At 37.8% G+C, this 72,089-nt stretch overlaps 1 protein-coding gene across 2 annotated transcripts; it reads right to left on the bottom strand.

Annotated features, from left to right (window-relative positions):
• Nucleotides 1-14,185: 14,185 nt before the first annotated feature.
• Nucleotides 14,186-56,562, bottom strand: LOC101535821 (cytochrome c oxidase subunit 7B2, mitochondrial). 2 transcript variants are annotated; one of them, XM_058670145.1, is made up of 4 exons: nucleotides 56,458-56,562; nucleotides 50,790-50,844; nucleotides 46,667-46,779; nucleotides 14,186-14,605 (listed from the first exon to the last, which is right to left on the bottom strand). In XM_058670145.1, exon 4 carries the CDS (start codon nucleotides 14,547-14,549, stop codon nucleotides 14,304-14,306), a length of 246 nt encoding a protein of 81 aa, XP_058526128.1. In that variant the 5' UTR covers nucleotides 14,550-14,605; nucleotides 46,667-46,779; nucleotides 50,790-50,844; nucleotides 56,458-56,562; the 3' UTR covers nucleotides 14,186-14,303. The 2 variants fall into 2 exon arrangements, with proteins under 2 accessions (XP_058526128.1, XP_058526127.1); XM_058670144.1 differs by lacking the exon at nucleotides 46,667-46,779 and having other exon boundaries at nucleotides 56,458-56,559.
• Nucleotides 56,563-72,089: the final 15,527 nt, after the last annotated feature.

Below are 72,089 nucleotides of genomic sequence, written 5' to 3'. Positions count from 1 at the left end.
CTCAATGCATTGTTTTACTTACAAATAATCTTTCCATCTGCAAATAGATTAACCTAATTAATAAATTAATAAATCTAATAAATTAAGCTAACTCCTTTCACTTTTAAGCACTATCTGCAAGGAAATGCCTCATGGGAATGGAAAGTTACATCGTGTTCGCATTTCATCTGAAATTACTGGGAAAGCATCCAAAGTCTTCCTGTCATTTAGATGCCAACTTAAAGATCACAGTCAAGAGAATAACTCAAAATGTTTATGAAATAGAGGAATTAAACGTTGTTTATAAAAAATGACAATGAAATTCCACCTAACTCTGGTGAGAACGGCTTACATATAAAATCTACAAATAACTTCTGGTGAAGTTGTGGGGAAAAGGTGCCCTAATCCACTGATGGTGGGGATGTAAGCTAGTACAACCACTGTGGAAATCAGTATGGACAGTGTTCAAATTACTGAGAATTGATCTACCATGTGACCCAGCCATCCAAATAATGGGACTACATCGAAGGAAAACTCAATTTATATGCAAAGAAAGACCAGCAACAATATGTTAATAGCGGTAAAATTAATGATAGTGAAGACAATCAGCCCACATGCCTGTTAACAGAGAAATAAAGAAACTTACATCTACTCAATGGAATACTACATAGCCATAAAAAGAATGAAATCTTGTCATTTGCAACTGAAAGATCCAGCTGCAAACTATAATGCTTAGAGAAGCCAGTCCCGAAGGAAAAATTCATCTGTTCACATGTTCTCTTTGATGTAAGACAGCCCTCAGGTAAAGTATATATACACGAATATATACACATAAACACATATATTTATATATCATATATTCATATTAATGAACTGTAAAGGTAACAATAACTGGGAAATGGAGATACTCTGCAAGGTGCATCTCTATGCCAAAACAGAAGTAGGATTCCCAATGAAGCTTACAAATATACCTCTACATTACGAGATTAGCTTTTCTGCCTTTGCCTATATTTACCATGTCATTATAAATTTAAATATCAGAAACTTAGGGCCCAGAGCCATGGATCAATGGCTAAATCCTCACCTTGCAAGTGCTGGGATCCCATGTGGGTGTCAGTCCATGTCCCAGCTGCCCCAATCCCATTCAGTTCCCTGTTTATGGCCTGAAACGGCAGCAGAGGATGGCCCAAAGTCTGGGGACCATGTACCTGCATGGGAGACTGGAAGAAGCGCCTGGTTACTGGCTTCTCGTTTTGGATGGGCTCAGTTTCAGCTGTTGTACCATTTGGCGAGTGAATCAGCTGATGGAAGATCTTTCTGTCTCTCCTCTCGGTAGAAAACAAAAACAAAAACAAAAAGCAAACAAAGAAACACCCCACTTTACTATTAAAAATACTTAATCTTTAAAAAACTTAATTATCAGAAACTTAAACCTGTAACATATACTAAGAGACTATGGAACAGAATAAAAACTCAAGAAGTAAGACTACACATGTATGGCCAACTGATCTTCAACAAGAGAACTGAAAATAATCCACCTCTCCATAATTTTTCAAAAATGCTCTTGGGAAAAATTGGATTTTTCAAATTTAGAATGAAGAAAGAAAACCCCTAGCTAACACCCCATACAAAAATCAACACACAGTCAATCAAGATCCCAACCATGAAGACTCCCAGACCTTCACCACAAACTATTAATACGAGCAACAAGGACTATACCCCAACTGCCAAGGAGGCCACAGGGAATTGGAAGCCCTCGGAGGCTGAGTACTCTGAGGTCACCCACCCCCAACCGGAGCTTCCACAGGGGATGGAAGAAGTCCAAACACTACTGTGCAGAAACCAACGTCATCGGAAAGACAACCAGAAGCCCTGAGCGGTCCGCAGACACAGAAGAACAATAAATATCCTTCAGGACCAGGGAGGAGAGCTTTCTCTGGTCCGAGCCTGGCTCCACCTCTGGACCCCCGCCCTCCCTCGCAGTGACCATAGGGATCGCTTCGAAAACCCCTCACAGCAAACAAACAATCATACAAACTAAAAAAAAACTAAAATAAATAGACAAACAACAGAAAGTAGAGCTTGAAATCTGACAGGAAAGAGCTGGCGTGGATTGGCTCATGCCTTGCTGGGTGGGACACAAAGATTAGTCACTCCTCACCATGGTGTTGAGGATTTTCCTGCACACCCCCCCCAAAAAAAATGTTCTGCACCTTAATAGTCGACAAATATCTTGTTAGAGTTACAAGCCAGTCTAGATTATCCCAAAATCTGCCAAGATTAACAAAATTATACTTCAACACAACAAATGGCTAAATACTAAAATAAAATAGACACGAGACAGCTGAATGGTACCCTATAGCCATTTTAAGGTATATAGCAGCTGGTCCGGTCCTGTATATAAACTGAAATTGAGATGTCAATGAGCTAATCATAGGTTGTGGTTAGGACTTTTTTTTTTTTAACATACTGGTTACTCAAAACCATGTCAATTCCATAATATTGCAAATTGCTGTTGATGTTATATTGGGACTCTTAATTGACTGTGATGACATTATACCAGCTCTAACTTTGGACCAGAAATGGTCTCCCCAACAAACTGTTCAACCCATCTGGACAATAAGTAGCTGGACTCCATGCTTGGTATATGTTTGCAAGGAAAGAATCTTGATTGAATTTGAACTGTAATACTGCATCAAGGTGGAGGAATCCACCGGGGGGAGGGGAGGGGGAGGGGTTGGGGGATTACCAGAGCCTATGAAACTGTCACATAATGCAAAATATTAATAAAAATAATAAAAAAAGAATATATACCCAAGAGTTGAAGCATCAATTAACTGGGGAAAAACATAGGGTAAACACTGTAAGACATTGGCACAGGCAGATTTCTTGGATAATACCCAAGAAGCACAGGAAATCAATGCAAAAAAGACAAATGGGATTGTATCCAACCAAGAAGCACAGAAAAAATATTTAACAAAGTGAAGATGAAAAGATATATGCAAACTATACATCTAATAAAGAATTAATACCCAGAATATATAAGGAGCTCAAGTAACTTAACACCAGAACAAATAATCCAGTTAAGAAATGGACTAAGCTTATGAAAAGATATTTTTTAAAGAATGAAACACAAAAAGTCAAAAAATATATATGAAGCAGTGCTTAGGATCAGTGCTCATCAAGGAAATGCAAATAGAAATCCACAGTGAGGTTTTACCTCACCCTAGTTAGAAATGCTATCTCACTGAAACTAAAAAACCAGCAAATGCTGGTGAGGATGCAGCGCTAAAGTATCCTAATACACCGCTGGCAACAATGTAAGTATCCTAATACACCGCTGGCAACAATGTAAGTATCCTAATACACCGCTGGCAACAATGCAAGTATCCTAATACACCGCTGGCAACAATGTAAGTATCCTAATACACCGCTGGCAACAATGTAAGCTGCAGCAACATCAATAGAAAGCAGTATGAAGATTCTTCATAAATCTGAAAACATATCTAGCACAGGACTCAGTCATCCCATCTCAGGGAATTTACTCAGAGATGAAATCAGCATATGAAAGAATTATCTGTAGTCCCATGTACATAGCAGGGCAACTCACAGTAGCTAAGATGTGGATTCAACCCAGATGGTCATCTACTGACACCTGGATAAAGAAACTGCAACACACGTGCATTATGGGATACAACTCAGCTATTAAAAAGAACGAAACTCACATTTGTCAGCAAAATTGATGCTACTGAAGACCTTTGCACTTAGTGAAAATAACCAGTTTCAAAAATACAAATAGCATGTTTTCCTTGATTTGCAGTAATACACAAAATACAAAAAAAAATTATAGACGAACAAAATTGACATCTTCAGATTTAATTACTGCTTATAAGCCATGTCTACACTCCCGAGGCTTCAGAGTTGGAATAGTCACTGTCAATGTCACTCGTCCTTAGGCCTTTGGACCTGGATTTGGACAATGGCTTTTCCACACATTCAGTTGTTCAACTGGACTAGATATTAGGGCTGCTTTAATCTGCCTAAGCATGTAAACTAATATACTTATTACTTTAAATGTGTACCAATGCAGCCTGTCCCATCCAGATAAAGTGAAATGACTGCTATCATTTCTTTAATTTCAAAAACAATTTTCACACTGATCAAATATAGCCCTTGCTGTCATATTAGAAAAATCACAGAAGTATAGTTCAAACTGTGGAAAATTTAAATGTTTATTTATAGGAATAGTGATTAGTTATTTACAAGCAAGCAAAGTTGACTTTTGAAATGTGTGAGGTCAAAAGACTTACATTATTCTATTGCAAATAAGCTCTCCTTTCTCTATTAAACACTATGGAATGTCATTTATAGTCACTGAAACAACAAAAATGCTTATTATCACAATTTTTAAAAACTTAATGAGATAAATAATCTTTGGCAGGCTGTTCTATGAACCTAATCACCACTCTCATAAGTTAATGCAAAAACAATGCAGTATCTCAAGTGTTCTATTACTAAGAATCAAGTTCATAAATGATTTAATAGATTGGAAAAGTAAATATATAAAGGATAAAATGAAGAAATTGGAGTGAATTTAAGGTTATTTTTGTAATGTCTGTCTTAACAGTGTTTGAATCTTTTATGGGAAAGAAAGGTGCTAAGGAAATATATAGTGTTTAAAATTATGTCATAATTGCAAGTCTTTCTTAAATTGAGGTAATCAAAAAGATAAAAAGGTACATTTATGTATAATTGAGGTAAATTAAGACTTATGAATCCTTAGTGGCCTCCTTAAAATTGAGAAACTGTATAAAGAGTGTATTTCTATGTGCCTAAAATATGTGTTATTATTGCCTTTAACCTTATTTACTTTCAAAAATCAAATTATGGATACAATTACAGAATTATGCCATGCACACATACACCAGCACATTGTCCAGCAGACTGTTTCAATAGTTTATTTTTTATGTTTATGTAATGATATTGTTCCTACCACAAGATAAGTAATACATATTTAGTTTAGTCAGAACTATACAGATTGGGACAGAAACTGAGACAGAGATGGAAACAACCAAACAAAGACATGAGGGACTGTGACATTTAACCTTGTAGCAATAGATTAAAAAATAAAACACACAGAAGGCAAGAAATTCCATCTACTGCTTTGCTTGAGAGTCTGTACTTTCCTGCTTTCCCAATTTCAACTTGTCAAAAACAAAGTGTTTAGAAACTGTCTGAATCTATGCTACAATTTTGTTACATAAAACTCTTGATAATTGTACATTATTTACTGTAGACATTCTGTATGTAGAAACATGATACTTCATTCGTATGTTCTAAGATCTAAAAAGTAATCCTAAAGAGAATTTATAGAAGCCAGACAAGTTTTAAGCTAGGAACGACCTTTCCATTATTCAAGCTTAATCATGTGAGGCCTTGTGTGTGTCCACATCTATTCTGCATTTCCCAGGACATGACTTGCTCTTAATAATCAGTGATTATACAGTGCAATCAAAATGTTCATCTTCATCCCAAGAAGTCGCATCATCCATTTAGTCATTTTTTCAAGATAACATTTACAATGGCTTTTTCAGTACTTACCTTAGTTCATTTAATTTTCACACTGATTTTAATAAATCACACATTACTTTATATATATATATTATATATATATATTATATATATATATTATATATATTATATATATAATATTCTGCTATTTTATATATATATTTTATATATATATTATATATATATTATATATATATTATATATATTATATATATATTTTATATATATATATATAAAATAGCAGAATGGGCCTGGCACAATAGCCTAGTGGTTAAAGTCATCGCCTTGAATCCGCCGGGAATCTATATGGGCACTGATTGGTGTCTGACTGTTCCACTTCCCATCCAGCTCCCTGCTATGGCCTGGGGAAGTGGCCCAGGATAGCCCAAAGCCTTGGGACCCTGTATCCATGCAGGAGATGGAAGAGATTCCTGGCTCCTGGATTGGGATCAGCTCAGCTCCCACAGTTGTGGCTACTTGTGGAGTGAACCAGCAGATGGAAGATCTTTCTGTCTCTCCTTCTTTCTGTAAATCTGCCTTTCAAATAAAAATAAATAAATCTTTAAAGAAAGAAAGAAGGGAGGGAGGAAAGAACAGGAAAAATAAGCCAAACAACTAAGGGGGAAATTAGGCTATGAATACTCAGCTTTTGGTATCCAAATCCATGCTATTTTAGGGAAACGTCTTTAACGCAAAAAATCTAGAAAAAACAGTATGTAAAAGCATAACAGACAGAACATTGTTTCAAAACTGCATCTTACTTTATTTTGATAGATGGTAACATTTATATCATTTAAATGTTATTTACAAACTAGTTTAAACCCTCTTGCATATATTATCTAATACAATATCCATATATTTCTTCATTTTTTCTTGTTGTTATATTTGTCAGACACCCATCAGTTATAGCTGTGTCTGTGATTGGAAGGTCTTTCATTTTAAGAAAATGTGAAATGTTTCCATGGAGATCAGCTTGAGATAGCCCAGTGACGAACATCTTAGCTATAATTTCACATTGGTTTCTATGGTTTCCAGATAGGGAAAGAAAATGAAGTTGCAGATTTTTTTTGTAATGTAAAAGGTTATTGGAAAATAAGAGAAACTGCTCAAATTAATATCATTCCCCTAGAAAAACATCCGCTGTCACTGCAAAACCCGAAGCACTTGATGATGAATGTCATGCACGGATTCTTTTCTGCATTTTTAATAAACGAGGCATCATCATGATACTTAATTTCCAAAATCAGCAGACGCTTAGGGGACTCATTTCATCGTTGACATTTACTTTATCAACGGATACTAATAAGTGGTTTACTTGTAATTTCCACTTCACTTTGCCCATATCACACATTTCTACAGACTACACACTACATGGTTCAACGATGTGTAAGACAATTCTATGACACAGAAAAATACATCGATCTACTGTTCATCTCTCAGACCGACATTCACGTTATTTAGACAAGTGCTCCTGCTATTACTGGTTAGATGCAATTACATTCAACGCCCATTAAACTAACTGATCAAACACACATTATCCCTTGGCCCTATTCTACAGCTTGATTCTTATCGATTCTGCTCGTAAGTGCCACACAGCTATACCATTTATCTCTAGGACTGTCTTAGTAAGTTTGAAAATCTCTAATGAGCAGGATACCAAAAACCAAGAAGTATAAATTCCACTTCTATTTTCATTTCTGAGTAATTTCTACTTCATTTAAGTAACCACTGGCTGCTCATGTACTTCACTTAGTGAGGTGAATGACCAGCTTATGTTTTTCTAATACTTACTATAAATTTCACATGAGAAAAAGAAAATACATGTATAACTTTTAACAACCATAAATAGCGCACTGCTTTGGCAAATTTTAATTATCACTCTCCACTTACTGTTCACACTTACTTACAGTGTAGTAGCAAAACAGTATCACTATCTCAGTTTTTCCAATGCAGGACATGTGTTAAGATGTTCTTTGTCTCCTGACAAGAAAACGTGTTGAAAAACTATTTAGTAATTTTTTAAGAAAAACGTGTAAGACACCCTTTTCAATAAGCATATGAGAAAATATATGCATTGAGTTTATTTAAAAGCATGGTTTTCAGATGCAAATAGAAAAAAAATAGCTTGCATATGATTCTTTCCAGCAAGAAAAATTAGAAACAGCAAAAGCTTTAACATCCAAGTCTGACTCTACGAAATGAGGAGCAGGCATTTTGTCTAGGGGTTAAGCTGCCTGAATGGAATGCCTGAATTCTTGGCCTGGCTCTGTTCCTGGTTCGGGCAGCCTGTCAATTCTCACTCTGTGAGGCAACACATGATAGATGAACTGGTTAGGTCACTGCAACTCAAATAACAGCCTTAGATTTAGTTCCACATGTTGGCTGCAGCTTGGCCCAGTTACCAGCCATATGGGCATTTGGGGAATGAAACAGCGGGGAGTTTTCCTGTATCCTTTCTCTCTTTGTATCTCAAATGAACAGAATCTGTGATCAACATTTTTAAATGCCATAATTTTAAGTATATATCTACATATACACTTTAAAAAAATAATGGTGATTGGAAAAAATAGTATGCATAAGGTTTATCAAAACTCATGGAAATGAAATCAAGTGAAAAATTAATTTTGGAATAATAAATTTTGAAATCCACACATACTTCCTCAAGACATCATTTCTTTCCTCAAGACATTTCTTTGAATGTTATGAGGTCCCATGTTTGCATGGACTTCAGAACAGTTTCATAACAAAAAAACCTTATATTTTAACTACATTTTCCCCAAACTTTCTGAAGTCAACCTCATACCCATTTATATCTGTAAGACAATCTTATCCAAATGGATAGCTACACACACGTCTAAAGAGATTAAGACTTTAAATACTAATTTCAAATCAGAAATATATTAAGATAAAGGCAAGGAAAACAGTAACTGCCATTTGAAAACACTTGCTATATGCAGTACACATTTCCTAACCCTCTTGGCTAAAACTCACTTTTGATTATTTTTACGCTTAGTACGCACAACCTCAAGTGCGTACCTTCAGCTTGAATCCTTCTCCAGAATTCCCAGTTATGACTGCTAGCCAATGTAGCATGGAAGTCAATAAACAAATTTTAACAACCAGAGATGCCCAGAACCTAGGCTCCACTGTTTAAAAATTGCACATTCAAGACATTTCTCATTAGTCCGAATTCTGACTTAAAATATGTAAACCCAATCGTGATTTTTTCTGGCAATGCCCTGATGGCTAGTGACCATGAGCATCTTTTTGTGTGCCTACTGGCCATTTGTATTTCATCCTTGGAAAAACACCTGTTCAAATCCTTAGCCTATTTATGTAAACTTGATTATTTTGTTTTTGCTCTGCTTCTTCTGGATATTAATCCTTTATATCAGATATATGGTTTACAAATATTTTATCTTATTATTGACAATGATCTCTTCACCATGTTGTGTGTACACCTTTCCTGTGTAGAAGCTTCTGGGCTTGACTTCATTTCATCTGTGTATTATGTCTTACAGCCTATGCTTCTGGGATTTTTCCCAAGAAGTCTTTGCTTGAACCAGTGTTTTCAAGTGTTTTCACTATGTTTTCCTCTAGTAACCTGAAGATTTCAGATCTTAGGTTTAGATCCTTGACTCACTGTGAGTTGATTTTACTATGGGGGGTAAAGTAGAGGTTATTTCCTATTTCTGTATATGGAGATTAATGCCTCCCAACATGACTTGTTGAAGAGTCAGGGAGTGATTTTAACTCATTTATCTGGGGTTTCTAATCAGTTCCATTGGTGGGTATGCCTATTGTTATGCCACACCATGGTGCTTTCTTTGATTATCACTTCCCTATAATGTGTCACCTTACCCAGTTAGAATAGCTATCATCCAAAAATTAAAATAAATGGTGAGACTATGGAGAAAAAGGCATCCTAATAAACTACCGGTGGGAATGTAAATTATTATAACCATTCTAGAAGACAATATAGAGATTCATGTAAAACCTGTAAGTGGATCCACCATGAGATGGCCATCCACCCGTGGGAACTCACCCAAAGAACATGAAATCAACACATGAAACAGGTACTTGTACCTCGTGTTCACAGCAACTCAACTTACTGAATCAACCCAGATGGCCATCAACTGATGACTGGATAGAGTGTATATATATATATATATATATACACACACAGACACACACACATGTCATCAGTTGATGGCTGGATATATAATGTATATATACATATATGTAATATATATTATATACATAATTTGTATATATAAAATATTATATACATAATTTGTGTGTGTATATATATGATGAAACCCTTTGAAAAACCATGGATACAATTGGAGACTATTAACATAGAGCACAAAAATACAAAGTAAACGAGTAAAACCAACATCATGAGATTCAATTATTATTTTTATAGCTTTGGTCTATAGGCCTTGGAGAGCAGCAGTTTTTCTAGCTACTACTTGTTGAATTTTTAAAAGCATTTTTATTTTTACTGGAAAGGCAGACTGACAGAGAAGGAGATGCAGAGAAAAAAACTTTCATCCACTGGTTCACTACCCAAGTGGACACAATGGTCAGAGCTGAGCTGATCCAAAGCCAGGAGCCAGGAGCTTCTTCCCAGTCTCCCACGGGGGTGTAGGGTCCCAAGGCTTTGGGTTATCCTTTACTGCTTTTCCAAGCCACAAGCAGGAAACTAGACTGAAAGTGGATTAAACACAAACCAACACACATATGGGATCCCAGCAATTCAAGGCAAGGATTTAGACACTAGGCTATTGTGCCAAACCCTGGACTCTTTCATTTAGTGGGGGATTAAACCTGTCAACATAAAGTACACTGAAAGTATGTTACAAAAGGTAAAAGAAAAATAATAGAAAAAGGATGTGGGGAGGATGAAGGGAAATACAAAACTGTATTGTGGAAAAAATGAAATTCTTTTAAAATTAAAAATATATAAAACTATATGAACACTTGTCCCCACGGATATTCCCATTACAAAATACCCAAGGGAAAAACAATTAGGTGTGGATATGAAATATATATTGGCCATACCTGAAAGCAGAGTGCTAGCAAACAGCTTAATTCCATTTTGGCACGGATGGTCAAGGAAAATTTTTGTTGTTAGCTAAACACACAACTGCTTAATTTACTTGGAGGACAGATGGCTAAAGGTATAATTGTGTACCAGACCCTGGGTACTAGCTACTGGCTGCAAGCTGGTCAAGAAACCAGAAGGCACACTGTGACAAAACTAACAAGAAATCTGAAAATAGGTGTTTTAAAAAGACTTCTCCATGTGTACATCTCATTTCCCATATAAATGGGAATAATAGTAAAAATATTCAGGTAAAGATTATATTTAGGTAGCAGTCTCTTTTTCACTCATCCTATGCTTTCAATGGACTGGTGACCACTGCAGCAGTAATGAATCTCACACATGAGCTCCACTTAGACAGGCTAATCTGACTACTGCCTCTGCTATGTTCCCAAATTATGAAACCACCATTTTTACACCCTTTCCTAGAAGAAGATAAGAGATCATCCAGCTAATGAATCATTTCCACAAAGGAAAGGGCAGCACATTGTTCTCACAGGAATAAAAATATGCTTTATCTTTTTAAGACTTTTTTTACTGGAAAGGCAGATTTACTGAGAAAAGGTACACAAAGACCTTTCTTCGTCCACTGGTTCACTCCCCACGTGGCCACAATGGCCAGAGCCAAGCCGATCCAAAGCCAGGAGCCAGAAGCCTCCTCCAGCTTGCCCAAGAGGGTTCAGGGTTCCAAAGCTTTAGGCCATCCTCCACTGGTTTCCCAGGCCACAATCAGGGAGCTTGTTGGGACGTGGCGCAGCCGGTGCACAAACCAGCACCCATGTCAGATCCCAGCGCAGATAATTTTAGCCACTGAGCCATCACACTGGGTCCAAAATTTTTGTTTTAAACTTCCCTTACTTTCCTGTAACTTTTATTATAACATACACTATCTATGGACTAGTAGAGTGCTTTACACAGCATCATGGATGCCACATATTCCAATTTAGTAAAAATTCATTGAAACAAAGGGCTCATATTTATTGGACTCATTTGGTTGCATTAAGTTCCCCATTACTGATAAAGAATGGCATCATGTTTTTGTTTAATATTAGTTGTGACAAAAGTTTACAATACCAGCTTGCAATGCTGAGGTACTCTTCCACAATGCTAGATAAGGTCTAAAAAAAGCAACATGCTCATGTTGCTATTTTCCCTGGGCTAGGATTAATGAGATTCAAGAAGTGAATCATCACCACTACCAATTTCCTAGAGCAACATTCATCTCCTGTTCTCTTGACCGCAGATTTTAACTGGTCTTCACGTTTTAGGCTTATACCAGGGTTCAAGAAAAGGGGGCCATTAAACTGGAAATTGAAAATGTCATATTGAAAAAGGTTTCAGTTTATGAGTTGCAGCATTTTCGGTACAAGGATGCCTATTATTGTCTATTTGAAATGCAGGTATGGTCACAAAAGTTTTCATGGATATAAAATTGGCACGGTGAACGTAACAGTAGTTTTCTAACTATCCATTAAGCTGAATTCAAAGTACTTTTTTCTCCCCTTCAGATACAGCTTCTCTTGAGCACAAGATGAAAATCTATGACATAAGAAAGATGGAGATGAAATGCCAATCATTTTATACCTATCTTAAAGCACCAGGAACCACAATAGCTTTTCTAATGATGCCAATCATCTGGCTTGCCCTGTCAAAAAAGAAAGGTTCCTGGGCTTACAGTTATTCAAACTCCCCGCTATTCATCAACTCCTCATTGGGCCAACTGAGTATATGGGTTTACAGTGAAGGGGTCATGCTTTCCAGCAGATCATGTGAATCATTTTAATTAAGAACAATGAGAGGCAGGCACAAGTTCCAATTTGTATTCATGATTTCAATGTGTCCTTCCCAGTTCTCATCGGTCCTAGCTCTATCTCTAGTTTTCTTCACTTGTTGCAAATCTTTAATATCAGATAGAGGCAATAGGCTTGTAAAAAAATTCCCCATGAATTTCTACAATTGTATTCACCCTAATTCCTATAATTAATTCCTTACCCTATGTTATTTTTTTTTTAGATTTTTTTTTTTTTTTTTTTTATTACAAAGTCAGATATACAGAGAGGAGGAGAGACAGAGAGGAAGATCTTCCATCCAATGATTCACTCCCCAAGTGAGCCGCAACGGGCCGGTGCTGCGCCGATCCGATGCCGGGAACCAGGAACCTCTTCCGGGTCTCCCACGCGGGTGCAGGGTCCCAAGGCTTTGGGCCGTCCTCAACTGCTTTCCCAGGCCACAAGCAGGGAGCTGGATGGGAAGTGGAGCTGCCGGGATTAGAACTGGCGCCCATATGGGATCCTGGGGTGTTCAAGGCGAGGACTTTAGCCGCTAGGCCATGCCACCGGGCCCTATCCTATGTTATTTAGATGGAATCTGCCTCTGATTAAACACTGGCCAATACAATTAGTATGCAGAATATGCAAATCGCTTCCACAAATGGGTAAGAAAAACAATTGAAAAGTGCTAGAAGAAATAGAAAACTCAGACTAGGGAACTCTAAGGAAGATCTCTTTCTGTAACTTTGAGTTTCAAACGAATAAATCAATGAATTAGGGAACAAATAAAAAATGTTTTAAGCCACTAAGTTTTTGAAATATTTGTGAAACAACAATAGTAACTAATATGATCTTCAGTCATCAGTGCAAACTGAAGTGGTGAACAAGTTCAGTTAGCTTAAGTCACTCAACAAATTCTCTAAAAGCCTAATACAGCAGGTCCTGTTACAGGAATAAAACCATGAAAAGCATCCCAAGACCTATGCTTCTGAAGAGTTTCACCCCAACAATAACACAACATATAAATAAAGCCTGTCTTATGCTGCTGCTGATGGAAACCAAACACGTAAGGAAACACAAGAAAGCAAGGCAAAGTTGTGCCTGTAGTTCTGCCAAAGATAAACAAAAGCTTTTTCCATAAAGCAGACACATGACTAAAACCTAGAGATGTGTAAGACAGCAGATCTTGCATTATCAGAAGACATGCAAACCATGCAAAGGGATGAACCAATGGAAACATGCTAATGCAGGGAGTGAACTGGCCACTACAGGATCTAGTGGATTCATGTGCCTCCCTGATAACTTCAGCTTTGAGTGGGAAGTCAAATGGGAAGAAGATGGATGTAGAAGAGATGAGTGGCCTCACAAGATTACATTTTAAAATATTCACTCTCATTGCTGTGGTAAAAAAAAAATCATCATAAATGGTGGAGGATGGAGGCGGGAGCTTTGGGTAAAAGCAAGTGCAGAAACAGGAAATCAGCCAAAAATGTTCTTATAATGCAAGTCACCACATGATATTTCAGATCATGCTGGGGAAGATGAAAAATCATCAGTATACAAACATGATTTGAAGATTCAACAGAATTTGTCAATCTGTCGGCTATATAGATGTTTTACCCACTGAATGATACCTACCTAATGCATATCATTAAACCAAAAGAATCATACTTCATTAATATTACTTTGTAATATTTGTTATTCATAATCCCCATAATCTATACTCATTATTACTGTATCGCTTGTAGGTACTATAATAATTATTTTCAAAGACTGACAGTATTTTATTTCTTCAATTAGTTTCTCTTTAATGAACAGCAGAAATGTTTACATGACAAGTTGTTTTTGAGACAATTCTGTTACAGCAACTGAGACAGTTACTCCTCATTCCACTGCATAGGGGTTACTCTGCCAACAGGGGATAGGTTCCATTCTATTCCCATCTGGGTGGTTAAGAAACCCCATGTAACAACACAAAAAGCAGCTCCACTGGCTAGCACAGCATTGCCATATTTCTCGTGAAAATCCAGGGAGCATTTCATATGGTTCTGCCTTGCCATAATTTGTTGAATGTTTCGAATCTTTAGCCCACTTAGAGCATTTTTGGCCAAAAGAAACATCATGATGTGATGGGCTTGCAGCTGCTTGCAGCTACTTGTTTTTCTTGTGGCAAAGAGACCTGGAAAAACAAACAAAAAGGGGGGTTAAGACATATGCTCCATATTCAATTTCTTGCTCTTTAAAGTTTGAGCATACTATGTGTCCAAAGAGTTAGTAATCAGGTATGTGAGCTTTATATAATGCTATCCAGGTTTCATTTTAACCCTCCTACTGTTAGCTATGTGGAACCAGGTAATCATTAACTTCTCTTTGCCTCACTGTTCTCACTGGAAAACAATGATAGTGCTTAGTCCAACTCATAGGCATGCAGTAGGCTTACAAGATAATCCAAAACAAAACAGCAAAGTAAGGAGCATGAAGTCAATGGCAACGTTTCTACTTACAAAAATTTTCCAATGGTTTGTTCTGCAGACTCCAAGCTTACAGTATGGAAAGAACGGTTGTTTACGTTCACACCCACCTTTTCCCAATAGAGAAACAACCTACCACACATCTACCATCAATGTTAACTTTGTCAACAGTAGAAGGACATTCAGCATCTTTGCTATTGTGGGAGACATAGCCAGTAAAATCTCCCCTGAAGGGGCCAGGAGCAATTGATATGGAGATGAATGAGCCTGAAACCTCCTGGTTCACAGGTTTAGGTAAAGGACCTGGTGGAGGACTGGGAGACTGTCCCTTGCTGTTGAGATGTAAATGGCTCAAGTTCCTCCTCCCTGGATGCCTACCAGACAACCTTCTTTTAAAAGTCTTATGCTCTAACTTTGGACCAGAAATGGTCTCCCCAACAAACTGTTCAACCCATCTGGACAATAAGTAGCTGGACTCTATGCTTGGTATATGTTTGCAAGGAAAGAATCTTGATGGAATTTGAACTATAATACTGCATCAAGGTGGAGGAATCCACCAGGGGGAGGGGCGTGGGGAGGGGTGGGGGGATTCCCAGAGCCTATGAAACTGTTACATAATGCATAATAATTAATAATAAAAAAAAGTCTTATGCTGATAATAAACCTTGGCTATTGACCACAAGTCAGTAGTCCACGCGTGTTATTTTTGTCTCTGTGCACCAAACTGTTCACTGCAGGACAGCAAACAGTCAACAACCACAGGGCACTCAGAAAAAGTCACACCTGCAGTTTTTCCTGCTCCCTTTTTTCCCCTTGCTTGACACCACTCCTATTCTGCCACCTTTCTATCTATAATAGCTTCCTGTTCCTATCTACAAACTGAATTCTACTTGCCTTAAAAAAAAAAAAAATCTCAGCCTAAAAGTTAGCACTTTTGTGACATAGTCTCAAAACTCCTATAGGGTGAATACAGCTGCCACACGTTTTTTAATCCTTCTTAGCAGCATTTAGTAGGAAGCATTGTCATTTTCTAAAAGCTACTTTTAAAGAAGTATGTATTCACAGCAAAACTGACCATAAAGGACAGAGATTCCTCATAACCTCTGACTCCACACATCCAACAGCTTCTCTAAATACTGCCAATATTCATTAGCATGGGATACACCAATGAGTCTACATGGGCACATTGTTATTCCATAAAGGAGACAGGTATTCCATAGATTCTGGTTCAGGCTGGATTATGCATAAGTCTACTATTACAGTATGATACAAAGTAGCTTAAATGTCTCTGCTGTAGATGTCAACAACCCAGGTGGCAGCTTAGCTCCCTGTGCCGTAATCCTGACTACTGAAACATTACTACTTTCTATGAACTTTCTGAACATCCTCCTCTATTATCAGCATTTACAGAACTGCATATAACTTAATATTTTTGAAAATTTGATTGTGAATGGAGGAGTAATACTGTATTACAACCATGGTGGCATCTAAACTCCACTCACTAAATATCAGTAACATTATTTTCCAGTTTGACACCATAAATATTCCCATCATTGCCAAATACCACCTGAGGAACAGGTCCTAGTTGAGAACCATCACCCTATACAGAGACAGGTATCTACTCTCATTTTCCACTATATATAACATCATATGGTTCAATACAGAATGAAAGTACCTTGCTAAGAAATTGTGTTATCCTACTCTCAGTAAAAGAATGTAAAAACTGTCCATTAATATTTTTGTTAATTAAAAACATTCAAAATGCATAGTAAAATAACCTAGATGAATAATTTATTCATTTGGATATCCGTACCTTCCATGTAAAATAACAAATGCTGAACTATTTTTTCTTATTCCAAACCTGCCTGTCCCAAAGAATTTCTGGATACTTTGCCACGAATACTTTCTGGTATCCATGTCAAATGTACCACAATTAGATATTCAGAGAAGCAGCCTGAGAATCTGTACCTCTGAGTTCCCAAGAGAGACTTATCATCAGATATGTATTACCCAGTGCCAATAGTCTACACCTTTCCAAAGGAAAAAAATCTACAAAAGACTACTTATTTTGTAGGCAACTGAAAAGGCACAGGGCTAATTGGATTCACTATCATCAGTGACCTGAAAGAGTTACAGGGACCCTTCAGGAGTAAGTCAAGAACAAAAACATCCAGCTGTATTGAAGGATACACTTTAAATACAGATGTATTTAAGGATACTGTATTTAAGCTAACAGTACTGGAACACTACTCAATTGCAAGACCCTCATCTCTGCCTGTTTTTATTTCTACTCTTTTCTTTACAGCTTCAAAATATCAATGTAAAAAAATAAAAAACAATAAAAAGGCTATCTTCAGAAACGAAAATGCACATAACCTGCAGTGTCTTCAATCCTTTTATGTGTCTGTCAGATGCAATGATGCTCAAGGAGGGATTAGGTATATAAAGGGCAAACTGTCTCCCATCAGGACTACTTAAGTTTTCAAGGTTTCATAAAAGGAAATATGAGAAGCTTGCACAAAGCAATGCTGCTGATGGAAATGTTGAACAATGGTTCCATTTTATACATAATGGCACTATCTCTTGAGTCACTGCATTGATGGACATTTCAGCCATTTGCTTAAGGCTCTGTTTTTTATATTACTTTATTATGCCTAAAAAGTTACATAAATCGATGCTAGCTGAACAAACAGAAATGCTGATTATAGTAGTTGAGTAGTCATGCTAGAGGGAACAGAGTGAACAAAGAACTCATGAGCTTATGTCTTTAAATATCAGAACAGAGTTATAAGGTATGCACTCTCCCTTACATTATTGCCATGGTCAAAGTACAAATGAAGAGCCCCTGTATTGCCCAATCAGAATACTCCCACTTAAAATACTGTAAGTATTCCAAGATGTCCACACTGGGAATGACAGCGTTCATTCAGGCAATTTATTTCTGGTACTTGATCAGATTAACCATGGTCACTCATTAAGTATCCATAATATTTTCTTGACTCACAGGAGTTCTTTCAACTATGCTCACATTCCTTTCTGACAGCCTTTTTTTGTAAGACACGAGTTTAAATAGCAATGGAGAGATCAAGGGTTTTTCTCCATGACACACTGCAAATTACTGGAGTGATTGTAATACCTCTTATTCTGTTACTCAACATCAAGCAGGTGCATTCCCACAAACTAGATTCCACGTTGTTTTTATATTACAGTGTATTTGAAAAAATTGAAATGGATAATTACATTATTTCAGACACTGCATTTAACTTTTATGAAGTTTAATGCTGTTTGCTCTAAAAATCCTATTAATGCCATTCCATAGCGTTTCTTCAAACTCATTTGGGAAAACAAAGGAACAGAAAACTTCTAGAACAAATTAAGTATTTTATCTATAAAATTACTTGGAGTCACTGAAAGACATTAACAGTGTGAGTGATATGCTTGAATCTCAACTGTAGTTTGGACACTACTCTTGTCTAGTTGCAGAAAAGAGTTTGCAGACGAATTCAATTGTGGACAACAGGATTAGTTGCATACCTACTGCAAAGTACCAATGAGAAGTAGCAAGGATTTGAAGATGTACAGTTCACATAAAGTTCTCAAAATGTGTTAGCTCCTTGGCGTATAACCATTACATTTCTGGGTCCACCTAGCCATCTCCCAGACAAAGCCACAATTCTGCACAGGCACTTTACAGACGCCAGGACCCTCTTCGCAGCCATGTAACCTTCAAGATTTCACATATAAACTGAATATAGGAATTTATTTCATTGCCTTTACAAGAAGGACACTCCACTGCAATGAACAGAATACATGATCTATTCATTTTTGCCAGATGAATACTATTTCAATTATAAAGCGACTTTATAACAGTATTTCCCCTAAGTAAGTTCCTTTTCATTAGTTCTATTCATTAGCTCTATTTTTAGTGGAAGTCACTTGAAAAAAGGCTCTAATGTTCTCTAAATTTTGGGAAACATGCAACTGCTTATGTATACATGGATTCTCTGAGAGAAAATGCAAATTTAGTTGAAGACACTGCACAGTTTTCCTTCTGAAACACTCTAAAGCATAAAGGTATTTTTCCAGAACACACTTAGGGTTACACCAAAGGATATCTCTGTGATCTCTCTGTTGTTACATCACTGAACTAATTTCCACTGGCTTAATGGTTCCAGAAAGCAATTCACAAACTAAATCACTTACTTGTGGGGACCTTTAATATGTGACTAAAGGAGAATAGGGCGTGTGGTAATCCCAGGGTATCTGAACACTCATAGATAGTAGCAATTAACTGTGGCCTTCATTATGTTATTCTAACTTCTGCAATCTTAATATCTGTGCAGATACTCCTTTCATCTCTACAGCCACTTTTGTGAATTGAATGTCCTATAAATAGAAAATTTCCATGACTCTGTATTGGCCATTAGTCTTGCGTAACGACCCCTCATTGTATAATTTGAAAATTTCATTTAAATACTGAATTTAAAATGTAGACAATATTCCTGCGCTTAAGTGTATCACTGACACAATTCAGGTAAAAGTAAAGGAAGCAGGGCCCAGAACGATTGCCTAGTGGCTAAAGTCCTCACCTTGCAAGCACCAGGATCCCATATGGCCGCTGATTCTAATCCTGGTGGCCCTGTTTCCCAGCCAGCTCCCTGCTTGTGGCCTGGGAAAGCAGTCAAGGATTGCCCAAAGCCTTGGGACTCTGCAGCTGTGTGGGCAACCTGGAAGATGCTTCAGCCTCCTGGCTTCAGATTGGTGCAGCTCTGGCTATTGCAGCCACTTGGGGAGTGAACCAATGGATCTTTCTTTCTGTTTCTCCTCCTCTCTGTGTATCTGACTTTCCAATAAAAATAAATAAATCCTTTAAAAAATAGCAAAGGAAGCATTACAATAGTTAATGTTTTAGATATTAAGATATTTTATTTTCAAAAATATGTGCCACTTTTTCCATTTTGCACGAAAGTATTTTCAATTGCTAACTAGAACTCAGGCTAGTATAAGTCCAGTTTGGAATATATTTTATTGAAATTCTACATTCAGAATGGAATATTACTTCAAAGTAATACTGTTCCCCTTACTGCTGAATCTCTAGATTTTTTTTTTCATTCCCAACCTACACTATCTATGTTCTACTAAATTCTGCTCAAAATACACCTGTAAATTCATTCTTTGTAAATCTTGCTATTGCCATTATCTGGAGAACCACAGAACACTTGCAGAGAAATTCCATTTGTAACAAGAGCACTTCTCAACTCTCAAGTGGGAACTGTGAGCATTTTGCAAGTCACTCACTGTCTCCAGTGTAATCTTTTCTGATTTTCACCTTCATAAAATCCGGAAAACTTTTTGAAAATTTTTAACAAGATGTTGGCCTTTCACTTTTTTTTCTTGCCATTTTGGGCTCATTATTTGGAAGTAAAAGTTTGGTTCAATAGGCTGACTTTGGTAAGCTGATTTTGCCCCCCTATATATGCCTCGGCAGAAATAATGACAGGATATTTCATCAAACCTTGAGGCACAGTGCTTGCTTTAGTGAAGTATTTCATTTCAGTTTTTTGTTTAAGTTCCTGAGGCAAGGATACAAAACAGAAAGCAAGATTGAAAAGAAGTTACCTATCTAAAAACATGTTGAGAGATAGTGAGAACACAGATTTTTGGCCTGAAATTCTAGTTTCCAATAAGGATCATAGTGTTAGAGTGCAAACTACATCTCAGGTGCCCTTTCCGTGAATAAATCCAAGAGTCTGAAATTTCATAGGCCAACTGGGAATTTATTATTTTATAATTTTTTAAATATTAATAAATGGAGGATTCCAGGATTCCCGGCCTTGGGGCTCGGGGCGGCTTGCAATTCCCCACAGTGTGGCGACTGTGGCGGGATGCCCCTGCAGGGCGGGATCCGATGCTGGGGACTCAGGCCAATGCCACTGCTGAAAGGCAGTGACTGAGTCCCTGGCTTTGGGCGGCTTGCACCAACTGGTGCCAGGCTCTGCCTGCTGGCCGCCCAGCAGCAAGCTCTGGGGTTCTTACGATATGAAATAGCTGCTAGGGACACCCATAAATAAGGCCAGCTTTAGTACAGGTGAAACATGAATTCTTGGTGATTACCAGTAACAGGGTCAAGAAACTTTAGGGCAAGAGTGGGACTGAGACCCGATGGTTTCCAGGGGAATGTCCAAAAGATCTATTTGGGCCAGACTGATTCACCAGCCAAATTAGGAATCCTGACATGGGTTGTTAGCATAGAGTATCACTGACTGCAACACACCAGTCCACACCAAAGCTGTGGATAGGGACCTGTTGGGCACGGCTAGGTACCATTACTTGACTGGATGGTAGAATAGTGGACTGGTCACATTTGGCAGGGTCAAGACACCAACCAGTACGCAAGAGAATTTAGTCCGGGGGTAAACTCTACGGGGGAAAGGTGGGCCCAATCCTATGGAAACATAATTCCTGCAGGTTAGCTCGCGAGATGGGGTGGCGATGGGCTAAGCTAGGAGTGACCATGGCACCTGCCATTACTTACGGATAAAGGAACCGATGGCAATCTGGCAGGTCAAGGCAGCACCACCCAAAGGTGCATCTTAAAATAGGATGTGGGTGGGCCGAGATGCAACCGGAAGGGGGCAGACTGGGTAGGGTCAAGCAATTTTCAACTCACAGAAAAGAACAGAAATCAGGAAATTAGAGTGGGTGAGGGTTGGTTGGGCATTGCCACATCAGATGGCAGAGGCTGGCACTGGGGGCCAATTCTGTTAAGTCAAATACCAGAACCACCTGGAAACTGCATAATCCAGAAGTTGGAGTGGCCTAGTAGAGAGACAGTGGGCACCTCCCTCATGGTTAACCACTTCCACTGGAGAGCATGAAAACCAGGACAGGGACAGGGACAGGGGTGGCTAGACAGAAAGCCACCTGACAGTATGTGTGGGGGCTGGATAGTAGGTTGGTTGGGTTGCACCAGGCTTCAATGCCCATTGACAAGTATGAGAGCTAAATGGAATGTGGGACAGAACCAACAATCCTGTGGTACATACGGGCATGCATGGGAACTAGGGAAGGGAGCAGGCCTGGTGGGGGTTATGGGGAGTTGCCCCAACTAGGCTGTAGCTCCCACTGGTTTGCATGAGGACCGAGTATGAAGTGGGAAGGATTGAGCTGGAACACAATACCCATTGGTTCAAGGATGACAGAGTTGGAAACAGAACTGATCCAGAAGAGACCGGTCACATTAGGCAGGGCCACTGACATTAACAAGCACGCTTGAGAACCATATGTGGGGGGGGGGGAGAATCTGTGGGTGAAGTGTGGGCCAAACCATATGGAACTTCTAACCCCATGAGTTAGTTCAAGAGATGGAGTGGTGATGGACTAAACTAGGTGTGACCAAGGAGCCTGCCATCAATCACAGATTAAAGAATCGACAACAGTCTGGACTGGTCAAGGCAGCAGCACCCAAATGTGCATCCTGAATAGGGTGTGGGGTGGGCCGGGCTGCAATGTTCACCAGCTCATGCAAGGCCAAAAGGAAGGCCAGACTGCCGGGCACTGGCCTAAAACCCAAGGGCATGTATGAGAACTAGGTCTGGGAGTGTATCTAGTAGAGGAACTTGGGAAACTACCCTGGTGGGCCATAGTTCCCACTGGTGAACACGTGGTCCAGGCCTGGGGGTCAGACAAGCTGGACAAAGTAGCTCCAATGGCTGGTCAATGTATGAAATGGCAATGGAATGGGCATACTGGGCAGAACTGAGCAAACCTTAGCCCATATGTAAAATTAGAAACCAGGATGGAGCACAAGACATGCCCAGCTAGGTTCTTGCACCTACTGGTATGCATGAGCCACGGACGCTAAACCACAGTGTCTAAGGCAGAGGTCAGGACAGGTGAGGGGCTGTGCCAAGCTGAGTCAGAGCAACCACTGGCATGCGTGCGATCTATGGCTGAGAACAGGCCTAGTTGGGGAGCTAAGGCGACACCCTAGCTGGGTGGAGGTGCCCACCAAGGGGCACAATGGCTGGAATGGGGGCTGCGTTCTGATCAGGAGAGAGTTGTAGTCTCCTTTGGTACAAGTGTGGACTGGATGTACCAGGCCAGGCCAGACTGCAATACCTTCTGGTATTCTGGAAGACCAGCGTAGATGTGGGACAGATTAGGCTGGGTCTCAACCCCTACTGAGCCATGTAGGAGCTGTATGGATGATCCATGGCTGGGCTGAAACATCCAACAGCAAGAACCAGATTGGGCTGAGGGCCAGTCAGGAAAAGCCACTGTTCCTACTAGGACAGGAGGTGAACTGAGTGGTGCTGGCTCATGGACCCACTGGTGTACACTAAATCTGGCATTCGGAGGGGTTCTGATGGAGGAGCCTGGGCAACTCCCCTGGTGGGACACAGACCCTGCTGGTAAGCGCAAGAAGCATGAAAGGAAACAGCCCAGAACAGGTAACGGTGGGAGTCCCACTGGCATACACTTGGCAAGGGTTGCAAGCAGACCAGGCTGAATCAGTTCATGTCATCCACTGGCTAATCCGGACGCCAGAACAGTGTGGGTCGGGCCAGGTTTGGTCACAACAAAAGCAGTACACAACACAGATGCCAAGGTGAGGTTGCCTGTGCCAGATGTGACTGCTGCACCCAACCAGCACACGTGAGAATCAGGAAGGGAGGGGCAGAGCCAGCAGGGGAATACGTGGTGGTTCCCTTGCTGGACAGCTAGCTACTCCAACTGGAGAGCATGAGCTGGGATGGGGGCAGACCAGACTAGGCAGGCTACTGAGCCTGTGCCCCTCATGTGGACCAGATCAGGGAAAAACCAGGCTGGGCTGATTATTCCTACTGGTGCAATCTACAATTAGAGTGGGTGAGGGCTGTTGGGGCTTAGCCACAGCATCAGCTGGCACTGGGGGCTAATTCTGTCAAGTTAAACCACAGAACCACCTGGAGAGTGCATAATCTGTGAGTGGGAGTGGCCTGGGAGGGAAATACAGGGCTCCTCCCTTTGGGTTATCACCCCCACGGAAGGGCACCAAAACTAGGACAGGGACTGGGGTGGCTAGACAGAGGCAGCCAACAAGATCCCTGTGGGCTGGATAGTTGAGCTGGTTAGATGGAACTAAGCTTTAAAACCCATTGACATGTACAATTGCCAAATGGGATGTGGGACAGACTAGACTGGTCTGTTGCACATACTGGCAAACTAGGGTAGGGAGTGGGCCTGGTGGGGGTTATTGTGGGTCACTCCGACTAGGCTGCAGCCCACACTGGTTTATGTGAGGGCCAAGTATGTGCTGGGCAGAACCAGGCTGGATTGCAGCACCCACTGGTTCCAGTGGAAGACAGGGCTGAAAACGGAACCAACCCAGCAGTTGCAACCACCAGCTGATCCAGGAAATGGACTGTGCCGGGCCCTGTACTTGCTAGTACATACAGGAATCTGGTCTGGGAACACCTCAGACAAAGTTTCTTTGGGGATCCCTCCAATCGAACTGCTGGACTCAGAATCCTAAACATCAAAAGACAGAGGACAGAACAAGTAAACCACCTCAGCTGTATGTTGGCAGCGAAAAACTGGGCAAATGGAGACTCTATGATGGACTATGTCAATCAGTGGATTCTTCAACGACCTCATCGTGCTTGGAGTAGCGAGATCGGCAGCAATTCATAACTGTTGAACTATCAAAACCACTTGAGAAAGATCCTCAGAGCATGCCCCACATCAGGGACCTGGGGTGGGTGGGAGACTGGGTGGGGCTTCTCCCTTAAAATCCCCTTTTACATCAGATATATGAAAGAAACAACACAGAAAATAAATACATAAATAAATATATTAATAAATGAAAATAATGCAATGTAACCATTTGAACATTTGTTAACTAGAAAATTGAGATTTCTATGCAAGTAACCCATAATCAACATGTTTAAAACACTTTTGAAAAAATCATCTAACCCAAAGCCCACATAACATTCCTGAATGTATAATAAAAGTCACTGCATACTTATACCCAAAGTATGCTATTGACACAGCATATTGTGATGAATGATTATTCACTGTCATCATCCAGTAGCTCAATAAAACCAAGACTCACTAATGCTGTCCAGGATTGCAAGAAAGTATCATGATGGTTGCTAGCCCAGGAAAAGATCAAATGCAAAATTTGAAATTTCAACAGACTACACATTACTTTTGCATCACTCTGATGTTAAAAATTCCAAGTCAAACATGTTAGAAATTGCCTGCATTGTCAAAAAAGATGTATAATGATATAACAAGTCAGAGAGATAAGCACTCATATTCTATGAATATTTTCTCCAAATAAATTAACCTAAACTTCAATTTTCATGGTCTCCCTATACATGGAAAAGAGGAGCCCAGGCCTGCCAAGGCAGGAAATGATCTCAAAGGAGTGTAGCTTCAGGAAAAGAGCAGACAATGGACAGGCCTCTTCAGAAAGATACTAACAAATTAGCATAATAAGGTTTTAAATTACTGATAGGAGAATAAAGTAAAAATGGTACAAATGGTTTTAAAATCAACAACTAATCTTGCCACAAGTATACAGATCAATCAGAGAGTTTGAAAACCCTCGATCTGAGAGTATTCCTTGCAGACATTTTTCACAGATGGAAGAGCAGATTTCTATCACAGGTGTCAGAGGAATCTCAGAATTAGATATATGAAGCAGTTCACAAAATAAAGAAGCACCAAACACACAGAGAGCCAGAAGAAATAAGAAAATTACGAGTATGTCAAATATCAGGATTATCTCAGAAAGAATACAATATATTTACCACATTCAAAAATATACTTAACATATTTAAAATATGCAGTAAGGAAACAAAAATACAAAGGATGACTACAAAAACTAGAAAACCAAATACATTTTCTAAGCACATAAGTAAAATCAGCGATAGACCAGTGCCTAAATCCTCGACCTGCAATTGCTGGGATCCCATATGGTGCCGGTCTGTGTCTCGACTGCTCCACTTCCATTCAGATCCCTGCCTGTGCCTGGGAAAGCAGTCGAGGACGGCTCAAAGCCTTGGGACCCTGCAGCCACGTGGGAGATCCAGGAGAAGCTCCTGTCTCCTGGCTTCAGTTCGGCTCAGCGTCCAGTCACTGCAGCTGCTTCGGAAATAAACCAATGCACTTTCAGCAACCATTCTGTTTGTCTCTCCTCTGCAAATCTGACTTTCCAATAATGGCATATTAGTCATAGCGAAAGAATGAATATGATACTAAATTGGAAAAAAAATGAGTCAAAGACCTTTTAGAAACAGAAAAAAGAAAAAGGTTTTTAAAGTATCCAGGTTACAAGAAGATAACTCATAACGTTAGATTTAACAAATTTTACCTTCAAATCAGGACTATTAGGGATTACTCGCTCTTCTGAACCTTAAAACAACTCTGGTCTTTAATTGCTCAGTCACTTGAGCTGTCCACAAATCAAATACAGGAAAACACCTTGGAAGGTAGATGAGATACTTACACAGCTACCTAAATGTTCTCGTCTCTGGGCCTCACTCTCCCTCCACCAGTGCACTTGCAAATGTTTATAAAATGTTTGGAAAGGATGCCATCACAGCAGAAGCCAAAGCTCCATGAAAACAGCCACTTTTCAATCTCTACCACCTGCTTGTCAGCAAAATCTGTACTGGGGGAAACATGTAGAGTACAATCTAGATTCCCCCTGTTTTCATGAAGCCAAGAAACCCATTAGGAAACTGGCACAGCATCCAGAGTCACATCAGAAATGACCTTTGCTAAGTACACGATCTCCTTAACCTTCCACATACGCAGTGTTGCTTTACTGTGTCCAGATTCCAAGATGGGGAGGGGAGGAATGGAACTATCCCTGTATATATTATAACAATATTTGTGTTGGTTTAGGGAATATATGATATTATTAAGTTTGAAAATACATATTTCAAGGGTCAATACTTCCTTTTACTATAATATGTCTTAAATGTGAATGTTTGGATACAGTATCCCTAGCTGAACTCAAATGCTCACTGCTTTGCTCCAGGGAAATAGCATCTTCATAGCACAACATAATGAATTGGTTTTTGTTCTGCCTTTCTAAGACTATTGTGAACACAAGGGATTAAAAGTCAAGAGAGCCAGAGAAAAATAAGAAATTCTAATTATAGGCTAGAAACTGTTGAAATGAATGCATTACGATAACTAAATATTCTCACTACCATTAAGAACTTCACTGTTCTCTTTAATTACAACCACCATCTATTGATGCATTTTTAAATAAATTGCTGAGATTGTAAATAGTCATAAGAATAACAGGAAGAGTGCAGGGCATAAGATATTCTAGTCTCAGTTCTGTAACTTTTTAACTATGTGATCTTGCAAGGATTCTAAACTGTTTGCATAACACTGCCTACTGCAGCAGAAGAAATGGTTCATAAAAGGATGAATGGGTGTAGGACAGGATGACAATCAAATACAGTACACAGCAGCAGCAGAAGAGAAAGAAATCTAATGTTATAATCACATATACTAAGTTCCATTAATAATTCATTTTTCCTTAAATCACTTTCCATTTAATCAAAAACTTTTTGAGAACAGGGACTTTGTTACTCACAGTTCAATTCTTTGGCCTTGATACCTTGCATATAAAAGTTATCAATAAATGTTTGCTGAGAGAATAACAGAATGAAGTAAAGAAAGAGAAGAAAGTTGTACTTCAACACTCTTCAGTTATGTCAGCTAAAAGGGAAACATGCTGCTACACTTCAGCTGATTTGTCCTTGTGAGATTCACATACTGACAGCACAATCCTCAGTGTGGCGGTGCTGAGGGGTTGAAAATTGTAAATACCCAGGCTTACTGGCTCAACGGGGTCATTGGTTCCAATGTAAGGTTGAAATTCCAGGCTGTCAGTTCTACCCAGACTGGATCAACTCTTTCAGGAGCAGATAGCTAAGAGTGCATCTCACTACTATTGGGTCTCTTGATTCCTTTCTCTGGACATTTCAGGAGAAAATAAGTAGTCGGATCAAGATTTTGAAACATGTTTACAAACTGTGGAAGCAGATGAAAAAAGACATTTCTGTGGGATGCTGAAGACAAAACACAACCAAAGTAACGATGACCAACAGGTGGACACGGCCCAGCCCAGAGACAGGTGCACCATTCAAGACCAAAGACAATAACACATTTTTACAGATGTCCAAGACATTTTGTTTTGACATGTGTGAAGGACTAAATAACAGTAACATTCGTTTATTAGCTAACTGTTTTGTGAAGTCAGCCAGGTTTTAGGGCAACAATACCCAAGAAATCTTTGTGAGAGTATTTCTTCCCCTTGACGATCAAATAAGGCATTCTGAGAAATCATTAGATATCCACTCTCAGTTTCTATCTTATTCTTTCCTATTTTCTATCTCTTAATTATAACAAACCTTAAAAAATCAATTTCCCTCAGGTAGTAATGTAAAAAAATGGATTAAATGATTGATATCACTGACCAAAGTGTCTTAAACCGGATGGAACTTACTCTGAGAAATGAGTTTACAAATGTTGTGTTTCATTACACTCGCTTAAATGTTTTTTTTTTTTTTTTTGCAGATTTTATTATTATTATTGGAAAGCCAGATATACAGAGAGGAGGAGAGACAGAGAGGAAGATCTTCCATCCAATGATTCACTCCCCAAGTGAGCCGCAACGGGCCGGTGCTGCGCCGATCCGAAGCCAGGAACCAGGAACCTCTTCCGGGTCTCCCACGCGGGTGCAGGGTCCCAAAGCATTGGGCCATCCTTGACTGCTTTCCCAGGCCACAAGCAGGGAGCTGGATGGGAAGTGGAGCTGCCGGGATTAGAACCGGTGCCCATATGGGATCCCGGGGCGTTCAAGGCAAGGACTTTAGCCGCTAGGCCACGTCGCCGGGCCCGCTTAAATGGTTTTTGATGTAGCCTCACATCTATATCTATTTTTCTATCTAATGTACATTTGACATGTGAAGCGACTTTAAAAAAATCCATCAAAATTGCAATATAAACATGCTTTTATATGCAATAATTTTAAAAATATTTATTTATTTTTAAGGGAAAGGCAGGTTTTATAGAGCATAGACAGAAAGGAAGATCTTTCATCCACTGGTTCACTCCAGCAGTGGCCATGACCATTAGAGCTAAGCCAATCCAAGCCAGGCACTGGGAACTTCTTTGGGCGTACCAGGCAGGCACAGGGTCCCAAAGCTCTGGGCCATCCTCCACTGCTTTCCTAGGTCCTAAGTAGAGAGAGACAAATGGGAAGTGCAGCAGCTGGAACACGAACAGGTATCCATAGGGGATCCCGGTGCCCACAGTGTGAGAACTGTCACTTGGCCATCACACCAAGCCCTTGTGCAATAGTTTTGAAACCTTTTTTTTTTAGTCACACACATTAGTTACTGAGGACTTTTATACGCATGGGCATCCAAAATTTTGCATCAATGTAAACTTTTAAATACATTTTTCAGAAATGTTTTGAAGTACTTTTTATGCATATATATGATTATTGCTTACACTCAATTTTTGCTTCTTTAGAGTACGCATATTCATGATCTTCGAGGGAAAGATATTCTCAGTTTATGGTACATTAATTCTTTTTTTAAAAGTTTATTTATCTGATTGGAAGGCAGAGTAACAGTGAAAAAGGAAGGGAGAGAGGCAGGGACAGATTTCCACCCACTGGTTCACATGTTAAATAGCTTTAGTGGCCGGAGTTGGGCTCCTCTGAAGCCAGTTCTTACGGGTCCCCCACATGATCGGCAAGGCTCAAGTACATGTGTCATTCTCTGTTGCTTTATCAAGCTCATTACCCAAGAGATGGGCAAGAAACGCAGCAGCTGTGACTTAAGCCACAGCCACCCACATGGGTGCTGGCATCACCAGCAGTGGCTTTACAGACTTAAGCTACAAAGCCAGCCATACGTTCTTTGTGTTGGACAATCTTTTAGCAGATAAAAACAATTTTATTTGTACTAATGGTGACTTAGTTGTTCTAATTAGTTTAAATTTCTTTTTCTGAAACCGTTTCTAAAGCACTGTATTTAAATGTCCATGCACATAATACATCCTGCCTTGGTCCTGGCCAATTCTGGCCAATTCCATCAGATTGATTCTTAAGCTTATAATTCAATTTTAGTGTTATTTCACCATACTTATATGTTTACCTACCTAATTTCCTTATTTAAACAAAAGAATTATACGATTTATAAACTATCAGCTTAATGCACTATGCCACAGCACTGGCCCCGGTTTGATGTTTAAATTACAATTGCACAGGGTTTGCTACCCACAGGCTTTAGCGTAATTGATAACGACTAAGACAGTGTATTTTTACGGGAAAGAACAAACACACTTTCTAGTATATTTTTTATTTATATTTTCTTCCCAGTTGTCTTCTTGTTTTTAATTTTTTACTTTTCATGCTACAGTTCCATAGGGTAGTATGTTTTGAAAAGCAGGAATTAAAACACATTTTGAAAACCAGGATATTAGGTTTTCTACAGCCAAGCTGTAGTATTATAATTGTATACTGCTGAAAGAATCATTATGTTTACACAGAATTCTTGTGAAATTCCAAATAACTGTTTTTTTAGGAAAATTTTAAATCTTTCATCATGGAAAGTATTAACTTAGAATTCTACAATTCTCTGTTTATACAATTCTACATTCCCCTGAAGTATATTCCAACTTTGTGAACATATTGTTCAGTGATAAGTACATTGTTTAAACACGTTTTCCTAACTGGCCCTTACTGCATGAAACAGCTCTTTATAATATGTATATCTGTGACACCTGCACGAACAATAGGATGGTGGCTGGAGTTGTGCCGAAGGTTAAGCCGCCACCTGTTGAAGCCAGCATCCATGTCACTATTCCACTTTGAGTCCTTGCTACTCCATTTGTTTTTCAACATTGGTTACTATCTCTTATTATCACATCTATATCTAATTAATATCCAAATGTGTCACTTCCAAATCATCACACTGGATTTTGCTTCAATGTATGAATTCATGGGAAACATAAATATTTACTACCAAGCAGCATGTAAGGAAGAGAATTTCAAAAATATTTTAATGTTCACTTCAAACAAATATTTACTGTAGCTACCGTATATTGGGTACAGGGATAGAGCAATGGCTATGTGGTAGAAAACCAACATAAGAAAGTCCTATCCTGTGGCAAAAACAAGTGATGATCTAGGCACTGCAAGGCATTTGCATAATCTGGAAGACACTGGAAAAAGTAATCTAACCAGAAAAACCAGTGTATGATATAGCAAAAGTTAGTTTAAAGAAAAAAAAATTTTTGGCACACTCCAAGCTATGGCTATTCCAGAAACAGCAAAAAGGTCACTCCAGCAGGATGGAAGTAAAGAGAACACAGGTACAGCCAAAATTAAGAACAATATCAGGCCGGAAGTAGATTTTAGGGATTTTGGTCTAATCCCTGTGCCATAAAATGTTTACATTTTAATACCATCTTTATTTTGCAGTGAAATGAACATTTCTCGGACAAGGATAAAAGACATTTTGCCCTTGCTTCTTGGTGTGAAGTAACGGAGAGGTGAACACAAAAAGGATGATTTGAAATTAAAATTAGGCAATAGCTTGAAAATTTCACAATTCTTCCCAGGATCTCCATGAACAAGACTTTTCCTATCATTATTTCTCCCTAAAGGAGTTAATCTAGGTAGTGTTAGAAAATTAACTCCTATCACCTTAGGTTTTTTTAACACTCAGAAAACCAGCTTATTTGCTGAATTTTCAATCTTATCCAAACTCTTTTAACAACAGAATAACACCTTGTCAGTGAGAGCAAGAAGAGCTAACAAATTCCAAGTCCTGCTAATGTCTGATACAAGTACCATCCCTAACTAAAAAAGTTACAAAAATCAGGAAATTTTTGTATTTGCAGCTAGCTGATATCACTTATGAAAACTAGAAATCTTTTCTTTGGCACAGGACATGATCTGGACAAAAATCATAAACTTATCTTCAATTTTTTAGCTCTTACTCATTTATCTTAGATTATGTCCCTATTTTAATCATAGCCAGATCTCAATTATAGCCCAGTAAACACATCACAACATCATGGATTATAGACAGGGTAAGGTACAAAAAAGATTTTGATGCTACAGAAACATTAGAGTGAGCATTATGATAAACACTATTTCATTAAAAAGTTCATGATTAACAGCCTTTGATACTAAAGATAGAAAAATTAGAAAAGAAGCATTAGAAACCAAGTAATTTACCTATTTTGGTATTACTGGAAAAAGGCTGGGGTAAAAATCTCAACCCTAATCCAACAGAAGTCCTCAGGTACCCCTTCAAAAGATGTAAAGAAAAGCCAGTGTCATAACATTTCAGGACAAATTCTATGGAAAGCATGTAGGCCTGGGGACAATCTGAGGCAGATACGGACAAGCTACAGGCCTTAGGACTTACAGAAAACACGGAAGAGACCCTGCAAAGACAGAAGGAATAGGTCATTTTTTATACATGGACCATTCAACACCCCAGAGCATTCTCTATTCCTTTTTCCCTAGACTCCTGAGGTAGTACCAACAAACCATCTCTGTTCTTTATACTGATGTAGTCTGACAACAAGGAGTGGTATACCCTTTCCCCGACCCCCAGTATGTCCCTCACACTTGCTCACCTCTGTAATGATTAAGAAAAGATTAATGATAAAAAACATATTCACATAAGGTTCAAACAGCATCATGTTATCTCACTGCATGTGCACCTGTCTTCTGTATTACTAAATTAACAGATCTCTATTTAAATACAGATTGGATAAATGGAGGACAACCTGTGGAAAACACTGTATCATCCCTGGCTGGAACCCACTGTGAATAGATTTAAATTTAAAACAACAATGATTTTTAAAAATGTCCTATTATTATTGGAAAATGAATTTGAAAGGGTTTTAGAAAATTTTACTCAACAATATAAGAAATTTGTGGTGACATTCTCCAACACTCATCTATCTGAAAATCAGATACATTCCTATCACTGCTGTGCTTACAACACTTTTGTTCACATTCCATTACCTTACTTGACATCAAGCATACAAAGCTATTGATACAAGAAAGCTAAATGTGCACCCAAATGGTGAGGACACAGAAGGAACCAGGACCTTCTTGAAATAAAGAATGTAGGGCAGCAGAGGTGACCCACATGAGTGAGTGAGGAGCAGTGCTTGTCTGCAGCCAGCAGGACCCTGCCGCCTGCCAACCTAATACTCCTTCCTGTGCTAAAAGAAGGAAAATTAAGAGAAAGAATTCAACTCCCCACACGTATTTGACAGGATTTTTTATGACTTATATATGCAAAGACTTTAACAAAGTGACTTGACGCACAGTAAACATGCAATACATGGAAGGTATTATTTCCTTCTGAAATTCAAACAACTTCTTTTTGGCTTTATTTTGATTATTAAAGGAAAACTATATGACTTAGAAATACAGAAAAAAAATGTACATGAACAAAAGCATAATCCTGAGAGCTTAAATTCCCACTGGTGAAATCATTGAAAACACCTTGCCTTTCATGCTCTTTTTAATGTATTGATATGTTTAAAATATATTATATACATGTAATCATGACAACAATCATAATTGTATGTCTATACTACATAAAACATACACAGATGCAGCCCTATTGTGAATTAATTTTTTAAATACTTGTAAGTAATTATTTAATAGGCACAAATATAACTAAATATTAATGTACTTTTTTACTTTTACTTTATGGAAAAATGACAGTATCATTTGTAGCTACAATTCCAACTAGTTTTTTCATATTTATATAAAATAGGCACTTATTTAAAATACATCTTTAATTTCTTTCACAAATATTTTTTTGATAAATGTAGATGTATTTTCAGCTCTTCTTTCACATTACTTAGATTCACTGGTTGCTGAATCCTTCCCCTCTATGTTCACAGCATGGCAGTAATTAAATCTGAAGAAGGCTACATTTTTTAAAGCTGAAAACGCTAGGGAGACGCTGTCCTATGTCCCTGGGAAGAAAGCAGCCACTATAAATGATGGTTGGAAAAACAGTTTTCTGCACACCTCCTTAGTACTGGAGACCAACTCTGGTCCCTAAGGATTCAGAGAGACCTAACAGGACTCTGAGGGAGGATAGCATATCCAAGACACTTCAATCCTAGCAAACAATCCACAGTTACTTGTAAGGCAGATGAGGCAGTTCCTGGACATCTAGGGTTTTTAGAAATCTACAAAAAAAATAATAATTTGTGCACACATAATCTACCAACATTGAGACGAGAAGACAGAGCAAACCTAAGTGGATCACTAACAAACATCCATTCAGGATAAAAACCTTATGCAAACTGGGCAAAATGGGGGGAAAAACCCAACACAATCAAGGCAAAATACGACAGAATCACAGCCAAAATCATATTGAATGAGGAAAAGTTGGAAGTATTTCCACTAAGCTCAGTAACCAGCAAGGATTCCAATGGTCAGCACTACTTGGATGCCCACTCTCACCACTTCAATAGCTAGATTCAATAGCTAGATTCATTAGGCAAGAATAATAATAAATCAAGGCCCAGTGCAGTGCACAGTTTCTAACTGTGACATAGGGTGAAACTCAGATGTCACATTTGCAAACTGTCTCATGCTTGAGTTGTTCTGTAAGAGAAGTTTGAAGAAAAGAAATTGTAGTGTTTTTGTATAACATAGTAATAATAAAAAGAAATTAAAAAAAACTAGTCCTGAACGTAACTGCTTTTTCTCGCCCACAAAGAAAGTCAAGCAATTATTACAGCTAATCCTACATACATTTTAAAAATCAGAATGTGACTGCATGGAGCCACATTCTCTTTCTAACCTTACCTTAATGTTATCACTGAAGCTTCCATTTGAAAAACAGGAACAACATACACTACATGTTAAATGAATAATACACCATAACTGCCTGTATGTAAAAAAAAACTAGGTAATATATTGAAAAGTTTACTTAACATTCTTTAATCTATGCTATAATCATGCAAGATACGTAGTAATTCTTATTCCCTTTCCCCTGTGGCTTAGATTGGTGAAAAGTAAGGTCACATGGCTAACAAACAGAAAATACAAGAGCCGAATTCTTGTTTTTACAAACGGAAAAACCTCAGGTTTTAATTATGCAATCTCCCCACTTTCCTATCTCTCTTTTTAGTTGCCCATTTATTGCATGTAACACCCACTCTCCAACCATGTTTTCAACTAGCTTATAGATTTCCAAAAACAAATATTACCTTTGTTCAATTTGGACATTCTTGAGAATCATCTCAATATTTACAACTAATAAAACACAAATTACTAGAAGATACATCCAATGCCCTCATTACTGGGTGACTTTTTGTCCACATCTTATTCCTCTTTCATTATCCTCCTAAGCATGTATGCTTAATTAACATGAAAATACACACATACTCCCAAAGGCATTGTATGCGTATCTTTACTTTGCCTCACAGGAAATTACAGATGGTATAAAACGTAGTATTTTTGCTAATGGATAATCCTGTATTATATGGCATACTGTTGATGATGACTAAAAATACTATCTGTGTGTATTTACAATTCATATGGTACTATCTGTATATATTTACATATGTCAAATATAAATACAGTAATCAAATATATATCCCATCATATATTAATGTATAATATTCACTTGCAATTGTCTAGATTAAATTCATGTGTATGGGCCCAAGCATCAATATAATAATAAATCCATTTATTATTTCATGTCATTATACTCAGTAAAAAACACTGCAACAGCATGTCTCAGATTTGTCAATGGAAGGGAAAGTAACCATATACTATCTTACTTACTTTACTATGTCAAGTTGGCATAACCAACAAAATAGAACAATAACATGATTAAGTCCTCTGAACTGATGGTGAAACGTGAAATGAAATTAAAAAGGAAAAAAATTATAAGAATACCAAAATTTCACAGAAATGGACAGTATGTAACTATGCATAGATTTCACAATTCTGCACCAAAATGACCACTGAATTCCATTTTCCATAATATTCCAATTAAATATTTATTTACTTAAATAGAATGTCTCAGAATTGTCAATGGAAGGAAAAGTAACCATAAACTATGACTGACAAAAAAAAAAAAAAGACCTCTATCAACTGATTCATTCTACAAACAGCTGAAACACCTAGGACTGGGACGTGCTAGGACCAGAAGCATAAAATTCTATAGTAGTCTTTCCCATAGCTACCAGGGAACTAAACACTTTGTCATCTTTCACTTCTTACACTGGCACAGCCACAGAACTGAACAAGAACTGGCAATATGATATGGGATGCCAGGATCACAAATAGCATCCTCACCCTCTTTGCCCAAACACTGGCCCCTCCAAGATATTTCTAAAATATCTTATTTACGGTGCATATAATAAAATATATGCTGACAATAAAATTTTAACAATAGTGGATAAAATTAACATATCCTTTATCTATAGCACATATCCAAATACTTGCTTCAATCGAAACAAGAGATAAAATATTTATTTAATTTAAATGTATTACTCCCAAAATTTTTAAGTTTCCAAATGTCAACCTTGGAGGGACAAGCCCAAGATCCAGTAACTGTACTTGGATGTGGGCAAACAGTTTTCAATGTGATTATTAGTCAACTTATTTAGCATGAATTCTATATACAGTACAAATTTTATTATCTCTGGTCTTCATCAGATCTTTCTACTTCTTCACCCTCCATATCAGCCATTCTACATTCTCTGACCTATATCTCCCCAATTTCCCTCACCTCCAGTAACCACTGTTTGGTTCTCTAACTCTGCATATCTCTCTTCTTTCTGTTCTTTTCTTTTCTTTTCTTTTCTTTTTTTTTTTTTTTGAGAGATTCTATGCAGAGAATTTTTGAGAGGGAATGCAACATGTTTCTTTAATGTCAGAGTAATTTCATTTCCTATGTTTTCCAGGCTCATCCATGTTGTGGCAAATGGCAACTGAATAATATACTATTATACTCATGAATCACAATTCCTTCTCCCATTAATCTGTGATGGACTTTTAATGTTCCCCGATCTTGACTAATGAAAAAAAGTTGTAATGAATCAGAGAGTACAGCTGACTTTACTGGGTGATACAATCATGATGACCTAGGAAATGGAAGGACACAACATCTACTACCCCGAGGGGGACACTCTGTCACAGGCTCTGCTGGCAAGCAACACAAGTAAAAGGAAAGCAGAAACAGCATCAATTCCTTCGTCAGGGGTGTCTGTCTCTGGAAACTGAGGGTCTCCCTCAGGTGGACTCGGAGCTTACAAAAGCTTACACACATAGTGGCAAGGGCTACAGATATCAATGATGGTGAGACACATCGCAGTGGTCCTTTGGTTTGTGCTCATCAAGCTGGAAGAAGTCCTTCCCGGCTCCATGTTGACCCCGACGAGGAGAGGGGGATGGCCGAGCACAGCATCCCGGCCCTTCTAAAGTGTCCATTCTGAGTTGTTGTCCTCTACAGTATTTCTGCTACTTCTTGGTTGTTCTCTAATGCTTTCTAGTCATCTTGGTCAAAATATACTTATTTACTAATTGTTCTTTTTAAATTATTATTTTATTGTGTTCTGTGATACAATTTTGAAGGTAGAGGTATCCCCCCATTTTCCCTCCCATTTCCTCCTCTCCATTTTTCCCTCCCACCACTTCCCCCCATATCATAGCAGTAACTGTTACAAGTTTAACACTCTATCTAAGCACATCATGACTTGTAGGTATAGGCAGTGGTAGAAAATCTAGCATGATATTGACAAGGTATGTTTAACTTTTCACTGGGAATCCTCCTTTTCTTCAGGAGTACAGCTGCCTGCTATAACGTATCTTTACTTCCCAGTACTAGTCTCCAGTATACAGTTCATTTATGAGAATACACGTATATACTTGTTCACTTATATAGCTACTTGTAAATTATGTGATTGTTACCTTATATTACATAGAACACATTGTATTTGTCTTTTTGGAACTGCTTTATTTCATCGAACATAACGGTCTCCATTACGTAAAAATCTAACACACAGGAAGTGGAGCAAAAGGCACCCTAATCTGCTGCTGGTAAAAACGTAAACTAGGGCATCCATCAACAAACACATAGTAAAAATTTCTCAATATCTGAATGTGAATCCACTATATAGTCCAGCCATCCTACTATGGGGAATTTATCCAAACAAGATGAGACCAGAATATGAGCACTATCTACTTATTTTTTAAAATAAATGTTCACTTTGGTTGCATGAGTTACCTATCTTCATCAACAAATAAGGATAGATTTCTACTCAATATAATAAACACATTATATAGCATAAGCTAACAGTTATTGACAAAATACTCATGAATTTAGTTCAGTAAAAAAATATTAGAAATTTATCCATTGCTCACCTACAAGTGTTAATCAACTGAATGATGGGACTAATATAACTAGCTAAGATGGATTCTCATTTGTAGGCCCTGAAAGCAGACATTTATGAAAGCAAATAAATGGGAAGTTTAATTTCAGATCTGTAATGGCATGTACCGTTTCCACTCACATCCCATTTGCTGGCACTCAATCACCTGACACTGTCGATTTGTAAGAAGGCCTGACACCTGCCTACTGCAGTGAGCAGAAGAATGAGGACAGAAAGTGCGTCAGGAATGTCCGTAACATCATTAACACTGAATTCTGAGGTCTGCGTCCTAACACTGCTTAAGTCTTACTGAGAGTTTTTAAAACATATTTGACTAAACTGTGGCTTTTCTTTGTATAGAAAACTTGGAACAGTTGCAAATTTCAGAACTAGAAATCCTTTTCTTTTTCTTATTCACAAGAGAAGCTGTTTTGTACAAGCTAATAAAAAGCTACTGCTTACCAATCTGTAGCATTAACTCATATTGACATGCAAACCAGGAAAAAAAGTAATACTGAATGTTTCTCTTTACATGTACCCTTCCTAAACATAGTCATCCTGCTACAAAGTTGTAGTTATCCTGAGGACAGGCTACAGGAGATTTTCAACATAAAACATTTCCCTAAGGAATAGTCCAATCATTTTTTAAAAAGATACTTTAGAAAAGCTTCCTTTTTAAATTCTTGTATGCAAAGTAGGTATTATAACTCATACTAACTGCAATAAACTCTTGGAAACTAATGTTTTCAACAGATTACATTAAAAGAACTATCACTTTTCCCATATACTTATGAACTGATTAGAATCTTTTATTGAAGAAATATTAGCATTAGTTATGATTACTGGGAGTTACAATATTTTAGATGCTAGGGGATGTGAATGCATTGGTAGAAACAATCCTAACAACACTGTTCTGCTTTACTCTCTTAGTCTGCCCCCCAAAAAAATTAGTTTCAGTTTAAGAAAATGTCAGTTGAGAAAAACAGATTATTTCGACAGTAATAAATGTTCTGGAGTTGATGGCTGGATTCCACTTTTAAATAATGCATTACCAATCAAGCTTATAGAATAAATATGAATAAGACTATGCGGTTAGTAAATTCACACTGAATTGTTGCTACGTAGAATGCACAATACATATTCAAAATTATTATAACACATCATGTAATAGTCAACAAGCCTACATATGCTGTGTTCATCCTACATCTACCTTCCTCATCCATCTTCTTACTGCAAACCAAAAAGAATTCCAGAGATTCACACTGGAAATTACAGGCTGACCAAAGTTCTGGAGAAGAAAAAAAAAAAAAAACTTTGACAAACCCTGCATTCACCTATACAAATGCATAAATGCATGTTAACTGTGCTCAAGTGGTGAACCAGAAACACACAATAGAAACAACACTCTCAACTGTACTTTCCTATTCAGAGAAATACATAATTCTTCTTATTAAAATATCCCTTGGATGTGTTATTTGAACAAAAGGATTCTTACATAGGGTTTCAGAAAATGTTTCACTGTCCTGAGAAGCAAGCTTTAATCATTAAACTTTCTTTAAATTTTTTTTTTTATTGGAAAGTCAGATATACAGAGAGGAGGAGAGACAGAGAGAAAGATCTTCTGTCCACTGGTTCACTCCCCAAGTGGCCACAATGGCTGGAGCTGAACCAATCTGAAGCCAGAAGCCAGGAACCTCTGCTGGGTCTCCACTGTGGGTGCAGAGCATCAAGGCCTTGGGTGGTCCTCAAATGCCTTCCCAGGCCTTAAGCAGGAAGCTGGATGGGAAGCAGGGCCACCGGGATTAGAACCTACACCTACATGGGATCCCTGCGCATGCAAGGCTAGGACTTTAGCCACTATGTTACCACACCTGGCCCTCACTAAGCTTTCTATAATACAAATTAGTTTCCTAGCTGATTTCATTTTACTAATATTAATATTTAATTTGACATTTCTATTATCATTAGGTACTGGATAAACAGTTGGATGATTTATTAAAACACACAAGGAGCATCACCCTATTCTCTTTTCCCTCCTGCTTGATCATAAAGTCTCTTAACTATTACATTAATACGGTCCAGCACAGTAGCATCCTGGGTAAAACCACCACTTCCAGCAACAACATCACATGTGGTCATCTGTTCAAATCCTGACTGCTCCACTTTCAATCCAGCTCCCGCTAATGTCCCTTGAGAAAGCAGCAAATAAATGTGTGCCTGCTTGGCCTCTGTATCCATGTGGCAGACACGATTCAGGTCTTGGCTCCTGACTTCACTTCAGCACATTCCCAGCTGTTGTCATGGGGGCTATGGACCAAGCACGAAGATCTCTCCCTTCCTCCTGCTGGCTCATTCCCTTCACTGGTCCTTCCCCTTCTCCTTCTCCTTGGCCCTCTCCCTAGCTATCTATCTACCTGGCTCTACCTCTCCCCCTCTGTAACTCTTTCAAATAAAGAAAATTTTAATAAAGAATGCTATGAATAAAAATCGTAAGTCTACCTTATTTAAAATAAATTGAACTCATCAAGAAAACTATATATGTAGGCATGTAAAATAGAACTAAATCATGGGCCCGGCGGCGTGGCCTGGAGGCTTAAGTCCTCGCCTTGAAAGCCCCGGGATCCCATATGGGCACCAGTTCTAATCCTGACGGCTCCACTTCCCATCCAGCTCCCTGCTTGTGGCCTGGGAAAGCAGTCAAGGACAGCCCAAAGCTTTGGGACCCTGCACCCTCGTGGGAGACCTGGAAGAGGTTCCTGGTTCCCGGCTTCGGATTGGCACAGTACCAGCCCATTGCGGCTCACTTGGGGAGTGAATCATTAGACAGAAGATCTTCCTCTCTGTCTCTCCTCCTCTCTGTATATCTGACTTTGTAATAAAAATAAACAAATCTTAAAAAAAAAAAAAACTAAATCATGAGAAACACCCAGGCAGTAACGAGCTGCCGCACCGTGACAGTTTACTCACTGAGCCTATGTTGAAGGCTTTGTGGCTTATTTATAAGCGTAAAACTCAAGCAATTTTTTCAAGTGGTAGATAGGTTCAAAATTTTGTTTTGATTTGCTCTTTAAACATAGTGTATGAAGCGAAAGAATGATTCAGTCTTAGTATTTTCACATAGGTCTTCACTTCAAAGTGGCACACTTTTAAGAGGGACAATAAGAGAAAAGAGATGCAACTCAGGGAAAACAAGTAAATTTTAAACAATAATTATTCAGATTAATTGGTTAACTAATGACATGATACCCTTCTTTGCAAGATTGTCAAGTTTAACCTGTGTGTGGATAGACAACACAATTGCTAATGAGAGAACACGTACTAAATATTTACCAAGAGGTAGGCACTCTGATGGCTGATTTGCAGGAATCATTTTATACCATTATAACAATTTGTGATCCAGACAGAGTCATCATCACCTTGCCTGTCCACTGATGAGGCAACTGAGTGTGGGGGAAGTGAAGCAATCCTACAGTCAAGGAAGGACAACAGATGAAGACCTGTCTACTCAGCACTTAGCACTCCAAATCTATGAGCTCTCCAAGGTAACATGCTGAATAAACTCAAGCAAGAGCTGAATACTGACATTTTTTTCAAGATCCCCCTTTTCTACTACTGCTATTCTTTAATTAGGCAACTTTAATTTTTAACACAGTATAAGCTCCAAACACCTTGAATAGTTGCATAATCAAGGTTCAGTTATGTCACAGAGTAAATAAATTTTTCTCAAATACTTTCTGCTCTTGAGAAAATACAAATGAAAGCAAACATATCCCAAACAGGTCTATAGTTCGGTTGCAGAACTGGGTTCAGTAATAGTTAAAGAAAGGCAGGAGATATAGATGAAACTTCAAATGGCAGCAGCTTCAAGCAGGCCAGATTTCAGCAAAACACAGAAAACATCAAGAATTTAGATTTGACAAACATCCAACATCGAAAAGCAGAGCTGCTTCTTTTTTTTTCTCTAAATACTATGCAAAGGCTTCCAGTGTGTCTTACTATGCATATTACAAAAGGTAATTACACCAGCATCCACACAGCAAGGACCATTTGAGAAACAGAAATAAGCAAGTGTGAAGACAAAACTGCGGGTCAATTCTCAATTATTCAGTGTCCCTGTGTGCGGTCAGTGGCCTTTACTGAATCTTCTGTCTTATTAATTGTGTGCATATCCCGCAGAAGGTGGCAGGATCAGTTTGTCAATGTCTTCTTTGGGGGTTCATTGTTCAGAGTTCTATAGTGAACTTTGTAATTACATGAGTGTGGAAGACAGACTTTTAGACCTTAAATACATTTCACTGTATTCAAACACATACATAGAAACGTTCTTATTAGTATGACAGGTACCCTCTGGGATGTGCATGTGTGTATTTGCATGAAGCATGTCACAGATGTTATATCAGTCTCATTTATTACCCAAACCTCTTTGCTAACCACTTCAAACATACCAGTGTTTTAGACAACACATACTTAGCTTTAATTATCCATTTGGCTTTCTTCAAGCAATATAAGCTACAATAATGAAGGAATCATGCAGGGCATACTGTGTTAGAAACGATCATGTGTGCATTATAAAATAAACGAAAAATGTTCTAGTGTCATGTTTCATATCAACAACTGCCTTTAATTTTGCCTTTAAATAAAAGGCATGTTCATTCATGTGAATGTGTGACAGAGAGGGGGATGGATAGGAAGTTAGGAGACAGAGGAACAGAAAATGAGAAAAGAGGAAAGAAAGAGAAAGTGAGAGAAAAGGAGAGGAGAGAGAGATCTTCCCTCCCACAGATCCCTGGGAAGAGCCTCAATCCTGACCCATGAATAGTAAAAGCAAACTATAAAACAGAAGCAGACCATTTTCTTTAACCTGGGGGAGACTTGTGGTTTCAATGCAAACCCCTAAACAAAATGTGGAGAAAAAGAGATGCCTGCAGATTGAAGCAAGACCAGGATTCCCTTCCCTGGACATAAACTACAATTTGCCATCTAAGCTAATAAGATGATTCAACTAGAAATAGTTAACAAGTTTCTGAAGGATCATTGTTGGCTCAGGCTACAGTTTGAAGGCCCTGGGGCCTACAGACTTTCTGTGCTTTTTATGTGCTTTATGCTGCAGGATATTCACTAGAGGTTAACTAGGAATATCAAAGAAAATCTTGAAAGTGCTTTACTCAAAGACAATGGTTAGGTGTCAGAACAGAAGCAACTTCTAAAAGTCAACCCAAACACATCACGATTATTCCTCTAAAGAACAGAGGCAATGATCAGCAGGGTCAATGCTAACAACAAAACAAAAACAAAATATAATCCTGGAAATGTCGGATACACCTGTCATTTTCCAGAGCAAGGGACTTTAAATAACCCTGTTGCCCTCTCTCAGCACTACTGCTTTCCACAACTGCTTGAGGATTTAATTTTAAAGTCCTTCCAAGTCTATATTCATTCCGCTGCTCCTTAAGGAATATTTGCTCTGAATGAAGCTTAATGCTGACTGCTGTTCCTTCGCTCTAGCTTTAGCAGGTTTCCAGCAGTTCACTAAGGCTTCTTTGTCTCTACAAGCAGAGGAAAGGAACTGCAATGCAAAACAAGACAGCAAAAGGAAATGGAAAGATGAATAAAGTACACATGAAATTTCTGAATTGGAACTTTATTAAGACCATCCGAACAAAACATATGAATGGCCCATCAGATAGAAATCTGGAATATTAATCAGCTCTATGTGAAGAGAAATGAAGAAAAAATGAAATCAAAGAGACTTGCTATAAATGTTATGGTAAATATTCGATTAAGGGGGAAACAAAAGCTTAAAACAGCATAGATAGTATGGACATATAATAAAGAAATAATGTATTACAAGAAGGATTTTTTAGTAAGTAGAAAGTAATTATATAGATGGAAATTAAAAAGTTAAAATGACCAGTATTTGCAGCCTGGGAAACTGGCAGTTTAGGATGTTCATGAACACAAAGGAGAAAAAAGGTAGTATCAAGTTTAATAAAAGAAAATATATTCTAACTTTAATGAGTTTGAAGTGTTTACGATCTCTAAAGCAAAGCACCCAAACAGCAGTAGTCTTGATTAAGGTAATGCTGGCTGTGGTTAAAGGGGAACCTTGAAATGGAACTGTTTCAACATAACAAATATTTGTTTCTTGATCATATAACTCCAGTAAGGCATGAAGGCAGAAAGGAATGTGATATACAGTAATCTGGTCATCTTAGTTGGAGGTCTATCGCTTTTAACATATGGTTTCCAATATGGTATTATTGGATTTTAATGGGCACAGTCAACAGACAGGAAGACAGAATCCAGAGAAGGCAAGCCCAATTCTCAATAAAGTCAAAATAAGTGTCAAACATCACTTGCATTGCAAAAACCATGAGCAAGGACCAGTTACAGAAGCACATATATGTTCAAGATGAAGGTAAAACTTAGATAACTGGGAAGTTAGCTATCTCCTGGTGTCAACACTGCAGTCTAGAGAGTGAACTGTGAGAAACCTCAACCCACAGAAGTATTAATTTTTATAACAATAAAAAAGTGAGTGCATAAAAAATGTTAAAGATATAGGGAACCACGAATGCTTTTTGGGTTTGCATAAACAAACAAATGGGAATGTATCAAACAAGTTTCTGCACAACAAAGCAAATAGGCAACAAGTGAAGTGGCAACAAACAGAACAAAAGAAAATATTTGCAAAGTATACATCAGGTAAAGGATTAGTTTCCACAATACATAAGGAGTTCCAGAACAAGTTAAGAAACGAGAAAGGAATATGAACATTTTATAAAGCATAAACTACAAATGTCCAACTGACACAGGAAAAAAATGCACAGTACCACATCTATCAGAAAAATACACACAGACACTAGTGAGGCTATCACCTCAGTCTGAAATGCCATTATCCAAAAGTAAAATAATCACAAACACTGGTAAGGAAATGAAGAATATGGTACCCTAATACACTGCCGGTGGAAATGCAAACTAGTGCAAGCATTTGGGAAGACAGTATGGAGATTTCTCAGAAAACTAAAACACTTTTAATATGACCCAGTTATTCCACTCCCAGGAACGTAGCCAAAAGTAACGAAAGCAGCACAGGAAGGAACTATCTGAACCCATGTGTTTGCAGCAGCTTAATTCACAATAGCTAAGATATGAAGCCAGCCTAGATGTTTATCAATTAACACCTGCATTTAAAAACCTGTAATATCTAAATACAATGGGATATCACTTCACCATAAAAAGTATGAAATCCCAGAATTTACAAAAAATGGATGCAACTGGAGATTGTTACACTAAGTGAATTAAGCCAGACTCAAGAAGAAAAACATCTACCAGGTTTTATTTATGGACACCACACACACACACACACACACACACACACACACAGTTTAGTGATCAGTGATTATTTCAAAATTTTCTGTACTTGAGAGAAGTGAACATCTGTTTGTTTGATTACTGTTTGTAGCTTGTTCCTAACCTAGGCTCTTTATTTTCCACATGTTGAATTCTTCATCTGGTAGAACATGAAATCTTTGAATATCATAAATTAGAATACAGTTTTTCTCATTTTTTAAAAATGGAAGTGAGGAAGGGAAAGAAGTGTCGTCATAGTGTTTGTATTGTGTTTATGAACTACACTGAATCTGTTCTCTTTGTATCAAACTAACATGAGAACTGATGATAATTGTGTTATAATGATCATACATGTGCTGTGACTCAGATAATTAATACATCAATAATTTTCTGAAAAAGAACAAGCTAAGCTGATTTTAAGGATAATAAACATGTATATAATGAAAAGAAATAGAACCTGGAGGACAGCAGCCTATTCTTGTGCTTTGCTGAGCCTTGTCCCTGGCTTTCATTGTGAGTCTGCTCCAGCCTTTTGGCCACCTCCTGCTTCGATCTCTCTAACTCCTGCCTTTTAGCCAACAGGCATGTTTACTGACTTCCCCATTATGGTTCTTGGCTTACTGTTTCAGTCTATGTATCAACAGAAATCCTTGGCAACTTCCTGGGTCACCTCTTCTCCCTCCTTCACCACAGACTGTTTTGCATCAATTCGGCTGCTCAGATACAGCCTGTCAGCCTGCAACAACACTGTGCTGGCCCCATCTTTCTGGTTTTTATTCAGCCCCACACAAGTCTGATAAATAATGTTTTTCCTTAGCACATTCTGCGTACCTGTTACTGTGATATCAAGTAATACAATGTACCCAACTTCTAACTGCCCATGGTAAACTGTATTCTGTGATGCCAGAAGCTGGCATTTAGCGGTCTACTAAAGAGGCATTTAGAGTAGTCACGTGCTCTTTTGGTGAGACTTTCATCTGAAATGACTGTCGCAGAAAGTGAAGGTATAGCTCTGTTTAAAGATCTCCAGGAGTACAGAGGTTTGCTTTGTTGCTGGCACAGAAAGCTTGTATATAATGGCACAAAGAATGTAAAAAGCATCCCGGGATCTGTAATTTTTTTAAGTAGGCCAAAGCACAAAGTTCACAGGGTGGGGCTGGTACATTGGCTCAACTGGTAATCTTCTGTGTGCAAGCACCAGCATCCCACATGGATGAGGGTTCATGTCCCAGCTGCTCCTCTTCCAATTCAGCTTCCTGCTATGGCCTGGGAAAGCAGTGCAGGATTACCCAAAGCCTTGGGATCCTACATCTACATGGGAGACCTGAAAGAGGCTCCTAGCTCCTAGCTTTGGATCAGCTCAGCTCTGGCCATTGCTGCCTTTTGGGGAGTGAACCAACAGATGAAGTTCTTTCTTTCTCTGTCTTTCCTTCTCTGTATAAATAAGACTCTGCAATCAAATAAAAAATCTAAAAAGCAACAATTCCAGGGGTGGGGACAAGGGTAAGAAGATAAGCTTAAAAAGAGAGATAAATAAGAATCAAAGAGTATTTCAGGGTAATGAGACATTAAATTGTCCTAACTGATATTGGTTTTATGCTCCAGAAAGTACTTGATGTGAATGACTTTACTGGAAAATGGTGAGACTGGAAAAACATTAAGTTAAAGGGTTTTCCAGTTAGTGACAATATGAGTGCATTGCAGCAGGCTCACGGAGGGACGGAGGTGAAGACACAGCATCCCACGTTCCAGCGCCATGTTAGCATCCAGACTCTGTTCCACAGCCCGACTTCCTGCTCTTCTACTGCCTGTACTTTCTGGTTCAAATGAATGGGTGGCCAGGTTCCAAATACCCAGGTGAGAGGCATGAATTATGTTTCTAGCTCCTGGACATTTGAGGGAATTACTTCTGATGAAAGTGGGAGTTCTCTTTCTTCTTTCTTTCCCAAATAAGCCTTTTTCAAGTATAAAGATATAGACCAAAATAGTATCAGCTTTTGAAAAAAAAGGAAGTTGGAGAGGAAATAAAACAATGATGGGTAAATCCCTGTCTTGAGGGAGTCCATGTTTGGGATGATAATGCTACCCTATTAAAATAATGGCATGCAAAATGTCGTCATATTAGCTAAAACAGTATATATACATATATATCTGATGGCAAAATGTAGTCTCTGAAAGGAAAACATTTAACATATGTTGTAACAAATAATGTTCCACAGCAAATTTAAAGGAGCAAGGGAATAAAACGCAACAGCAGATTTTTATCGAGGAAGAACAGGCCTGTTCACAGCATGTTTCCATGGTGAGCTACTTAGTAATCCTGAGAACTGCTTGTTAACAAAATGAGAAACTTATTATCACACTGACCTTTGTAGCAATTTAAAAATAAAATCGGGTACATAATATATAATAAAAAACCTCAATCCATGATGAAATCCACACAAGCATTCTATGACCTTGCTTTTCTGTTACTCCTAGAGATGCCCTCAACTCACTCACCCAGTACAACTAGTCCCTGCCACTACTATTTTAAGCTCAGTCATCCTAACGACAACAAGTCTCTTAATACTCCACCTGGTTTTAAAAGAAATTATATGGACAAAACACACCCTCAAAGTAATTACTGTTTCCAGCTGAGAGAAGCATCCGTTTCCCAGGATCTGTGCTGGCCAGCACTGACTCACTTGGCCGGGGCCCTGGCTGGCCCTCTGCTGATCCAGCGGTGTGCTAATGCACCCGCCAAAGTGTGCTGACACAGTGGTGGGGCTACCTGAGCAGCAAACACAAGATTCAGTTCCCCCGACCCCCTCTTTCTGCCTTTCAAATAAGTAATACTTTTAAAAGGATCCCCTATTCTGTTTACAAACAGATTTACCGTGTTTGTGCACTAGGGGACTTTCTGATTTTAAGGACAATTAAAGCAACAAGTTTACAGAAATGAATAGGCATGTTTAAATTACATACAGTTTGCTAGTCAGTAGCCAATTTCATGTCAGAAAACATGTTAATTCGAATCTTGAATTTTCTAGTTGTGAGAATACATCATCCTGGTGTCTTATGAATAGAGCTGTGGTGAGAAATAAATGCTCATGCTGCTCATAATGCACCCAGCTCCAAGCCTGGCATTCCTTAATGTAAACATTACACTATAAACGCCATATGCATTCCCGTTTTACAGGAGACACTGAGGACCTTAGTCAGTGATTTCCCTCAGTAAATACAAGATCCAGGGTTCAAACATAAATCTATTGCAGGCTCATTGCTCTTGAATTTTAAGAATCTAATTTTTAGAAAAAATTCTCTAAGAGGTCAAGAATTAATAGAAATATTACAGTAAACTTATGGCTTCAGAATCAGATTAAAAGGGAAAATACACAAGACAGTAACAGCAAAAGTAATCTATGAAAGGAGCTCACCAGTGTAATCACAGAAACATGGTTTAGAATACTACATACTCTTTTGCAAAGGTGGTTTAACTCTTCCCCAAGACTAGAAATTAAACATAAGGAAAAAATAGCTATCATTAAATGGGCAATCTCCTGTCAATTTTTCCCTGAGAACTAGGGTGGGGGGCGCTTCTTACCAGTGGCAGGGGACAGATAGGATTATTCATGATTCACAGATGAAGTGCTCTTATATATGCAAAAACTTTATATATATATATAATAGCAAAACCTACAGGTATAGCAACCTGCAGGTTTGTAGGCAAATGCCAAAATTTGGAGTATTTTCATACAATAGATATTTTTTTAAAAGAGCGTGTCTCAATTTTTGAGTCACAAAAATTGTTTTTCAAATACCCATTTATTTACTAAAAAGGAACTGCTCACAGCCATGTCACTTAAGAAAATTACTGCTTGCAAGGAATTTCATTATCCATTCAAATTTCATGTAAGAATAAAATGTCACTTGTACAGTCATTAAGCCTGAATGAAAGTTTATGAATTAGGTAATACAAAGCTCTACTTACAGGGTGATGACTGACTCCAATCGTATGAGCAAAAGGGAAAAAAAGGCATTTTTATAGACAATCACTCATCATAATAAACAACATAATTGGGCCCAGTGCAGTGGTCTAGTGGGTGCGCCTTGAACGCACCAGGATCCCATATGGTCGCTGGTTCTAATCCCAGCAGCCCCGCTTCCCATCCAGCTCCCTACTTGTGCCTGGGAAAGCAGTTGAGGACAGCTCAAAGCCATGGGACCCTGCACCCACTTGGGAGACCTGGAAGAGCTCCTGGCTTCCAGTTTCAGATGGGCTCAGCTCTGGCCACTGCAGCCATTTGGGGAGTGAATCATCAGACGGAAGATCTTTCTCTCTTTCTCTCCTTCTCTCTGTATATCTGACTTTGCAATAAAAATAAATAAATCTTTTTTTAAAAATAAATAAATAAACAGTATAATCATAGAAAGAAACTCAAAACTTTCAAGTTGACCACTGGCCTCAAATTTAAGAGGAAAAAATCAAATGCATTTTTATACATAATCTCACACAGTAATGAACAACTTAAACCCTGCATACAAAGAAAGCAGACCGCATAGCAAAATGAGATTTTCAATGCATCTAAAATTTACCTAAGCAGAAATAATATAGTCACACCAGGGGGCGCTCTTAACACTGAAATAATGGATGCCATAGTTGAAAACACTTGGTGGTCTCAGTTGGCCTAAGAAAAGATTTTTCTAAGCATGTAGTACTTCCAGCAAGTGCTTGTTTCTTGCAAATGTTTGCTGGCAACACACACATTTGCTTTGCATCCAACTGTTGGCATAGTTAACACTATCAAGTTAGTCCATCAAGCAAAACATTCTAGGCAGAGAAGTATTTCATTCTTCAGACATTTGATGCTAAGACCGGTACCTGTCTCATTCATTTTGCAGTGAGAATGAAACTAAATAATAAACAGTGATTTAAAGTACATACCACTTTTAACTGATCTTTTTTTTCAAAAATTTCCGATTAGAACTTTATTTTTTCCCACAAAAAAGAGCAATTATCAAAGCATTGTAAAACAGTCATTCACTGTGAAACTCTCACCTAGGCATTATGAACTTTTTCTGCATTTTTTTCATTACCTTGTAGGAGCTCTGAAGTTCAGTTGTTTGCCTCACCACGTTAAGGTGTAGCTTCCTAAAAAATACAATTAGAAAGTTACTATCAGGCTTCAAAGAAACAGCAAAAGACACAAGGCAGATGGAGGCTATGTTATCCACAGAAAAACCACCATACACTACTCATCAACACTATTTTCACACAACTTACAACTGTTTAAAATAAATGTTAGGGAACAACTTAATGCTGAGATAAATATACATGCGTGTGAAGCGATGAGGCACAGCGGGCCCATCGTGGAACAGAGGGGCTCCATAGGCATTCCTCACTGCTTCTGGCTAGGACCATCTCCTACTAGTTACCTGCAGAGCCACTGTTTCCTGCAGCCAAGCTCAAATGGGGAGAGAAAGTCAGGAGCTCCCCTGTGAGTTAGGCTCAGTGAAAAGGAAATGCTAGTGTCCATGCCCCAAATCCAGCTGGCCGGCATACAAATCCCTCAACTGACTTTCAAAAAATACATTTTCTCATTCACTTATAAGCAATACACACACACACACACACACACACACACACACACACACCACCGAAAGTGAAGATGTAGCTAGAGAATATCTTTCATTAAGTTACTACCTTGGACTAAAGTGAACACGAATGATATTAAGGCCTATCCAGAATCCAGATCTTCATGTTTGGGGCTGTTGATGAACAGGAAGAAATCAAAGCACATGGTAAGGAAAACCAGCTGCTGATGAGAAACCCTGTGGGAAATGCGCGTCAGCAGAGGTGTCTGCAAACTACTGCTGCCAGTTTTATCCATTCTTTTGATCTCCACAGGAAAAAACGCTGAGGTTTAATGAAGCATACGCAAGCCTCATTCAGTGAGAAGTCACATACGATGTAAAACAACCTGGCCTATGGAAAAGCTGCAAGAGTCCCAACAACTCCCAATGCCAGAGTGCTGCTATGGTTCTTACTAGAAGCACGTGCTCAGCAGCTGCTGAGAAACAGTATTTACCTCCGTTATGGGCGGAATAGTTTCCACAGGGCATCAAGTGGCATATATTTCTTTTTTTATGGTTTGTATTTATTTGAGAGACACAGGGAAAGAGAGACAGGCAGAGAAACAGACCAGTGTTTCCTTTCCGCTTGTTCACCCCCAGTTGTCCCTATTGGCTGTGGCTGGCTTAGACCTTGAGCTAGAAATGGAAAAAGCAATGGAGGTCTCCCGGGAGGGTGAGAGGTGCCCCACCGCTGGTGCCAATAGGCTGCCTCCAAAATCAGCAGTGGCTAGAAATCAAACTCACAGTCTAATAGGGAGCGTGTCGTCTAAATTACTGAGCAAAATGTCTGCTGCCAACATGTATTTTAGATCAGGCCCTCACGACAGCAGCAAATGAAGATAATTATGCTAAGCAAGAAATGTCAATTTTAAAATCTTTAAGAGAAAAGCAATTCTCTCAGTACTTAAGATTCCCCAGGATGAGGTGAGATTGCTAATCTAGCTGAGAGCAAGGCTAACTGCATTCATCCATTCAACAAATATTTAAGAAGCACCTCTTTATTTGCCAGAACATTCTTAACGGTCTGAGTGAGACGCCGAAATAAAGTAGACAGAATTCTCTGAACTTGTAAAATTTTCATTTTTATAAGCAACGGTACACATAAACTACAAATGCAATAAGTAAATGATAGAATGTGGCAACATAAGTACCTTGTAAGGCAGTACATGAGAAAATTAGAACACAAAGAAAAACACAAAACAGACTGCAGTTGCAAAAAAGTAAAAAGGACAGCTCACATCTCTACTGCTTTATCAGGAAGGTCCCACGGCAGGTGATGGAGTCAACCATGAAAGTATCTGAGAGAAGGGTTCCAATCAAATGCAACAACCTCTTCCCAGGCCTTAAAGTGGCACGTGTGGGTCCTGTTCAAACAGCAAAACGAAACCCAGTGGTCTGGGATGGAATGAGAAAGAAAGATACGGTAGAAAAGGCCAGAGAAGTAATAAAAGGCCAAATTACAGAGTTTTTGCTGGAAAAAAAAACCCAGAAGATTCTTGTCAAAACAGAGACAAGGTGAGGGCTAACATATTTTGAAAATAAGTAGGACATTATTTTACAATAAATCAGATGCTAGATTTAAGAAAATGAAGAGTTAAAGATGATTACAAAGGTTCTGAGCTGGCCCACAGTGAGGCTAGTAAGAGTGGAAAGTAAGTGACTGAGGAGGATGATCACGCTGGTTTGGCTACGGACATCGAAGAGGCCCATCACATAAGACCAAAGGAAGGTAAGCAGGCGGTGGTAAAGCTAACATAGCAAACTACGGGCGTTCCTTTACTGATGGCCATTAAAACATTTCAGGAGAAAAATCTAAGCCAACATAAGATTAGTGGAAGAAGAATTGTAGGTAGATACACTCTTGGATTTCTGTGTTCCTTGTCTCCTGGTATTCGTGCACCCTGTACAATTCCCATCCCCAAAAGTGTGGACAGGAGCAGTAACTTGTTTGTAACCAACAGAGAAGTGTCAGTTCCAACTTTGGATCCCCACCTCTCTTGCAATGACCATCAGGGTCGCCCCGGAGCCCTACCCCCATACACAAAAAAGAATAGTCAGAGAAATACAAGGAAAGCTTAAAACCAAACAGGAAACGGTCAGCATGGATCCCCATATACCTTACTAGACAGGACACAAAGATTAGTTACTCCTCACTAGGGTATCGAAGATTTCTCTGCACTCCCCTCCTAAAACTGTTCTTGCACCTCAACTGTTGACATATGCCTTGTTAAAGTTATAAGCCAGTTTAGACTATCCTAAAATCTGCCAAGTTCAGCAAAATTATGCATCAACACAATAAACTGCTAAAAACTAAAATGAAAACAGACACAAGACAGCTGAATAGTACCCTATAGCCACTTAAAGGTGTAGAGCAGTCGGTTCTGTGTACAAACAAAAATTGAAGTGTCGATGAAGTAGTCACAGGATGTGGTTAAGAACTTGCATGGTTTTAACATATTGATTACTCAATACCATGTCAATTCCATAATGCTGTAAATTGTTCTTGATGTTGTGCTGGGGCTTCTAATTGATCGGGATGATATTCTGCCAGCTCTACGTTCAGACCAGAGATTGTCTCCCCAAGAAACTGTTGAATTTATCTGGATAATAAGATGCTGGACTCTATGCTTGATGCATACTTGCAATGAAAGAATCTTGACTGAATTTGAACTGTGGTAATGCAACAAGGTGGAGGAATCCACCATGGCGGGAGGGCACGGGGAGGGGTTGGGGGAATCCCAGAGTCTATGAAAATGTGTCACATTATGCAACATAATAAAAAAATAAAAATTAATAAAAAATGAAAACCAAAGGGGGGATAAGCCTGCAGACATCCCAGAAGCTAGTGGTAATCACCAGTGAAAGGGAAAAGCAGGAAAAGCCAGGTCCAGACACCATCAGTGCAGCCTCAGGGTCCTGAACAGATGCATTTCCAAAAGGTGCTGGAAGGGGTGAAACTATATGGAAACTGGTCAGTCCTAGAGAGCATACATTTAACTGTTTCGCTGGCAGTTCCCCTTTTATGCGGAGGTAGAGATGCCGACTGCAACATATCATCACTTTGCAGTATGCTACTCTCCATTATACAGTTCATCTACGAGAACATATGTATATGCGTATTCACCTATATGGCGCGGCATTTTGCATAAATGTTGTCTTGCATCAGAGAGAACATACGATATTTGCTTTTGGGGCATTGGCATATTAACATGAGCACTCAGTCTTAACGGGCGCCTTTGTAAGGACAATTAGTGCCAGAGTTGTACAACTTCACTGTCTATGAGGCTTTGACAGTTGGTATTTCAAAACTGGCTAACACATAATAATTAAAGTCATCTCAATTACTAAATAGATAAAATAGGCTATTTTTATACTTATCATTATTACAAGACACACCTAAATTGGCTTTTAATTTATTTTTCAAAAAATTCATTACAACCAACTCTAAGAAGCTAGTCTTGTATCCAAGGCCTTGCTCTAACAAGGCACGCTCAGTGAGAGAGGCTAACCTGATTGTGTACATCCATACTCTGTATGCAAACCAATGTTATTTATAAAGTACTGCTGCTACTGTCACACAAAGACTGGGTTGTACATTTATGTGATTAATATTCAACTTTTATCTGATTTATCTATGGTGAGCATCCCATTTTCCTATAATGCTTTGAAAGCAATTTCTTCTCTATTAATTCAATTCAATGAAGATGCACTGAACACTTACATAGTTAGATAAAAGTGAAATTCGAATAAAAAAGAAATATTAAAAGTTCCTGTTCTACAACATATCCAAAATAGGTCTTTCTTTTGTCTTCAATATACTTTGTGTGTGTGTGAGTGTGTATGTGTACATTTAATCACACTTATCTATACATACAATACATACGTAGCAACACAGCTGCTCCTTGTCCAACCAGCTTTTCTTGGGATTTGTTCCATCATTAATTGGCTAAAACAGAGTCACTGCTCATGTGTTTTTCTTAGTTCAGTTTAATGATCTTCATTAAGCTCACTAATGGCCTTTTGAGGAATACTTAAGTATAAGACTAAAACATGGCATGAAGAGTTTCCAACTGATGTTGTTAACTAACAGCCTCTCTATTTTCTTTTGTATGCCTTTCCCCATTTGAATATAAGTCCCTACATGGCAGAAAATTCGATTTGCTTTTCGCTGATGTAAATTTTGGCTCATGGGAGGTATTCAATAAACTTTAATTGACCAACTTCTAAAATATAAATATGCAATTAGAAAAGCAAATGGAAATAGTGTTAGATAAATGCATATTAAGTACAGCTGAATAAGAGCTTACAGCATGTTTCCGTCATAGCTTTTATTCAAAAATTTGTTAAATTAATTGGAGAATCATTTTTAAATGCCCATGTAGTTAACTACCACACTCGAAAATTAAATCTAGCTCTGTGATTTCTCACCACTGTTACCAAAAAATGGAAACAAACTATGTAATCATATTTCCAACAAAGGAAAAATGTCTTTGTATTAACAACAAAAAGTTATTCCTGGATGATAAATTCAAAGCAGAATTTATTGCAAGGATCATTAAATTAAGGCAAAAATCACAAAATGTATCTTCTTTAATGGTCTTCTGAGAGAGACAGATAAAATGACTTCAAATTGCTAAAATTAGGAATATTAAATTAAACACAATGTAAGACTCAAAGATTTATCCTGTACTCCCACTATCGCTCTCTGCATTACTGTTGAGCATACCCTAATTATCTAGTAATCTAGTAGGACATGCTGGTAAGCATATTTAAGACTGATCTTTTTTTTTTTTTTTTTAAAGCAGGCTGCTAAATGAAGAACCATTTATTGTATGTTCAAAATGCACAATCTATTCACATAGTATAGATTTCTCACAAGATAAAAATACATCCTTATATCTCACATTATTGTCTATTTTCTAAGATTTTACTTCATTTAGTATGAGGAATCACATGAAATTATACAAATGAGCCATTTTTAGCCTGCAAGGCACTGCTGGCTAAATGTCAATGATTTACTAACATTGTAAAGTATAGCTGTTGCAGCGTATTTTGTGAAAGGAAAAGTGAATGTTAGCACTTTATGTAAGCAAAACACAATGGCAAGACAATAGTAGGCCAAGAGACCTACCCACAGTCCTCCATCAATGAAATCACTAGGTGATTAAGCTTTATAATATGTGTATTTCCCCAAAGAACAAGAATTGATTGGAGCTTGACTTGGCTTTTAATCTAAGAGCACAGAACACATAAATTGGCCTTGTGAAGTTCAATGATACTAGATTTAATTTTTTAACAAAAAGAACCTTGGATAATCCATCTCTCCTTGGGTTTCAAGTAAGAAACACCAAGATAATGAACCAGATCTGATGGTTACACAAGCTTAAAGAAAAAATGTAGTTCAAGTTAACAGGGAACACGAGAACAGAGTTTGTCCTTCCGGCAATTCTGACCCATGACAAATCTAAGAAGTGCCAGCAATGTAGCACAGTGGGCAAAGCTGTCATCTGCAACACCTGCATTCCATATCAAAGTGCTTGTTCAAGTCTGCTGCATTGCTTCTTACTGTCCTGCTAATGTACCTGGGAAAGCGGCAGATCATGGCCCCAGTACTCGGGACCCAGGTGTAGGTCAGGGCTCCAGCTTTAGCATGGACCAGCCACACCACACTCTGAGGAGTCGACAAAAAGGTGCATGACATTGTCTCTCATTTGTCTCTCATTCTCCATGTCACTCTGCTTTCCAAATAAATAACTTTTTAAAATAAAAAGATCCAAAGAGGGCACATGAAGCCAAAACTGCTAATTCTGAGTCAGATATTAAAAAAATGTGAATGGACATAATACATTTTAATATATTTTTAAACTATTAATATGCAGAACTAATTTAAACAGATAGGAAAACTGAAGATTAGTAAAACAGTTGCTGTATTCTTTGCCCCATTTTAAGTAATAAAATACAGGCTATTAAAGTGATAGGATATTATTAACCAAGTTCTATATTTCATGTGATACTCACCAGGTTTCCACCAATGACAATCATCTGTTCAGAAATCTTAAAAAGGACAGTACACTGCACTTAGATTTACTTTTCCTTACTCGCCTCCAGTCTATTACTAAGTCTTCCTTTCCCAATTATTTACTTATTTACTTTCATTTTATTTAAAAAGGAAGGGAGAGGAGGAGAGAGAGAAGCAGGGAAAGCAGGGAGGAGAAAGAAGAGAGCCTTCATCCATTGACTCACTCCTCAAACGCTCACAATGGTCAGTTGAAGCCAGAAGAAATTCACCCTGAGCCGCTTGCAGGAGGTGGCAAGAACACAGTACTTAGCCATCACACACCAGATCCCACAGAGCTACTAGGAGGACACTGGACCACTAGCAGAGTTGTCGGGTTTCAAGCCGAGTGCTTGTCTGAGTAAATCTTCCAAGTGGCAATTTAACCATTGGCAGGACATGCCCACCTCAGTCTTTGCCATTTTGGTAAGGATTATTATGATGCGGACATTTTTGGTCCTTAAAGTCTCCTGTGGTGGAGGCTTGGTACTGCAATGTCAGGAAATGCTGAGCATGTGGGAGCCTAATGCCTAATAGAAAAATCCTAATTAGAGGCATGGCCTCAAAAGAAGGTATGATAGTTGTCTTTGCCTCCTCGTCTATTCTTGCATTGTCGAATACTGTGACTGCTCCTGTCTTAATGTGTTCCTGCTGCTGCCATTGGCCACGATCTGATGCAGTCAGTGTTGTTCACTAAAACTGAGCCAATGTCACTACTATGCCCGTGAACCTCAACGACAGGTGAGCTTTTACATAAACCCTTTCTCTTTATAATGTTAACCTGCCTCAAGTATTTTATTATAGCAATGAAAAGCTAGTAACACACACATATTTGAAGAATACTGATTTTTCTGTAAAGTTTTCTTCAATTTGTATTTATCCAGTGATTTCTCAAGACCATATTGAGCTTCTGCATTTTTTGGCAAAATTTCTCCTAATTTAGTGCTGTGGTTTACTCATAGCTACATGGTTTGCATTTTTTCTCTGCTTTCTGTTTGCAACTGTACTACTGGTATGTTGAAGTCCATTAGTGTTCCTACTTGGAACATGTTTAGATGTGCCACAGAAAGAACACACATGTAAAAGTTTTAGACATATGTTATGGGGTTTTATATCAATACCAATTAATATTTATTAACTAAGATGTCTTTAAACAGAAATACACATAGAACAAAGCTAAACAACTAGTTAATGAAAATATTATGACAAAAGAAATGTCATGAACCTATGATGAACATAGATGCAAAGATCTTCAATAAAATATTAGCCAACAGGATCCAACAATACATTAGGCAGATTATTCACCCGGACCAGGTGGGATTCATCCCAGGCATGCAGGGATGGTTCAACATTCGCAAAACAATAAATGTGATACATCACATCAACAAGTTGACTCATAAAAACCATATGATCCTCTCAATAGATGCAGAGAAGGCATTTGATAAAATCCAACACCACTTCATGTTAAAAACCCTAAATAAGATAGGCATAGAAGGAACATTCTACAACATAATCAAAGCAATTTATGATAAACCCAATGCCAATATCATACTAAATGGGGAAAGACTAGAAGCCTTCCCGTTAACATCTGGAACTAGACAGGGATGTCCACTCTCACCGCTACTCTTCAATATAGTTTTGGAAGTTCTTGCCAGAGCTATTAGACAAGAAAAAGCAATTAAAGGAATACAAATTGGAAATGAAGAATTAAAATTATCACTATTCGCAGATGACATGATTCTCTATATAGGAGAACCAAAAGACTCAGTCAAAAGACTATTGGAACTCATAAGAGACTTTGGTAAAGTAGCAGGATACAAAATTAATGAACACAAATCAATGGCATTCGTGTATACAAATAATTCCGCCACTGAGGAAGAAATTGTAAGTACAGTTCCCTTTAAAATAGAGGAAAGGAATCTTAAATACCTAGGAATTAAGTTAACTAAAGATGTGAAAGACCTCTACGATGAAAACTATAAATCATTTAAAAAAGAAATAGAAGAAGATCTTGAAAAATGGAGAACCTTACCATGTTCTTGGATTGGTAGGACCAACATCATCAAAATGGCCATATTACCAAAAGCAATATATAGATTCAACGCAATCCCAATCAAAATCCCAGCAATATTCTTCTCAGAAATAGAAAAGATGATACAGAAGTTCATCTGGAACCACAAAAGACCACGAATAGCTAAAGCTGTCTTGAAAAATAGAAATCAAACCAGAGGCATCACAATTCCAGACCTCAAAACATACTATAGAGCAGTGGTTATCAAAACAGTCTGGTACTGGTACAGAAACAGAGAAGAAGATCAGTGGAACAGAATAGAAACACCAGAAGGGGATCCACACATGTATAGTCAACTAATCTTTGACAAGAAAACAGAAAACAATCCAGGTAAAAAACCTTGGTCTATTCAATAAAAGCTGTTGGGACAAATGGATAACAGCTTGCAGAATAAAGAAGCAGGACCCGCACCTGTGGCACTATACAAAAATCAGCTCTAATTGGCTCAAGGACTTAAATCTACACCCAGAAACCATTAAACTACTAAAGGAAAACATGGGAAGTACACTCCAAGATATAGGAACAGGGAAAGACTTTTTAGAAAAGACGCTTAAAGCAACGGCGATCAAATCCAAAATGAACAAATGGGACTATATCAAACTAAAAAGTTTCTGTACAGCAAAAGAAACAATTAAAAAATTGAAGAAACAACCTACAGAATGGGAAAAAATTTTTTGCATTCTACACAAGTGACAGGGGACTAATATCTAGGATCTACAAAGAGCTTCAGAAACCCAAGGATAGTGAAAAAATAAACCCTGTAGCAAAATGGGCAAAGGAAATGAACAGATGTTTCTCAAAAGAACAGATACAAATAGCTAATAAATATATGAAAAGATGCTCAGGCTCTCTAGCCATCAGAGAGATACAAATGAAAACCACCTTGAGGTACCACCTAACTCCTGTGAGACTGGCCTACATTCAGAATTCGAAAAACAACACATGCTGGCGTGGATGTGGGGAAAAAGGTACCCTCCTTCACTGCTGGTGGGAGTGTAGGCTAGTACAATCATTGTGGAAATCCATATGGAGAGTGCTTGGAAAATTGCAAATAAAGCTGCCATATGACCCAGCAATTCCGCTCTTAGGAATATAACCAACAGAAGTGAAATCTGCATACGAGAAGGGGATCTGTAATCCTATATTCACAGCAGCACAATCCACAATAGCAATGTCATGGAAACAAACCAGATGTGCGTCTAAGGAAGAATGGTTAAAAAAACTGTGGTACATCTATTCAATGGAATATTATTCAGCTGTCAAGAAGAACGATATTATTCTATTCAAAACCAGGTGGTCCCAACTAGAAACTATTATGCTCAGTGAAATGAGTCAATCACAAAAGAATAAATACCATATATTCTCTCTCATATAAGAAAGCCAACATGGAAAGGTAGAGTTCATCAAGTGCCCATGGAGTTCTGATCTAAATATAGATTGCTGCAAGTCAGGTCCCACGGCAAGAGATGGTGAAAATTCTCTGTTCTAGGCATGTTGGCATTTCATGGATGAAGCAACAGCAGAGTACATTTAGCATGTTGTGAACATGAATATGGCAAATTGGCAGTTTCCGTCAGTTGCTGGCAATAGTTTAGAGTGATGACAAATATTATTTTGATTTTTTTGTGTGTTATTTAGTTATGAGGAAAGTGTATGTTAAGCAGTCCATTTGATGGTTTACTAATTTCCTTGTTGTTGAGAAGTCCGAGTTGATTATGTATTTAATATGATAACCATTTGTGTGCTGTGAATTGCATTAAGAGTTATGTAGGGCAGAGTTGATGCTTACTAAATGTACAAAATGGATTGATGAGATTAGCCAGTTAAATCTTTTCACCAGTAAGACACTCAACAGCCCATGAGACATTTATTAAAAATGTCAAGTAAATCCTCTTATTTTTGTATCATAGTGTCAAATAGCAGTAAAATAAACATGTTAAGATCCTTAATCTACTGCTATGTTTCACTGTAAAATTTACCTTTGTTAAAATTTGCTTCTGTTCAAATTTGTTGAGATCGCACATAAAAGTATCCTAATATTACTTTGGCTGGTATTTTCTAATTACTGTATAATATTTTGGGAATGCAAATTTTATTTGAATGTCAATTACAGTTAAGCATGTGCCATTTGTTTTTCTTGCTCAGGTTTTGTAATTTGATGGAATGTTTTTATTATAGCTTAATAAATGTTTGCTTTATTTAAAAAAAAAAAAAGAAATGTCATGAACCTATCCCCGTACTTAACCCTATAGTAATGATTTAGCATTTGCTAGTCCTGTGATTTTACGGACTAGCAAATTCTTGGAATAACAAGAATGTATGGTATTGTTTATCTTTACGTATATATTAAAGCAATGAGCTTACACTGACACCTCTAATTCTAATCTGTTATAACACCACTACATTCATTTTAGCAACCCCCCTTTATTTCTGATTCTTTCTAGAACAATGGGAAAACTGGTTTTCATTATCTAAAGTTAACTTACCTATTTGTTCAATACAAGTACACAGATAAAATGAGACTTCATATGTGCGCATGACACACTGATAGCCTGTACTGGATTCAAAACTGTGCCCATATGAGAAGCCAGTGTTGTAGAAAGAAGCTTTTTTATCCTGGCCACAATACAGGCTCCTGTACAGGAAGCATTCACTAATTAAGATTCTAGTAGTTATATGCAATGTTTATCCTGAGTCCTATGGAATCAAGATGCTGTTTTCTAAAATAATTTTGGTTAGGGATTTTCTTTCCTATATATTATGGTATTCACTTCTAAGACAACTGATTTTATTTTCAATGTTTGCATTATATTTTCGTTTCCTGTTCACATGAGCATTCATCATAATTGTTTATTTTGATAATACCTGAAATTGCTATAACTCCTAGAGTCAGTTATTTAAAAAATCAACTTTCTTGTAGATGTTTCAAGTTTAAGTTGGCTTCATTAAAACTTTCTAATAACATTAATTCAAAGGAGCAAGAAACCCAAATTCAATGTAATTATTTTAATTAGTTAATAATTGTATTGCCTCTTAATTATTCATTTGGAAAAATACTGTACTATCTATATTAACATATACACTAAAATATATCCAATACATCTTTCTAGAATTGTCAGTTACTTTGAATAACTGCCTATTTCATACATTCAGATTTTAAAAAGTCATTATTGTAGTCTCTATTACTCCATCACTATATATTCCCATAAATGCAAAGCCAGGAAATAAGTTCAACAACTGGTATGAATTAGAACAACAACAACAAAATTACAGCACCATGACAAACACACCACTGAGCAACCAACGCATGGGTAACAAAAACAAAACACAAAAGTCTCTTGGGTATCCAGATGTGGGGATACAATGCAATATCCATTCCTGCTTCCAAATCAAAGATGGATTCCCAATAAAACTGTTGGACATGTGTAGACAATGGGATGCTGGACTGTCTGACACTGTACCAGCAATGTCGGAGCACACTTACATAACAGACTGATGGAAGTATGACTCCTTATGAAGGACTATACTATTGTAGCAACATGAGGAAAATCTGTCGGAGGGTGGGAGCTTTGGGGGAAATCACAGTCCATACAAAATTGTACCATAAAATTTAAAAAATAAAAATAAAAAATTAACAAAAACAAAAAAGTTACTGAAATTATAATATTTCATCATTAGGTTGTAGGGATATTTTTTCAAATAATATATGAAATGACATCTATGTCTAGATTCCATGAAGGTTCTAACACTACATATTGGTCTAAAGAGCTGGTAGATTTGAGGATATGAAGAAGGAATTCACAAGATTAACAAGATTCACCCATGCCTATTTAAATTCCATTTTAAATTAGTTTTAAGGAGAGTGTACTGCACAGTGCAGACTTGCCAATATTGAAGACAGTTTTACTGAAGAGTATATTTCAATGTTGCATGTTCCACAAGACTAATGGCCACCTGCTTTGTGTCAGCACAGTATCTTAGCACATATGGGCCCCTAAAGACATATTTGTGAATGGAATGAATAGATGATAGATGGCCTGAGAAACAAAAATCTTATGTAACACATATCAAGATATATCCATTATAGAATTTTTATAAGCATAAAACATTGGGAATGACTTGCAATAAATGCAGTCATTAATTATTTATTCTCATATTATCATAAAACTATCTAAAAGCTGTTTTGAAAAAAAAATGAATGTCTTGAAAAGATAGTCATATCCATAGTTAAGTGAAATAAGCCACAGTAACATTTTAATAGGAGATAATTATGAAACCATATGCACCAAAAGCTGAGTGATATTTAGCTTGGAGATAAATATTTTACTTCTGTTTTTGTCAATATGTGGCTTTGTTTGTTTGTTTGCTTACTTGTTTCAAAGAGAGGGAATAACAAATAGATCCTCCATTCATGGGTTCATTCTCCAAACGGCCGCAACACTGGGGCTGGGCAAGACTGGAACTTCCTTCAGGTGTAGTTGGAAGTACCCCACGCACCTGACCTATCTTTCACTGTTTTTCAGGCACATTAGCAGGGAATTGGGTTGGAAGTAAAGCACCCAGAACTCCAATCAGTGCCACAGTGGATGTCAGTGTCACAGCTGGCAGCTTTTACGTGGTACACCACAATATCAACTATAAAGTTTCTGTAAAAACATCTTACATTGATAAGAAAAATACTGCCATTACTTTTAAAAATCAAAACTTTTAACCCACAAATTTTGGATCTAGAATTGATTCCCAAAGAAATCAGCAAAATACTATTAATCTGAAATAGTGATATGTTACCTTACTATAGAGGAAAGGCAACGAAGCTTTGGTCCTTTTTGCAGGTCTTCCACCTTTAGGTGAACAGTGTTCACGCCGTTTTCTATACCCCAGTGGTATAGATGTGCACATTACAGTTCACACTCCACTGCTGCATTCAAATGTCTATATCTATAGAACTGGGACAAATTAAGTGTTTCAATGCTGTTCCTTACAAAATATTTTCACAGTAGGAACAGAAACAGTTGAGTGCTAAAACATATTTATGTAAAAGCTAAATTAAACAAAAAGCAAGTAGAACCTCCCACTGGGAAAGCTACGGAAGTTACAACTGATCAAAACATAATTTTAAAAATGCATGACCAGAAAAATTAATCTTGGTGTTGGAGGAAAAGGAGAGTTAAGAGAAGCTCACTCTTTTGGTGTTCTTTCTTTTCTTTCCTTCCTTCCTTCCTTCCTTCTTTTTTATCCTCCTTCCTTCCTCCAATTTTGGCTTCTTTCCCCTGCATTTTTCCATTATTGTCTCAAATATTTTCCATTGAAACATATATTTTTAAATCACATCTAATTAAATAAATGTTTAACTTACATGTGATATAACATAATAATCAATGAGATCTACAAAATCAACTGTTTAGTCCCATACATTTGAGAATATGTGATTTATCTTTCTGTGCCTGGTTCATTTCATTTAACAACAATGAATATCAAGAATGTGTCAGCATGATCATCATCCATTTTACTTGTAAGCAACAAAAATAATCCATTTCATTACTAGGAAAACACTCAAGGACAAAAAGTCTGATTAAAGATGTTTTGGTTATGACCAAAAAATACAGGCAGAAAAAAAAATTGACAAATTGAATTTTACCAACAAAAAGCTTGTCACAGCAAAGAAAACAACAGAATTAAGAAACAGTCTGGAGACTAGAAAGAAGTATCTGCAATCTATTCATTTGTCTCGCGACTACTGTCTGATTCCCTCAGCACTGAAACAAAAATTAGTGCCGTTTCCAGATGAACTAATCATAAAATAGCAGAGTTTAACTTCAGCTGAAGAGTGTGCAGAGTCCAACATCACCTTCCTTTGGTATTCCCCACTGCCCAGATCTGGCTATTACAGCCATACGGAGAATACATCAGCAGACAGAAAATCTGTCTCTATTTCTGTCTCACCCATTCTTTCTATAACTCTATCTAATAAATAACTTTTTAAAAATATCTTGATCACTGTGAAGAGATTAGTTTAAATTGTTAAATGTTTAGTTAGATTCAAATTTCAAGAGAACAGATTCCTTTAAAAATTCAAATATTACTATCCATAAAATGGGATAGTATCTATAACTCCCACAATGAAAATATCAGATATAACATGAAGTATGATTAAGTGTATTTATCTTGCAACTAGAATCAGAAAGATGGCTCTGTGTTGCTAATATTTGATACCCATTTCCTTCAAAAGAAACTGGAAAGCTTTTTAAAATATCTGTAAGTAAAAAATAAAAGTAAATATTATACAGACCCTCCAATTTGTAACCTTGAGATAATGATTACAACAGGAAGCAAAACACATGAGCCTTTCTATGGTGACACAAAGTTTAGTAAAAGAAAAGTTAACAGACAAAAATTACTAAGATATAAAAATTACAAAAGAAGATATGAGAATAAGACACTGGATTGGATTGCCTCTTGAATTTAAAAAAAAAAAAAGGTAAGGCTTCAAAAGGCAAAAAAAACATACACACATACATAAATTAATTGCAAGCAAGAGCCCAAGACATGGTGGGGTAATATTGCAGAAATTAAGGTAACCAGTGAGAATAGCTTAGCATGTTAAAGCAGGATTTAGACTTTTTATGCTATTTTACAAATCTCAGGTGTTTCTCGGCACAATCTTCTGAGCTTAATTTTGTTTACTATGCAAAAATTGTATACACTTTTCTTTAAATATTCATCCAGTAGCTGGTAGAACTAGAATCGCTAGTTTAGATCTTTGGAGTTAGGATTATAACAAAACATAAACCCAAAATGTAACAAAACAAACAAAGTACTCCTCTTTCAAGGACAATGTGCCTTCCTCAACTTATTTGGATAAATACTAGGAAGAGTACATGGTTAAATGGACAACCACGTGCCACTGGGATCCAAAAAAAGGGGGGATTGAAAGTTTGTTCCTCACCAGGAACAGGGTCTCCTGCCATTCAGAGCTTTCCCACCTTAGCATGCAAACTTCTTTCCTAACAAAGCTTTTCCTCTCTCTGAATGACAACCCAACCCCCTCCAGGTAATCCAGACTCAGCTGCTTCCTCCAATACCTCTTTTCTGACTCTACTGGATGCTCCCAAAAGGATTACAAATTTTAGGGAGTCAGAAATGACTACGCCCGTCTGGACTCCAACATTTACAAGCTCTGTGGCCCAGGAGACATTTTGCCCCTCCAGGCCGTATCTTCCCATCTGGAGAATAGGACCTGGGGAACAGAACAACTGAAGGGTTAATTAAACATAATAACCTAAGGTCTGCAGGAAAGCTATCATTGTTATACTTATGTTCTTAATGACATGCTGTAAGTGGATATGTTTATCTTTCAGTAATTAATAAATCTGAGTTGCAAATCTTCATAAATTATGTCAATAGAGCAGTTCTATACAACAGAACAAATGAAATGAGTTCTGGGTGAAGATATCAGTCTGAATTCATGTCTTTACCACTTTCCAACTGTGTAACCTTGGAAAACTAACTCAACTTGTATAAAATTCCTCAGTAATGGGAACACATAAACAGAAATTGAATTAAATGGGAAAATGGGTTAGAATGCAATGAACTGCAAAAGAGAAATATGTTTCCCTGCAGATTATCATTCACTTTATGTCTTGAGTCAAACTGAAGCAAGACTGGGAACACTGAATCATCTGTCTTCTTAAATGTGAATATTTTGTTCAGATTTCTGCAAAGAGTAAACTAAATTCGTAACTCAACACAGAAGCAAAATTCAACATTTACTTTTTAGTTTTTATTCAAGTAAGAGCAACATAGCTAGGATGGGGAGTGAGACTATGTTTAAGTATGTGATATTTTAGAATCCCTACAGTAATGCCTCAAGCAAAGCCAGTATGCTTTTTGTTGCAGTGAAGATATGAGAAGATCCCAAAGAAATGAAGTAGTGAATGGAACATCACCCATGAAATCTTCAGTGGGATATACTTTAGCAGTTTCAACACCTAATGTGTAAAAGTAAAGAACAAGCTAAAACTTATGTAGTCTTCATTTATATTCCTTTTCTGCAACTAGCAAGAACATATGGTCCATCAAACTCATTCCCTTATGCACATTTTTTTTCTGTTCCAAGAGCAGGATGTATTCCCAGCTACATTAATCATATTCTAAAACCAAGTTTATGTTTTGATATCTAGGTTTTTGTGCAGTCCCTGTAGCATTATGAAAGCATGCAGTTTTCTTTGCTTATGTAGACTAGATATACATTAAAAATAACAAGAAAATCTAGACTTAGCCAAATACTATACAACTAGCAGATGTTTTTTTTGGAAATCTCTTTTGATGGTGATATTGCTATATACATTGTAAGAAGTCCCAGCATGGTAGCCTAGTAGCTAAAGTCCTCATCTTGCATGCACCAGGATCCCATATGGGTGCCGCATCACGTCCCGGCTGCTCCACTTTCCTTCCAGCTCCCTGCTTGTGGACTGAGAAAGCAGTAGAGGGTGGCCTAAAGCTTTGGGACCCTATAACTTTGTGGGAGACCTGGAAGAAGATCCTGGCTGCTGGCTTCAGACCAGCTCAGCTCTGGCTGCTGTGACCACCTAGGGAGTGAACCAGTGGATGAAAAAAATCTTTCTCTCCGTCTGTACTTCTCGCTGTAAATCTGACTTTCCAATGACAAATAAATCTTTAAAAATATACAGTATAAAAATGACACATTTAATTCTATGCTATTTGCTTCTGTTTATGCATAGACATATAATCATAATATTGTCAAATCAACGTGCTCCCTACCTGGTGTCTCTGCTACCAGGCTGGTCTCCCAGGCATGCTTTGAGAATAACAAGCTTACTCCTGGCTTGTATCTTCCGCTTGCTTCCAGGACTGTCAGTGAGCCTTAAGGCTGCATAAGCCACCGGCAGCCTATAACTACTACAACGCACAGACACCTTATGCATAAACATGTGTTTCTCACTACTCATTACTGATTATTTTTAACTTTTGTGCTTTAATAAAAATGTGGAAATTTTCTGGAAATGTTAAAATGATTACTAAGTGATTCTTAAAGGCATTTTAAATTCAATGGAAAACACAAAATATTAGAGCTCAATGTGCTTCCTTCTAATTATTAAAATCCTACTCGGTTATGTTGCTCAGAATCTTCTGTAGCCAGTTAACCTTTCATTTTTTTCTCATCTTACCATGTTTTCAGTTGTCCTTGGACAGAACAAGACTCAATCTTTTCAATCTTCAGATCATAGTCCAATTATAGGTACTGAACAATTTTAGCTCATTTTTAGTCTCTAAATGACCTTTTTTTCCACCTGTAATCCACCCCAGAATGTAAACACATGTAGGCCACAAACATAGCCTACATAATTTTTATATTATCCATATTACTTTTACCAGAGCCAACAAAAGACAGCAGAAAAGGGTTTTGCTATTGCAGCACAGCAGGTAAAGTTACCTCCTCAAATCAGGCAACCCACACACGAGCATCTGTGGACATCCTGGCTACTCCACATCAGTTTATCTCCCTGCTATTACACCTGGGAAAGCAGCAGAGACCAAAGATCCTGAGACCCCGCCACCCATGTGGAAAATCTATTTACAGTGAAAAGTTTAGAGATAAAATTTTTATTACACCAATGTAAGTTAATACACTAGATGGTAATACTTAAATATTTTAGTGAATATCTTAATTAATGGAAATGACCACCAAGTTTAAAACACAGAATCTTGTCTTACTGTCATAAAAAAAAATCTTGATTTGCTAAATTGGGTCAAAAAGAAAAAATCCAGAGATTTTAGCTGTCTTAAGATCAAAGAAGTAAAACACAATTGTACATATTAAAAACATTTTCAAATACTTTTCATTACATTAAAAATTTTTGTAAAACTTTTCCAAACATGAGTTTCCTAGAAGGCTAAAGTTACTTGATAGCAGCTAAAAATATCCGTGACAGCCGCTAACGTTAGATCAAAAAAATTAACAATTCTTACAAAAATATATCTTCAGTAAGTCCAAAGGCCACCTTGCTGTCCTCTTAAATTTATGTCTGAATTTTTTAATAAAACCATTAGTAATAAGAATCGAAAAATACTCAGAAACTCAGTGCATATTTCAGTATGACACACAGCGGAACAATCTCCAAGACTGCTGAAAACAAGACAGGAAGGATATGCTTTGTAGCTACACTTACAGTGGGTTGAACACAAAAAAACAGAAAAACAAGAAATAGTTTGTCTTTGTAGTTGATGAGTAACATAATTTCAATCATTTAGGGTCCTTCTGACATCTCGGTTTTATTTCAAAAACTACAATTAAATAACTGTAGAATAAACTCTTTGGTTTTCTACTAAGTATTGTTTTTTACTGATGATAACTCACGGTTCTCACTATGTAGGGAATAACTGGTGACACGGGTGTTGGCAGTGCACGTGTTTGTTTGTTAAATAACGGCTTCTGTAATCTAGGCCCTCCCACAGCAATCTGCTCATCCAACTGTTGGTTCTGACCTTCTGCCACTTTCCCAAGGGAAAGGAAGCAGGCCATACAGAGAAATGGCAAGCTTTCATCTGGAGATACAGAAGGTGCAGGAGAAGCAATTTTGATAAGATATTGTGTCCAATAATGAGGCTCATTGTGAAACTAAAGAAGCCAAATTGGGAACTACTTGAGCACACAAGTAGTATTTTAATCCTTTCATTCACATAAATGAAACTAATCAAATAAATGACAGATTTATAAGAGCATAATAAGTTTCAAAGTAACTTCTCAGAAAATACCCATTAGGTACAAAACTGCAAAGAGTTGCTTTACAGGACACAAATCTGCAATACATGCCTGAATCAAGTGAGTCAAGTGACCGTTGTCACTAATGGAACAAATTAAAATACTACAGCACCTGATCAGGCACATTTTATTATTGCTTGACAAGGATGCCTAATCTAAACGCAAATCAGAGAAATGTCAAACTGAGGTAATGCTCTACAAAGCCATGAGCCTGCAATCTACTCAAGCATCAAAAATCATGAAAGTCAAAGGAAAACCGAGGAAATGTTCTCAAACTGAAGTCAAGATACAGCTAAGGGTAATAAGTGCTTTTGGATTAAATCTTCTGGCAATTAAAGGCTTTTCTAGGAAATCTGGCAAAACATGAATAGAATACAAGATTAACAGAGTATGTGGTCAAACTTCCTGGTTTTATGGAGGAGAATGTTGATCATGAAGAATTTATAAACAATCATAGTTGAATATAATTAACAACATGAGTTAAAATCTGGTGTACAATCTGTTTGTGAAACAGCACTGAAGAGGGAGTGATGGGATGCTGGGTAAGTCTGTGCTTAGTATACCTGTACCCCATATCAGAGGGCCCAATTTAACCCTGGCTCCTCTGCTTCTCATCCAGCTTGCTGATGAGTCCCCACGGAGGGAGCAGGCAATGTCTCAGGAAGCCTCAGATACAGTCCAAGGCTCCTGAATGCAGCGTGGTCTGGTCCCAGCTACTGCAGGCATGGGAAGGGAGCGAGTGTATGCAAGATCTATTTATACTCTCTCACCATCTCCCACTCTACCTTTCAAATGAATGGATAGCCTCATGGTGACTGAGGTTTATATACAATGGGTTGATTTTCCCTTGCTAACCAGAAGACTCGTGAAAAACAATGAATGTTTCACTATCAAAAACCACATTGTTTTAATAATATGCATGAGAAAAGATGAAATAGTTCAAAATGTTGGGCCAGAAACAAAACAGACTTCTTAAAAGAGCTTCCACAGTTACAGCATGGGAAATTCCTCTTTCCTGCACATGGATGTTACTGACCAAAGGATGTTCAAAAGAACTGGCTGCAGCAACTGACCGAAAGCTAAGAAGAAAAATTTTACTAAAATGTTTTAGCAAAAGGATATCAGCTAAGATTCTCTTTTCTAAATTCTAAGCTTATCATTTAAGTGAGAATTGGGGTATTAGCCCAAATCTATCTATAACAAAAATGGATTTCCAGTTAGACTTTTATTTACCACTATACTCTTGCTGTATCTCAACGATAAAGGAGACTAAGAGATGACAAAAAATGACTTACTGCCTCAACTCCACCTATGAGTCATCTAAATGACACCATACACTCTGCCAGTGGATATACAGGTCTGATGAATTACCCTGCAGTAGAAACAATTTTATTGGGCCCCCTGAACCTATGCTACAATTCAACATTGGGTTCTGGTAAGCTTTCACATACTCATGTGTAATCTTGAGAGGAGTCTCAAGACAGAGTTTGTGGCGATAGTTCTTCTGTTTTTATAGCTCATTTTCAACAGGACATGTTGTAAGCTGAATTTTTTCCAGTGTAGCATACATATCTGCAAAGGTCCAAAGGATATCGACCAAAATTGTATTTGAAATAATGCAAATGAACATTATACCAAAATGCAAATAACACAATGACAAATTTGAAACAAAATATACACCTCACATGGCTTGATGTACGTACATTTTTAGTGATTTCAGTGAACCGGTATTACCACCATGCCTTTTCCACTTGCCAAATTAATCAATATACCATGTTCAAAAAAAACATCAACTGAGAAGCGATTAGAGACAGAACATACTCCTATATTTAATATCATATGCTAGGACTTATT

This window comes from Ochotona princeps, chromosome 11 (genome assembly GCF_030435755.1).
Source record: "Ochotona princeps isolate mOchPri1 chromosome 11, mOchPri1.hap1, whole genome shotgun sequence".
In the NCBI taxonomy this organism is placed as follows: Eukaryota; Metazoa; Chordata; class Mammalia; order Lagomorpha; family Ochotonidae; genus Ochotona; species Ochotona princeps.
The sequence above is the reverse complement of the archived record's forward strand: the minus strand, read 5'-3'. Positions and strand labels throughout refer to the sequence as shown.

Excerpts from the sequence above, each read along its gene's own strand:
- LOC101535821 (XM_058670145.1), bottom strand. The coding sequence starts at position 14,549 with ATGATGTTTCTTTTGGCCAAAAATGCTCTAAGTGGGCTAAAGATTCGA.